General features: G+C 35.5%; 3 protein-coding genes across 3 annotated transcripts in view; 2 read left to right on the forward strand and 1 right to left on the reverse strand.

The window, feature by feature from the left end:
• Nucleotides 1-880: 880 nt before the first annotated feature.
• On the forward strand, nt 881-8,587 carry LOC142345449 (MIT domain-containing protein 1-like). Its single transcript, XM_075397504.1, has 5 exons — nt 881-1,008; nt 5,958-6,259; nt 6,900-7,059; nt 7,221-7,386; nt 7,743-8,587. Exons 1-5 carry the CDS (start codon nt 947-949, stop codon nt 7,869-7,871), a joined length of 819 nt encoding a protein of 272 aa, XP_075253619.1. The 5' UTR covers nt 881-946; the 3' UTR covers nt 7,872-8,587.
• Nucleotides 8,588-17,652: 9,065 nt separating this feature from the next.
• On the forward strand, nt 17,653-25,052 carry LOC142346265 (large ribosomal subunit protein eL21-like). The gene is made up of 2 exons (XM_075398779.1): nt 17,653-17,817; nt 24,735-25,052. The coding sequence occupies exons 1-2, from the start codon at nt 17,653-17,655 to the stop codon at nt 25,050-25,052; spliced, it is 483 nt and encodes a 160-aa protein (XP_075254894.1).
• A 43,672-nt stretch (nt 25,053-68,724) lies between these two features.
• The window catches only part of LOC142345450 (uncharacterized), a 61,149-nt gene continuing 57,784 nt past the window's right edge, over nt 68,725-72,089 (reverse strand). The window contains exon 4 of the mRNA XM_075397505.1: nt 68,725-68,904. Within this exon, the coding sequence (XP_075253620.1) occupies nt 68,882-68,904 (23 nt within the window). The 3' untranslated portion in view covers nt 68,725-68,881. The remainder of the gene's footprint in view (nt 68,905-72,089) is intronic.

Genomic DNA, 72,089 nt, shown 5'->3' on the forward strand with positions numbered 1-72,089 from the left:
TTACTAAGCAAAGTTCAACCGATCCATATTCTCCACGTTATAATGTCAGTTTTTTTTACCCGAGGTTATTATTTTTATATATTTATTGTGCTTGACTCTTAAGTTTAATAAAAATCAACCTTGCACCTGGTCAGTAAAATGGCACTGTTATATTTGCAGAACTTAGCTCGGTATTTGTTTTAATTAAGGTTTTTTAGTTTTAATTAATTTATTAGTTACCTCCGTACAGCCTCTCTTTGTACTGTTAAAATTCCATAATTGGTAAATTCAAGTCATTTACTACCACTACTATAATTTTTACCTTGATTATCAATGTGTGGATGTTAATCAATTGTTGTAGTTATTACCATCCTGGGTTTGATTTCATGCATCGTGTATAGATGAAGTCCTGACTATATCAATATGCGGATAATTTTGAAAGATGACTGAGCTTTTTGAAAAGATAAATTGATAAGGCGTGTGATAACTCGATCGATGGTTACAAGATTCATCGAAAACATTGGACAGTCAATAAACTCGTTTTTTTTAGATATCTGAGGACGTTTGTGACCTGATTTCGGAAATCACCTGGTAAATGTTGTTTTAATAAAAAATTCAAATCAATATAGGTTCGGCATTGTGTTGGTATATTTAAGCGCTTCTTGTTTCCTATAAATATTCAATATTTGTTCTGTCTGCAGTTTCTACAGTTTGATGCATTAAAAAGCAGTATTAGACAATTTAAAATCTATGATGTAGTTAAAGATAAGATTCATAGCGTTGTTCAAGTCCGTTAAGTCTTGGTAGCAATTATAATAGTCATTAATTTATTGAAGTTTGAATTTGTTTCCTGGACTTATCCTGCTTTGTTGACTCGAGAACGAAATTGATACCCGTGAAACTGAAGCCCAATTCCCTCATCTGTTTTAGGTATGATAATCAGCTATTGGGCAATGATGGCTTGGCAATGGGATTTCCACCAGAAGTAGAGCATGGTTCCGAAGGCAGTGCCACATCCCCAGTTATGAGGTAATCCTTGCAATAACGCTGTTAAAATTTTTTTTTTACAGAATTGTCAATCAGAGTATAAAAACAATGAGAACTTGGAATTCGGCAAAAAGCTCTTCTGGTGAAGATATTGGTGAAAAAATGATGGAAAATCATTGAGTATTTGTGATTTTGCTAAAGAATTTTGATAGAGGAGGAAACAACTGAATAGATGTTTTTGCATTTTTCATGAGACTAGGCTCAAGTTTGGCAGCTCGCCATTAGGAAGCATCGGAGAATCTGACGACCGGTATTAAATTTAGTGGATTGATGCTCTTGTTTTAGGTGTACTTGAAAAATCTTGTTCTTTTTGCATCTAATTTCAATTTAATATTTATATTTAATTCTACTGAACGAGGTTTAAATGACTTGTTTACTAACTAAATATTTCAACAGTCCTATGGAGTTTCAAAAATTTTTAGATGGTATCGCGACTGAATTTGTCAGTTCATCCAATCGTTTTCACTTTGAACAGCTTCAATAATGACCGCGATCTCTCAAGAAATTATTGTTCGTTGAATCATACAAAAATGGAGATCGCGCAGTGAAGACATGCCTTTGCATGCTCTCAGAATAATTGAAAACAACTACGACAGTGCTACAGTACAAACGAAGCAAAATTATTGCAAATTAAGATTTCTAATTGATAAATGAATTTATTGGTGATTCTATTCCAAATGGCAAACTCAATTCCAATAGTTACCAAAATGTCCAATAATTACCAAAAAAGATGGAAAACAAATGTTCAATGTGTTGAAAACAAAAAAACCATAAAACTACGAAAGAATAGAATAATTGCTTCGAATCATTTTGTTCTGAGGCAGTGTGTTCAATTCATTGTGGTAGACTATGTTTGAAAGATTACAATTCTTCACATTTAACCCCCCCCCCCCCCCCCCCCCCGCGTATCTGAACGTCATATCATTTCAGCCGGAAAATTAGCAGCCGGTATCGCAAGCATGTTTTCTCAAAATAAATTGTTTGACTTAATCGCATGTTCGGTTTCTTATCAAATCCCACGGGCAGCTCGAGGCATGGCTGATTGCTTATAGTGCCCATGTTAAAAGTATCGAGTATATAAATAATTAAAATCTTTACCGACTTGCTGTCTCTCGGCGTCAATTTTTCCGAGCTCATTTTTGAGCCGGCGTATTTTATCTCACTGGGAACGATGGTACGGGCGAGCTCGTTAACGATATCAACGAACGAATTATTCAGATGTACAGCTATTTCAACTGCATCTACGAACTCACTTCTGAGTACCAGAAGAAGTGTTAAAATAAAACCAGATGATGATGAAATCGAAAATTCGGGGTGAAATGATAGGGGGTGCAACAATAAGTGGCGAAAACCCGGGACAGTGTTTGAAAATGTTTCTAGGTAATCATGCAGGAAAACAAACAAAAACAAGGAAAAACAACATGCATTGTTTTGTAGTTGATCTTTATTTTGCATCTCATTAATGATCAACGTTCAGTTGATGAGAAGCCTAACAGACCGCAGTCAGACACAACAGCTATGAGCTATGCCAAGATGTGGTTGTTGAGAAATTTATCTAAAAAACGATTTTTGTTGTTTCCCAATTTCTGCGCTAAATTTATTAATTGCTCTCAAACGAAGTTTGTGGCAATTATATTAGTCATGTTGGTCTTTTTACGACTCGAAGAGGAGTATTGATATTCTACAGGTTTTTTACGACTCGAAGAGGAGTATTGAGATTCTACAGGTTTTTTTTGCAGAAAGCAAGTTTGTTCATGACTTCTTTTGACTTCTTTCAGTTCAAGCATTTACTTCCGTTTCTGATTGTTGACTTCTGTTTTCGAACATTGGACTTTAACAATAGCTTAGTTTGTAATGTATAGTAATTAGGAACTGCTGGTAATGTTCAAGGTGAAGAGGTCATTTTGAGAAAATTTGATCCCATTTAACTACCTACCCCCCCCCCCAAAAAAAACTACCCCCACGTACACGTACCTAACCCCCCCCCCCCTAACGTAACGTGCCTACCCCCCCTTTCAACGTACCTACCCCCCACCCCCCTCGTACCTACATACCCCCCCCCCGCAACGTACCCCCACCCCACCTACCTACACCCCCTTCCTGCCCCACCTACCAACCCCCCCCCCCCCCCACCCCACCAGCCCACACCCCTGAACTGACAAAATTTTTAACGCTTTTTATGTTATATTGGTCTACTATTTTTTTTTATTTCTAGTGTTTTTTTTCGATATTCTGATTTTGTCCAAGTTAGGGTAGAGATTATTTTGCACGACGATTCGAGTCGTTTCCGGTATTCTACCGGCTATGTTTTTATTTAGCAGAAAGACTTGAATTTTGACTTCTTTCTATTCGAATTTTTACCTCCATGTTCGATTGTTGACTTCTATTTTCGAACATTGGACTTTAACAATAGCTTAGTTTGTAAGGTATAGCAATTGGTAACAGCCTGTAATTCAAGGTGAAGAGGTCAATTTGAGAGAATTTGATCCCATTTAACTACCTACCCCCCCAAAAAAAACTAACCCCCCCACGTACCTAGCCCCCACGTACCTAACCCCCCCCCCCCCCCCCCACCAACCCCAACGTACCTACCCCCCCCCCCCTCCACGTACCTACCTACCCCCCCACCCCACCTACCTACACCCCCCACCACCACCTACCTGCCCCCACCTTTTTCGCTTGACCGGTTTTTCGTCTGACGCTTTTGACTTTTCGTCCTCAAAAAGGGGATAAACAGAGGTAGCGCCCAGCGGGCATTAAGTGCTCTTAGGGCCTTTCAGCTGTTTCAGCTCAAGCTGTTTTGGAGACTTATACTTATGGTGTGAAGGGCGGTTCTTAGAGGTTGAAGGCACCCCCCACTGTTGACCCCCCCCCCCCCCGATTGCCCCCACTGCGCTGTTGCCCCACATCCCAGTGCTGCCCCCCAATCAGCTACGGTGCACCCCCTCCCGTGGCTAGCTACTGACGAACAACCGCTTGCTAAAAACGCAAATATATACTATTTTTGAATTTTTTGGAAATTCAATTTTGACAGTTTTTGTTTTTTTAATCAGCCCTAGGTGTCAAGGAACCTCCTCTAGGGTTTGATAATACGTTACTGCATTGTTTCTAGTGGTAATGGAATGGTTTAAACATTTTAACATCACGAATTTTACCAATCTTTTGACAAAACGTGCAATTTTTTCTAATTTTTTTAACATTTTTTTCCTTATTCAGGTCTTTCCAGATCCAGGGGCCAGAAAATATCCAAGTTACTGACAAATTTTTAATGGTCATGGAATAGGTTTTCAACTTCTTAATGTCACAAATTTCAGCAATTTTTTGATAAATTTTGCTTTCAATTTTTTTAAATGTTTTTGTCGTTTAGATTTTTCAGCCTTAAGAGCCAAGGAACCTCCTCTAGGGTTTGAAAATAGGTTACTGAATAATTTCTAGATTAAATGGAATGTCTTGCAAGATTTCAACATCAAGAATTTTAGCAAATTTTTGATATTTTTTTGCCATTTTTTCCAATCTTTTAACGTTTATAGTCATTATTGAGATTTTTTGAGCCTCAAGGGTCAAAAAAGCCTCCTTTAAGGTTTGATAATAATTTACTGGAATATTTTTGTTGGTCATGGGTTAATTTTCAACTTTTTAATGTCTGGTTTTAGGCATTTTTTTCATAAAATTTGCAATTTTTTAGGTTTTTCGAAATTTTTTGTCATTTGTTAGGTTTCTCTAGCCTCAGGAACTTCCTCTAAGGTTAGATAATATGTTACTGCATAGTTTACAGATGTAATGGAATGTTTTTCAAGATTTTAATATTACGAATTTATGCAATTTTTTTTAAAATATTTGCTATTTTGTTTTTGATTTTCTTCGGGAACCAGGGGCCCTGGGACCTCCTCCAAAGTTTTTTAATAAGCTGCTGCATAGTCTCCAGAGTTAATGCGATGGCGATAAATATTTTTTATGACTCCAGTTTTAGTAATTTTTGGCTAAAAATTGGAAACATTCAAGTTTTGGAAAATTTTCATCATGGTGTATGATCTTTATGAGACAGTGAAACTATTTCAGGCTTGAAAGAGGGATACTGGATAGTCTCATGAGACATTGAAACGTTCTTAAGGTATTATTGTCTTGAATTTTAGCAGGATATTGTTAAAATTTGCAATTTTTTCAATTTTTTTTGTCCTTTTCTGACTATCATTACTGGCCAGTATTGGTCGTTGATTTAACGACCATTACTGGCCAACAAAACTTTTCAAGTCTCGGAGATGGGTTACTTGGTAGAACTTTCCAGACAAAAAATGGTTTTGATTTTTTTATTGCGAAGTTCAAAACTTTTTTTTTAATTTTGCCTTTTTCAGTTTTGTTCTATATCATTTATTTATCAACAAAGTTAGAAAACTAGAAGTTTCAGTGTCTAATCCAATAATGGAAGATATTGCTGTCTCCCTCTCTGTCTTTCAGTTGGGGTTCTTTTCTTTCTCGTTCACGTTTTATCTCTCTCTCTCTCTCTCTTTGTTGATTCCGCACTTATCTGCTGTTATGTGGCGTAATGTCACCATCTCTGATCCTCATTATCAATGAGTTATAGTTGAAATGTTTTTTTATCGTAAATGATCTAACAGGCATTTTTAGGAAACAATTGTTAATTGCTCTCAAAAGCAATTTGTAGCAAATATATTAATCCTGTTTGTCTTTTATGCAATTTTTCACCTGTCCGATTTTTCGTCTGACTCATTTGACTTTCGTATTCAGAAACGGGATAAAGAGGTAGCGCCCTGAGTACACTAAACCGTGGCTAGCTGTTGACAAAGCCAACCGCTCGCCGGTCGTTTGAGAGCAATTCGCCCGACTTTAGTCGGTTATGTTATGGATGTTTTGGCATTTTGCAATTTTAAAGACGTTTGATATTTTTTAAAAACAATTGCTGGTCGTTTTAGTTATTACTCGAGAATTGGCGATAATACGCAAGGATATACGTCAAGAGCTTCTTTGTCTCGACCCAATAGTGCTCTGTCTCTCTATTCAGCTCCTCGACATGAAATCGCTGCATCTCACAACAGTCTAGTAGAATCCGAATTCGATCTAGCCTCGGAGCTGGACTTTTATGAAGCAAAGATGAGAAGTGAGTTTTGTGATTCGGCTGTCACTAAACAGGCTTCTGACAACTTGAGGAGAGATGGTATGGGAGGTTTTGACGTTGAGTTACCTGTGGAAGAATATGTGGAATACAAGGTCAAAGGTTAGTTACTGATAAATACCCTTGAACACACTTAAATATGCGAGGGACAGGATGATTGAATTCAGAGGATTTGCAAGCAGAAAAATGTAAACAGGATTGAGATAGAAAACAGGAGCAGATCAGAAAACAAAGAAAACTTAAAAGATAACGTCGGTCGAGTGTACATAGAAACGAATTCTCCTTTAGGAATGAACTCTTTTCGGTCCATGACGAAGGAACTATTGGTGTTGAATTCAATTTAGAAAGTTTTGCAGTAATTGATGCGATGAGTCTTCAGCCCAGCATCGAAAACTTGTGTATAAATTCAAATTAAGTCATCGAGAAAGTCTGCATTCGTCGAGATCCATTTAGGTGATCGAGATGCAAACCAGATTTTTCAAATGAATTTAGCAAGAGTCACATAACCTGGCTTGAAACATGAACTTGCAGGCTTGAAATCTGGTACTATATAGAAAAATCGAGAATTGTAGAATCTGGCACTGAGAGGTCTGGCGTTTTAAAAATTGTACGTGCGTGTTTAAAGAACTAGATCATATTTATTTAGCTTTTAAGCAGCAATCATGGACAGTTCAATACCCTCTTGTCCGTACTTATCTTCATTTTGTATTGTGACTTTTATTAAGTTGTGTGCTTTGTGTAGAGAATAGCACAAATATGGACTACAATAAACTGTTTGGCGAGTTTCTGTACAGAGAGATGGACTTTGTGTACATCTACGATCCGACGTTTCTCTTTCCATACCACATTAACAACCTTGCCATGTTCGTACATCTCCTTGGGGAGAAGACCAAGATCAGGAGGTCAGTCAATACCATTTATTATTTCCAAAAAAAATTGAATGTTCTCAACGAAAGTTTAGTTTTCAGGTATTATCCAATGGTTCATTTTAGACATCTTAAAAATCTATTCGCATTGCGTGTTGATTGTTTGGTAATAGTTATAATCTTTATAACGTTGTCAGGGTAATGTTGGAGACGAGCCCGCGAACTGCCACGAAATCCCAGGTGTTGATAGAACTTAAGAACCTTCAGAAGAGTCTCAAGTCTCTCGGAGTTCTCTTTGAGTTCTTCTGTGTCAAACTGGATCTGGACAAGAAGGCCTGGATCAGATTCGGGAGGAAGTGGAAGGTACTTAAATCTTTCATTTCAACTGTCGATAAAAATATCCCATGTTGATATGATTAACTGCTCTTGAACGAATGAAGCTATTACTGTAAACTCTATGCTCCCCCTCTAAATTAAATTGCCCCCGTCTGTCCCTCGGAAGCAATTCATCCGTCTGTCGTTTATGTTTTAATATACAAGGCTACTTGATTGACACATTGGTGCAAGACTTGTGTCAATTGTAACAGCTTAGTTATGCGATTTAGTCGTAAAATTGAATGGTATGATTGTAGTGTGGCAAGATACGCACATTAGAGTGCATTAACTGTATATGTAGAGCACACGCATAGTGGGAACTTTCAGTCAATCTGATATTTCAGGTATCATTGGATCGGGGTCTGGACATTTTCAAAGCCCCCGAGAGCGCTTTGGACAAACAGAATATGGAGTTACGGAGAACTCACGCCTTTTCAGTGTTTGCTGTCAAATACGACATGAATATCTATTGATTGGAGACCACTTGTGAAAACAATACAAAAATCCCCCATATTAAGGGTGCTGAAATACTACTGAGTTTTACTACTGAATTCAAACTAATCAAAAGTGCAATACTAGCAAGCTACTTGAACTGCTTAAAAAACTTACACTTGCTTTGAAGAGTTATGTTAAAGTTGTTTTAGATTATTATTTTGGATAAGAGTTGTTCATATCATTTGCTGACTTTGAGTTGTTCGCCTGTTATTTATATCATTAAAAAAAGGTGCGAAAGAGATATGGTGGTCAAAGCTTAAGAGAAAGTTCTTGTGACTTGAATATATTTTGTGATGATGTCGTTTGAATGATATTTTTGGCTCTCTGATACGAGAAGTTGAAATTTTTCTTTTACGTTTGGTTTCTGAATTCTGAAATGCGCAAATTTTATTACAGAAGTTGTGGCGAAATGCGAGAACCAAAAAATATATCGAAGAAATATTTACCCTACTATTAAAGTTACCGGATTTGTGCGTGGGTGTTTGATAAATTGATTTCTACAGAATTGCTGTATCGCTTTAGTTTTAAAGATTTTAGTAAACTTATCGGATTGAAATTCTGTAAACTGTGATTTGTCCTCTGTTAAATTATTCGCTATTTAAAGTTGTTGAGCAATTTGATATAGCCAATTTACTTTGTCTGATGATTTTTTGTTGGAGAAAATAATGCATTTGAATTATAGCTGCTGCTTTAACCCGTTTTGAAAATTACGATCAGACCTAGAACCGTGGAGTAAGTTTGATGCCCTAAAGCTCATACATTTTGCCAAATCTGAATATGCATGGTGGATTTCTATCAAGCGGCAGTTAAGTCTGTGTTAGACTAGATACCTACTATTAATTGCTCTCAAACAAAGTTTGTAGCAATTATATTACTCCTGTTTTTTATGCGATTTTTCGTCTGACCCATTTGACTTTTGGTCCTCAAAAACGGTTAAACACGTAGCGCTCATAGGGCAATAAGTTCTCTTAGAACCCTATGGCAATATTTTGACATCAGAAGTAATAAGAAGCTCGTATGAGCTTCTGGAGGAGCGCCTTTTTAATTGGCCTCGAGTGATATTTGAAGCAATTTTTGCAAACATGTTTGTCTTTTTTTAAAGAAAAATGTGTGACGGCTGAGCTTACTAACTCAATAACCAAATTGAATAGCGCTTTAAGGCCATTTCAGGCATTAAAGCTAGAGTAGCGTTACAAGCGAAATTTAATGCTACATTCTATTGAAGCCATTACGGATTTGTTCACTTTGTTCAACATTTATATTTAGTAACTATTATCAGTACACAATCGTCATTCATGAAGTTAAACTCAAACTCGAACTATGCTGTTACTGCCATTATTTAGCTCAAATGGAGCAAGAGATACCCAACTTGGTAAGCCAGATTCGATGAAATTTGCAATTTTCCTACCAATTCAGAGAGGGCGGGGCACCGTATAAGGTATGGCGAACCCCAAACTCATTGTATTCAGAGAATCTTACGACATAGTGATCTACAACCAATCAGAAATTAAATATTGACATGTACGGCAGTATATATAGAGCTTGAAAAACTACCAAAAATCAGATGAAACTCGCAATTTTGGTTATATTAAACTGACATACATTGCGTATTGAAGCACGCTTTCTTGAGCGGTAAATTACTTGTTATCGTGTTTTGTTTCTGTAGATCATATTAGTGATTGTACAGTTTTAACTTTACTTTGACATGGGAAAAGAGAATTAACTTTGATATTCTCAAAATTTCTTTTTGAGGAACAAAGTTCCTTATTAAGAAAAACTTTGTGCAAAGCATAGAGTCAGTTTCTCTTACTGGCTTTAACGAAGCCTAGGATAGTTTTGATATTGGTGGTTATTGAAGCTATTTGAGAAACAGAAAGTTGTTTATTAAATTGAATCATTTATAATATCTGAGTTGCTTCGAAAGCGTCCCTCTTAACAAGGAGATTCGCTACAAACTTGAGATTTGGTTGACAGTTACTTGAAGTCATCCTTACCAATTTGTTAGAAGCCAAATTTGCAATTTCGAAATTATAGGTTGATTTATTAACAAAAACTCAACAAAAAATTTGATTTTTTCAATTTGAATTATTTTGTTATTCTGAGAGAAACAAGTTTGTTATACAGCAAAGCTGAGCAATTAGTTATCAGGACTAATTGAACAACAAGTAATGAAACAGTAAGCTACAGTACAGCTGGTAATACAGTTCATAAAAGTTAACTGCAAAAACACAATATCCGGACAGATTAGAAACCGCTGAAACGATCTGGGCGGTTTAAAGTTTTTCTTGACTTTGATAGGAGCAGCCGTTACAAAATGTTCACTTGACCGATTTGAGTTTTCGAATGACTTTTGCGCCTTTGATTTTTCTTGTTTTGCGTGATTTAAATCTCTCTCTCTCTCTCTCATTTTAAGAAATTTCAAGCAGCTGCACTCAAGTGGCGGCAGTTCACTGCTAAAAGTCAAATGAAAAATGCCTAAATTGGTGTCATTTCTTCCACTTAAAATTTCATTACTGGTTATAATGGTATATAATTTCAATGACGTCGTTTAAAGCCCCCTAAACGATTTTAGCCCCCCCCCCTCCCGGATTGAAGCAGGCTGCAATAGATTAGAGCTCCACTAGTCGTTCGAGAGCAATTCTTCAGATGTCGTTCTTAAGATGTACTACGTTGCGCTTGCGTCTTTAATTTGAGTCAACATGATCCGCTGACTTGCATATTTTCGTGTCACAATCACCGTAATACTCACCATCGGAGGGATTTTGGGCTGCAATGCACCCTACCGCATGGCTGACCAGTTACTACTGCGAAATCTGAACATTCTTGAGCATTGGGTTGTGCAACTGCTTAATTCTCGTGTTTGAACCAACATCTCAAAATTTGAAAGTGGGAATATGAAATGCAGATGTACACAAAAATAGAGTAAACAGTTATGCTCTCTGATATAGTGCGAGGGATGAAATAAATGCTTTAGTTACTAGTCGCCACTTGTGATATCGAATTATGTTTTTATTTTTGTAACATCTATATCATTTTATTAGCCGCTACTCCGTGAGTTAGAATAGGATAAAAAGTTTGTAAGTCTGACGCTTTTGACTTTGAGTTGGTTTTTTCCCGATTCTTCATCTGCCTTAATTTGGAGCCAGATTAAGGCAATGCTGGTATCTTTGTGGTTAAGTGGAGGTTTTTCATCTTTACAAGCTTTTTGCTTTGAACCCATTCGAAATAACAAGAAGCCTTTGATCTCCTAAGGACATAAGTGTGCTGAACGATTTCATGTTCCAGAAAGAAATGTGTTCCTCTGATTTGCAATTGGTCTGCTGTTGGAGCGGAAGAAACGAAGCTTTGATGTTCGCAAATTTCAATTTGAGTTTTAAAGACCTTGGTTTCTTAGACGGATAAATGAATCAACATCTGGCTAGATTTGAACGTGCTTAGAAACTCCATTTTCCCAATAAAGTTTCTAACGCAAAAGCAGAACATTACTTATTGCACAACTCAGGACAACTTTTTGTCCGCATATATCTTAGATTGTTCACCTTTCTAGATCACTTGGTTTTAATGCAGGTAAGCCTATAGCTTAGACTTTGCAAAATTGATCGAATTGTGTTGTGAAATTATTCACGTACTTTTTAACAGGAGTATTAAAAATCTTTTTCAATTTGTTACAAAAACTTTTTTCTTCTTAGGCATTATTATCTTTTCATCCTGGTCTGGTCGAGGTTACTTTTTGTAGAAAATATAGTACTTTGGGTTGATAATAATGTTTAAAATTTTGCTCTCAAATAGCTTTTTTCTGAATAATATCTGCAATATCTGCATATGTTTTTTATAGCTGCGAAGCTGTAAGCTGAGCGAAGCTATATTGCGGTGCTCTTGGTTTTTTTTGTTTCGTCGTCTGACGCTCTTTTTTCGTTTTACATTTGTTCACACAGCAAAGCTGAAAAAGTCAAATTTTCTGAATGACTTCTTCCTCTCACTAACGGCATTTGCACGCATGACGTCATTTCTCACTCGCTTTAGCAAAAGTTTTAGCTTATTTGCGTGATTAGATTTTGATCATACGTGACTTACCTCACTCAATAAAATGACTTTTGCACTTTAAAACTTAAGTTTGGTTTGAATTTGTTCAAGGTCAAAGGAACTCATATGTGCCGTAAAGGTCCCTAATAAGAGGCTTCTGCGGGATGAATTTTAACAAGCTTTATTAAGTTATCGGTGAATGGTTTTTACCTAGTTTTTTGAGCGGCGTCGATTTTTTTTTCAATTTAGATCTGTGTCTGTTTCTATCTCTATTATATGTCACGCAGGTCTATTCTTTCGCAGCTATTCCGGCAATCTGCCGGCTATGTTTATTAGTTTAAAATTGGTCCTTGTTTTGAGACGCTTTGAAGCGTATCAACTTTTTGATATCTAATATGTAGTAAAACAATGATAACCTTAAATGGATTACGTATCAAATTTTAAAAATGACTCGAAATTAGAAGAAAAGAATATGACTAACTTCGTAGGATTCTCTTCGGTGCCCTATTCGAAGTGTCATCGCGTTTCACCCCATTATTGTAAGAATTGCGGTAGAAGTAAAATTTTTTTGAAATTTCATTGTAATAAGGGAATAAATCACACAAGGTAACTTAATAAGCGCAAAGTAAAAATAGATTGCGTTTAAAGCAACAAATTTATAGCGATTTTCTTACACATTAAAAAAATTTCCTCGGGCTGTGTCATTATTTGTTTTGGGCTTACAAATTAGCCAGGCCCTCACAACACTTTAATTTCTCTGGGTGAATATTTATTTGCCACAATTCACTCAATGTTGTACATTGTTGCGTGTCGCTCAGACCCAATAAGAACAGTCGCAACTTAGGTTAGACTAGTTATGATCAGGTTTTTCTCACAGATAATGAAGCTGTTTGTGTGCCCTACAACTATAATGACAGTGTTGAGCTTGATTGGGTTGATGCCAGTGTGTGGCGAGGTCAGTAGTGAAAGGTCTGGAATGTCTGAACTGACACAAATATTGAGGGAGTTGGCAAGTAACGTGGAAGAAATAAAGGATCTGCTCATAGATGTTAACATCACCACAACCAACATCCGCAATCTCAACTGAGCAGCTAATACATTGAGATAATAAAGCAATTCCTGATGCATCTTTCTGAGCAATCGTACAATGACTGGATTAGGCGTTATTGAAATTTCGGACTTATTTTTGCATGATATTTGCAAAATTTAACTTTTTTGTATCAAGTTTGTTAGTTTTGTATCTAGTAATTATTTATATCTAGACAATGAACTGCCTCATAGGAGAGGGTTAGTGGCTTTCTGAACATTATAATAATTGGTATCAGGGAAAATTCTATATTATTATTTAAATTTTAGATTGACGGCCAACCTTTTTGTTAAGGAAAAATGACTAACGTTGAAAACAATGTAGGCAGGAGCGATCCCGAGCATTTTCAGAATTATATACGGACTGGCAGCCCTACTTCAGTAACTTTGGATGGAACTGAGATGCTAAACATGATAACGCAGAGGCTACAAGGTAGTCTCTCGATAGTGCATGATATAGATATCGCTACCCTTCGGGTTGGTGATTTATATAGACTAGTTTTTCTGCAAGTGAAGCACTTAGTATTTCGTGATGTGATGTACTTGAAAGGTTCACGAGCTTGACTGTGAAATTACTAATGTTGAGAATGTATAATCAGAAGGCTACTTATTTTCAGTACCTATTCTACTGCAAATAGCCTTTATTCAAAAACTGAGTAATTACAAATGGACTGCCGTGAGACCCGATATCAGTAATGAAACGTACCACATACCCCTGATCGCAGGGTGCTGTACAGAAAAGATATACAATTCATCAAAAGAACTTTTACAGAAAACTGAAAGAAGTCATGGTCTGAAATTTTTTTCATATGTTATACAGTATAAATTTTTAAGAGGAGGAATAATGTCAATTTTCATTTTATAGGTTTGATATTTGTTGGTCATCAGAAGCTTCTTTTTACGGTTTTTTCAGTGCATGGAGTTCGTTCAGCGGTAACGCCGCAATCTAGAGCAGTCCTCTGGCATAAGTTTGCAGGTTCGTCAAAATTCGGTATTCTGAATCACAACTGCTCCTTAACAGCATACGCGCTCTGAATTTTGATGAAGCAACGTATTGACTCTGGGGGTACTTGTTCCGCTGTTATTTTTTGCCAAAGTTGTTTTCCCGACGTCTTGGAGAATTTTTAGCTCCGTCGCTGGATCAAAGATGGCCATTTGGCCAAGGATTGAGCATCGATGATGGTTGGATGATGCAGTTCCGGAGTTATTACTTCAGAGGAGGGTTGGTCCGCAAGAGAAGTTGGGTCTTGCTCAACTTCTGCTCTTGAATGGCTGGTTGTTCTCAGTTGGGCGTTTGTGTTTTCCTTGCTGAGGCAAAATAGTAAAGTGTTTTGAATTCCGCATTTCTAATGTTTGGAATTCCTCTGGTTCGCGTTTAGAAAAGCACCATTCAGGTACCAACGATTATCAGATGTTTCAAACGTGGATTTCTTCGGAATTGGTTTTTTCAAAAGCTGTACACTTGCTTGGCCTTTCTGATGCACCCGTTGCTTTCTGAAGCGTTTTATTCCTAATAGGATCATTGGAACAAGAACGAGCCAGATGGGGAGTTTCCTTATGATCCCATGCCCCCTCTGCCAACGTTGCTTTGTTCATATTATCTGGTTAATAGCCGCCTCAGCTTCTCAGCCGGCTATTTTAGCGTTCCTGTTTTTACAGTTCAAAGAAATTGATTACAATTCAAAGAATTTGAATTGTATTGGGGCGCTGTCTTTTTCTGTTCACGCTTTTTTGGTTTTTTCACGTCAATGAGAAGTCAAATTAGAGTGGTGATTTTGGCCACACTGAAATAGTAAAAGGAGCGAAAAACCGAGTAGGTTTGAGGCGTTACTTTTTTCAAAATACTTTTAGAATGGAGTGAGAAATTGGTGTTTGAACAGTTTGGCGGTTTTTGAGATGGATTTTTTCAGGTGCGTCATTTTGACTTCTGTTTTCGGAGTTTCCTCTCATTCAGTGCTTTTAAAACGGTACAAGAGTTTTTCAGTTCTTCAAGTATTTATTTTACTTCTTGATGTCTTATTTCCACAGGAATTCGTGTTCGTGAATTATCGGAATTCGTGAATTATCGCTTCTCTTAGAATTTCTTGCAAGTCTTTTTGCTCTAATATGTTTGAGAGGGAAAATTCAAATCTTAGAAAGAATACGTTTTATTGTTACTTCGAGCATTACCTGGCCAATGGCAACAAAGGCTAATTTCAATAAACTTTGCCTTTTATGGAAACGAGTGACAATTTTTCCACTTTTCAGATTTCATTTACCATTTTCCACTGTGGATTATAATTACGCAGTACATGACGTAGGTTATTTTTATCTTATGAATGAAGCCAATTCTACCATTTCGAGCCTGTAATTAGCCTAAATACCTTATTGTCCAAAATTTATTAGTAATTATTTGAGACCAAATTCACAGACCTAATTCTTCTTATGAACAATTTACGGGTTCGATTCACTAATTGTCCTCTTCATCCACACTTAGTTAGTATCGAGAGGTTTATTTCTGAAATTAAGCACCAATTAGGCTTCCTTTCAGTTATTAGATACTGTATCCGAGGGAAAGGTTGACGTGGAAATGAGTTCTTATAGTGTGGAAACTAGTGACTTATGGCGTGGAAATACGTATACACATATATCCGATTCTGAAGCAAAATTTGAACTATATTCTCTTTGTGCGACTAGTTTCCACACACGAATACAACTATTCACAACACGGGTTGTAAAAATAAGCGACAAAGTCTTGGTGTACGCTTGGGAAATCGGAATCTGGCCACGTATTGCGTTAATAAATTATAAACAAAGAAGAGAACAAAGGTAGGCGAGTGATTTCTTCAAATTAGGGACACAAGTGTCCTATAGTGAAACTCGCCAAAATTACGTGAAATTTACCAAAATTATTATTAGGAACTTGAGTCAGTTTTCCCGACATGAAGATACCCTAGAACTGTTAGCTCAGCAAATAAAGAAAGTGAAAAACACAGCTAAAGTTTGCGAGCTGAAGAAATTGTTGAATGACACAATCAACGTTGATGAATTAAGAAAGCAATGTCTGTTGTTGGTGAAGCGGAATGTCCTGAAATGCGCATTGTCACAGGATTGGTTCCCTTGGCAACAACGTGGTCTCTTCCAAGGTGCCAATATCTCCTCTTTTCTCTCTTATCTCTATTTGAACGAAATTGACAAAAAGTTTCTGGTTTCTCAGTTTAATGGCAAAGGCTTTTTGCGCAATGTTGATGACTACTTATTTGTGACCAGGGATTACGATCAGGTAAAGTTGTTTGCGGATCGCTTTTTGATAGGATTTCAGGAGTTTAACGTAAAAGCCAATCGAATAAAGTTGAAGTTTTCAGTTCCAATGGCAAAACAGACACTTTTTGTTGGTGTGGAGTTTGCATGAATGTCAAAACAGGAGTCGTTAGACCAAATTATGCTGTACTTGATGCAAGAAAACCTTCTGTCATATTGGGAAGATCATGCGCAAGGTTGATTCGAGCCCGTTTGAATGCAGTAGTGAAATGTAATGTACGATGGAGTTATTTCGCAGAGGGGTTTACAACTCAATGCACGTGGGAGAGAAATGTGGAAGGTTTGATACGGAGTCTCTTAGTGAGACTGATGTACATGTTGCAATTCGTACCTTCCAAGCAGAGAGACCACGTGTTCACTTCTGTCTCTGACTTTTTTGTACAAATTGGTCAGAATTTGTGCAGGAGATGCAGAATTAGCAAACAGTCAAACATGGCAGTTGTCAAGTTCACTTGAAACACTCACGTGCACATTTTAAAATGCCGAAAGTCTGCAGTGTCAGAAGTTAAAATGCCAGAAGTTGCAACGTAGCCAGAAGTTGAATTTCGTTGAGTTTCGTCATTTTAAAACGTTTGTGTTATGGTTAGTGATTGTGCAGAAGTCACTTCGAAATTCTGACTTAATAAAAATGCCAGAAGTTCTCAGTGACTTCAAGCACAGTCACTTAACCATAACTGAAAGACTTGTGCGCGAAGCACTATTGAGACACGTGTTTCTCATTGAAAGCATCATTGAATGTGGATCCCTTTGTGGCTGTTGTCTTCGGAATGTTATGAGAAGGCCTCTTGTGTTTACTTACTATTGGAGTTGAGCCAAGTTTTGGGACATCTCTAGGTCATCGTTAAACTTACTTCACACACTTGACATTGCTCTTTGTTTTTTATTTGTACACTGTATAGAAATTAACTTAAAAAGAGAGTAAGAGTTTTTGAGTAGGGATTTGATGCCCTACTCAAAAGTTTAAGCGTTCAATTACAGCTTGCTTGAGCTATATAATACTGTTAATTGATCAAACAATTAAATCACCTGTGTAATTTTGATATCTATCAAACATTTGTTTTATGTCTCACCCAACGAGCTTGAGGCTGAAAGGTTGCAAATCTAGTAACTACTTAAAAAGACCAGACCAAAGTTGACGGGCAGAGAAGTGAGAATGGGAGGGGGAGGGGGGGGGGGGGGGGGGGGGTGTTCAATATTCGATCATTATTTATGATTTATTGTGCAAATCTTAACTGTTGGCCTGGATATAACAGTGACCGTGTTGGCAAGCCATTATTTCGTTTGAGGTTGATTTGGGTATTGATGTTGAAAATGTATGTTTTCAGATCTTTTGACAATTAGTAGTAGAAGATGACGAATGCACATGGGAAGAGAAGGGGCACTCGGTACATGTTCGCCCGGGAGTACAAGAAGAAGGGAGTGATACCCATGAAGACATACATGATATGTTACAAGAAAGGAGATCTAGTTGACATCAAGGGATGTGGTGCACAACAGAAAGGCATGCCATACAAGGTATATATAAACAATCAAAGGAGTCTTTAAAACTCCCATAACAATATTAAATCCAAAATATAACAATAACATGAACACTCAAGCTAAATCAAACTAAAACAAACTAAAAACTGGAAAACTGTCTCAAAGAAAATTTTTAAATGTTATTTGAACATTTTTAATTTCTCTCATAGAGAAGAAATTGTAAACGGGTGCTTTTTTTATTCAAAATTTTCGCTTGACAGTTTTGACCTTTCGAGTGACTTTTAAAATTGGTATATGTTAGCCTCTAATGTGGTTAATTGCTCTTGAACGAAGTTCATAGCAATTATTGTAAACATCTGTCTTTTTTATGCAAAATTTCCGCTTGACAGTTTTGACTTTTCGAGTGACTTTTACGCCCTTGACTTTTTGCGTTTCGCGTGATCTAAAATTCTCTCTCAATCACAATTTCAAGCAGCTGAACTCAATTGGCGCAATTTAACACTAAAAGTCAAATGAAAAGTGCGCCGAAACTGGTGGCAGTTTTCACTTTAAATCTTAATAGTTGTATATCTTAATCTCTAATGTGGTTATTTGAAGCCCACTATTGAACTTCTTAGTCCTATTTAGGCCCACCTCCCCCCGGACTGAAGCAGGTTGCAATTGATTAGAGCTCCCACTAGTCGTTCGAGAGCAATTCTTCCGACCTTTAGTCGGTTATGTTTATTTGAAGCCCACTATTGAACTTCTTAGTTCCATTTAGACTCCTCCTCCCCCTGACTGAAGCAGGCTGCAATTGATTAGAGCTCACACTAGTCGTTCGAGAGCAATTTTTCCGACGTTTCGTCGGTTATGTTTTTAGATAGTACTTCCGAAGTATGTTAATAACAAGTTAATTAATAACAATTTGATTTTCACATTGCCTATAGCGTTTTCCATCAAAAACCATTAGAAATGAGTTGATCAAACCATTAGAAATGAGTTGATTCCAATTTCCAGGATGTGCAGACTAAAATCAGCATAAAGGCAAATCCTATGCAGGGTTTTTACAGAAAAATGGGTCATTATGTTCAGAGAGAATTAAGAATTTTATCATGAATTTTACCATGAAATGTCTAATAAGTGCCATGATCAGAACTCTTGACAGAATAAAAATCATTTTAGAATTACTATGATTCATTACTGAAAAATTATGGGACTCAGATCCGGGCTTGTTGATTATATTTAAACTATCACGTCTACCCAGAGGCCGAATTTCTTCAAAAGGACAAACCCTTAGAAAACACTTTATCCAACAGTATAACTATCTTTGGAAGATTATTTTCAGTTGCATCGGAACAAAGTGTTATGAAGCTGTCTTTTAGTTCTTATCCATTTTGTTTTTAATGTATTTTTGTTGACCTATTTGACTTGTTTGGGTAGTTTGTTTGAGATCTAAGTTGCTAAAATTATTCTTTTTGTAATTGCTTTGTAATAGAAGTTAAAAATTTTGCTTGGACTTCCACAGCATTATTCTCACAAATCCAATCATTCTAATTTAAAACCAGTTTGTCTATTTGGTAACGTTTATTTTTCTTTGTAATGATCATGATCATTTGCTCTCGAACGACGTTTGAGGCAATTATTGTAAACGTGTTGGTCTTTTTTTATGCAAAATTTTTGCTTGACTGATTTGACTTTTTGAGTGACTTTAACGCTCTTGACATCGTTTTGTGTGATCAGAATTACCCGCTCATTCAGAATTTTAAGCAGTTGAACTCAAATGGCAGCAAAGCAATTTCAAAAGTCAAATGAAAAGAGTGCCGAGTTTAATGTATTTTTGTCACCTTAACTTTTAGTATTATAAATCCTCTAATGACGTCATCTGAAGCCCCCCTTAGTGAACTTAGTTACCTACCCCCCCCCCCCCCCGACTGAAGCAGCTTGCGATAGATTCGAGCTCCCGCAGCTTGCGATAGATTCGAGCTCCCGCTAGTCGTTCGAGAAGACTTCTTTCGACGCTAGTCTGTTATTGCTTCAAAAATTGCTGTGAAACTAAGTTTTGAGCAGTTTTAGTTGTATTGTGTAATCTTCCTTTTTATAGTAATTATCAGTCGCAATTGAGCACAATGGTCAACAGCGCTCCTATCGTAACATGTTTTAGGGGTCCATAATCATGCAACCTAGCGTAATAAAGGCGTTTTGAGACGCGCTTTACCATCATCTTAAAGCTCCTATTATGCATTTTTGCGCTGATTAAGCATGCGTTATAGCAAAAAGAAGAAAGTCACAAACGGTGTTCTCCAGAAAATTGCTGAAAAATGAGCAAAGACAAGTGCAATACTCATAGATAGCTTAGGTGGTGAGAACTATGGCTGCTAAACGAGGGGCATGGATTCGAGCCCGAGTTGGTGCGAAACAGAAACCTTTGCTTCTTTTAAACCTTCTTTTCGCGTAAATGATTTTCCTATGGTTTTGCGGGCCTGCTAATGCTTTTTAATTGTTCTCGGACAATTTTTGAAGCAATTATTTCAGTGGTGTGTTTTTTAGGCAGAACTATTGCTTGGCTGTTTCTGACGTTGCAAGTGACTGTTACTTACTTGACTTCTTGGTTTTTATTTGATGTCAGTTGCTCTCTGATTGACAATTTTAAGCAGCTGAACTTATGTGGTTGTAGTTTACTAAAATACAAGCAAAATCGCGCATATGATTTCGCATTTCTGTTAAATTTAACAGTGGACTACAACAAGAAAACTCGTTAATATGCGTTTGCACTTGATGATCCGACCCGCGCTCTACATTTGTGACATAACTGTCAACCATATAAAGAGATAACCAAAATTAGATCTTTTTGTTTTAAAAAATCATTACAGAAACTACTAATTGAGTTACATAATGCCATGCCTCATTACAGCGATCACGAGATCTCACACCATTAATAAGACTACGGATGAAAAAACAAACAATAGAATAAGCAAAGAGGAAAAAAAAACATTTTTACGGCAAAAATTCAACATTTTAAAAGTATCTAGTAACAACGTCAAAATGCAATCCGTAAAAACCTCAACTACACAATTTTTTTAAAACTTTTCGTTGCTACAATACAAATGGGACTTTATATTAATGAGACTAGGTAACAAGTTACTAAAAAATAATCACGAAGTCAATAGAATCTTTCTTCGTTTAGACCAAGCCAAAGAAACGCACTAAAGATGAAGAAATATTGATAAAATCACAAACAATTAGCAAAACACAAATTATTGAAGCCATTAAAATCTTTTGCTGTTCTGAATCTTTTCATTGTTGTTTTTCATTTCAAATGTTAATTAAACTATATCCGTTAAAACTTTACTGAAAAATTAGTGTGTTAACTTTGTCTTCATTTGAAAATCATTGGGATCTGTTATTACGGGAATGTGCTCAAAGAAAAGAAAAAGGAACACAAATATTGGCCACTAATTAAACTTTTATGAAAACGCATATTTTTCAACAAGCAAAACATCAGTTACGACAAAATATCAATTGCCACTTTGGTATTCGAATTACAGGGAAGTGGATGGGGCGTCTCAATGATGAGAATTAGACACAAGTTAACAAATATAACAACATAAATTAAAATTTTAAGAAAACGTTTAAAAACATATATTATTAACTTTAAGTCTATTTGCTATAAAGTGCAAGGAGTAACTTTACTCGCTCAACATTCAGTTAGAGGCTTATGAGACCTCTCAGCTCTTTACGAGTTCATAAAGAATGAAAAGCAGGTAGAAACATCAAATTGAAGAAAAAAATGAGAGAGAAAAGTGTCGAAGCCATTGAAAAATGAAATGATCATTATTTTTTTCATTTTCAAAGAATTGTTTAACAATAATGTAACCCCTTTTTGTAACAATAAGATTTCAAAAAACAAACAAATTTGAACAAGTATATTAAAACCACGAATTTTTTGAGAAAACACGTAGTATCAAAGCGATTAAAGTCAATAGCCTGCGACGGAAATCAATGAATAATATGTTGTAATAAGTTATGCATCGAGGAGAAGGCAGTGCGTTATGTTATTCTGAAGTCACCAATTAGTCAGCACAATAAGTCGTGTGACTGAAAACGACAACAAATAAAGGCAAAAACAAAAATTTAGTAGAAAAGTGCGAGAAGACAGTGTCGAAGCCATTAAAACCATACGTTTTTCTCGGCAAACTTTATCTATGATCCGATGAAAGTCTTTTCTATGCCAATGGGAACTGGCAATAATAGGATAATGTGTTAAAATTTCAACAGGATCTAAAATTATGAAAAAAAATAATCAAAAGTTAAGAGAAAAGTTAAAAGTCGCGGCATCCAAGTCATAAACACAACAGTTTGAAGATAAAACCGCTATTCAGATTAAATTTGATTGCAGTAGAAAAGAAGGGGTCCTGTCAGTGGTGAGATAGACTTACAGTTCACAGAAACGAATTTAAGTTCGGTTAATGTTCAAAAGAAATTTTTTTAAAAATTATTAAAGTCTTAACAGCCATTAGCTGTCCACTCAAATTACTAAATAATTTCGATTACTGATCTTTAGGAAGCCTGTTGCAGTCAATGAGTCTTGAGTCTTTGTCATATAACTAAAGAATTTTTTAAATCTCGAAAACAAAATCAAATTTTCAAGAAAATTTACGAAAACTCGAGTCGATAATAAGCAGAAGGAATAATAGAATAATAAGATAATAGAAAAAATGAGCGATTCCTTTAAAAATAAATTATTTGTTCATTGGGCATCATTTGACTTTAAGTGAGGTTTGTCATGAATAGAACCTGGACTAGTCTCTAAGTGACTTGAAAAAAATATGAACTGGCTTTTAAAATATCAGCTCTCAAATAGAAAAGGAATTTTTTGATAGCAAACTTCCCTATGAGACAAAACTACCCTTTTTACGGCTTTTCGCCTGTTAGAAACACCAGATTGTTTCAATTGTAACATAAAATGTAAATTTGAATTGATATTTTTGTAGAAAAAATCTTAATTTGAACAAAAAAGTGAACAAAATCATGCCAAAGATCACGTGTTCACATAAACTTTAAACTTCGATAACTCCTCGAAAAAAAACGAAATTCAAAAATTCTTTTAATTCCGAACTCTACGCTGGACGAACTTTTTAATGATACGACTCACATTTCTCTACGATGAATATATCGATCGGCCAAAATTGTCTGAACAAAAAAACCCATTTGAGTATATAGTTCCTCCCCCAGCAAGTGGGGTTGGAACAATAAGCTTTAACACCATCATTTCAAGCCGAGTATCGAAATTATTGACCTCTCTCAGGCAACACCTACTCTGCTGATGCGTGCTTCAAAGTGCTGAGTATATCGATCGGCCAAAATTGTCTGAACAAAAAAACCCATTTGAGTATATAGTTCCTCCCCCAGCAAGTGGGGTTGGAACAATAAGCTTTAACACCATCATTTCAAGCCGAGTATCGAAATTATTGACCTCTCTCAGGCAACACCTACTCTGCTGATGCGTGCTTCAAAGTGCTGAGTCCCGTCTGTCGATGGATAGTAACTCGTACTCGTGTGACGTAAAGGATGATAGAGAATAAAGGAGGATAGTATGTTAGGTGAAAAGTGAATAAGGCGAAAGGAATTTTGGGAGACGACAGGCGAGATATGTCTACAAAAAGAGCGTCAAGTTTAGAAAAAAATCATAAGTTAGTTTAATTTTTTTTTGCGAAAAACCTGTGTCGAAGCCAGTAAATTCAAAACGAAATCTTTAAACATTAAATTTTGTTCACCTGCACCTGTCCTTGACGAGAACAGTGTCATATGTGATCTGCAATAAACGAGACTACGTAACAAATAGACAAAAAAGAAGAAAAAATTGAAAAAAAGGTTTGTTTTTTTTAAAATAGTTGTTTTCAAAGTCATGAAGGCCATCAGCTATCTACTCAAATCAGAATATAGGCTCATTTATTCCTGCACAAAAAGCCAGTGAGATCAGTCAAAATCCGGGGAATTTCATACGAGTAAAAAAGACAAAGTAGAAATTACAGTTAAAGACAAATGTAAAAAATCCTATTAAGTTCTTCGAGAAGGGTGTCGAAGCCGTTAAAACCATAATCCTTGCCTATAAAGACTTTTAAATGTTCAATGGTGCCCTATTTTGAACGCCAATAATGTAATATGTGAACTCTCATTAATGTGATTGTGATAAAGCGAGAAAAAAAACCAATGCCTAAAAATAAAAAAAATTGTGAAGTCTAGTAGTATCAAAGCCAGAAAATCATTACTTAACGCGCAAAAAAGATTAAATTTCAAATCAATAGAAAGAAAAGGAAGAAGAAGAATTGTTTTCTTTGCTAACACTAAGCTGGTCAAATTAAGAGAAAAATAGTGGCAAGGTTCAATAAGCCATTATTTATTTAAAAATCAAACAATTTTAAAAATCAAAACGACCAAAATCTTTCGACCAAAGAAACTAGATACATTAATTTTGAACTGCTTATGAAGCCTATTGGACATATCAACACTGAACTTTGATTTTAATTGTTCTTTCTTTATTTAGCATAAAAAAGATCGAACTTTTTTTTAGAGAAAAGACTGACTGATTACAATCCGAATTATTTTTGGATTGTAACAGCCAAAGATTGGACCAAAAACCAGCCTTGCTATTGATGTTTGTCCATTAAAAACACTTTTTTGTTTCGAATGTTATAGATCTAAATAATTTGTTAGTTAAAAGATCAAAAAGAAATGCTGCATTTTTTATAATCATAGAGTAAAGTTACCAAAAAACTGCGCTGGACGGGCTTTTTAATGATACCATTCACAACTCTCTACGATGAGAGTTTATCGATCGGTCAAAATTTTCTGAACAAAAAAAACCAAGTTGAGTATATAGTTCCTCCCCCTCAAGAGGGGCGGGAACAAAAATGAGAGGTAAAAGGCATGGGAGATAAAAGCATGTAAGAGAAAGAGCTGTGTATGTTGTGTAGGCGTACCACGGGCGAACTGGACGGGTGTTTAACGTGACGAGATGTGGTCTGGGTGTGATTGTGAACAAGAGGGTGAAGGGGAGAATCATTGCCAAGAGGATCAATGTGCGAGTGGAGCACGTGAAACCATCCAAGTCCCGTGAAGACTTCCTGAACAGAGTGAAAGATAACGAGATAAAAAGGAAAGAGGCTAAGGCAGCTGGCACACGTGTCTGTCTCAAGCGACAACCTAAGCCACCAAAGAGTGCATTCGAAGTTCCCTACAAGAAAGAAGAACTCATCACTCTTGAACCGATTCCTTACGAATTCGTTTTCTAAGAAGATTGTCGTTTGAATTATCGTTTCTCTTAGCATTTCTTGCAAGTCTTTTTGCTCTAATGTGTTCGAGAGGGAAAATTCACATCTTAGAAAGACTACGTTTTATTGTTATTTCGAGCATTACCTGGCCAATGGCATGAAAGGCTAATTTCAATAAACTTTGCCTTTTTTGGAAACGAGTTACAAATTTTTTCCCCACTTTTCAAATTTCATTTTCCATTTTCCACTGGATTATTTTTACGCAGTACGTGACGTAAGTTTCTTTTATCTTATGAATGAGGCCCAATTCCACCATTTCGAGCCTGTAATTAGCCTAAAAACCTATTGTCCAAAATTTATTAGTAATTATTTGAGACCAAATTCAAAGACTTAATTCTTGTGAACAATACGGGTTAACAATATTGTCTTGTGAACAATACAATAGAGTCACTGTCTTCTTCATCCACACTTAGTTAGTATCGAGAGGTTTATTTCAAATTATTCAACAATTAGGCTTCCTTTCGGCGATAAAATATTCTATCCGTGGGAATGGGTGACGTGAAAATGAGTTTTTATAGTGTGCAAACTAGTGACTTATGGCGTGGAATTACGGGTACACATATATCCAATTCTGAAGCAAAATTTGAACTATATTCTCTTTGTGCGACTAGTTTCCACACACGAATACAACTATTCACAACACGGGTTGTAAAAAATAAGTGACAAAGTCTTGGTGTACGCTTGGGAATTCGGAATCTGGCCACGTTTTGCGTAAACAAATAGGAAACAAAAAAAGAGAACAAAGGTAGGCTAGTGATCTCTTCAAAATAGGGACACAAGTTTCCTATAGTGACTACATGTGTTTCAACTGTGAAATTTTACGACAAATTTTTTTATGCTCGTAAAAAATTTTATTCAACGGCCGCGAAGCGATAGCGGCTATAATTGGGGACATCGTGGGTTTTTACAATTAAATAAATTTATTGGGGTGCTGTCTTTTAAAAGATCTGTTCACACATTATCGTGATTTTTGAAGTCAAATTGGAGTAGTAAGTTTGGTCACGCCGAAGCAGAAAGTGGATCGAAAAAGCGAGTTGTTTTGCGACGTGACATTTTTTCTCTAATTTTATAGTTGAGTGAGAGAACGGTGTATGAACAAAAATTTGCTTTCCTGCTAATGGTTTTTTATTCACATGCGACATTTTCGCTTTGATATTTACTGTTCTTCCGATTTTTTGCTGGGATGTTATTCTCAATGGTTTTCCCAATCAGGGAACATTCGATGTCCAGTAGTACATTCGATGTCTAGTTTTTTGTTTAGTTAATGAAAAGTTTTTGAATTATAGATCAGGACTTGTCCTGCTATGTTTTTTTTTCGTCATCTCCAGCGACCATTGAAATTTTCAGTATCAGTGATTTGTACTTCTTTGCAGTTACAATTTGTCGGTTACCTCATTTGTTCTGCTTTTATGTCAACTGCGCGACTTAACTCACTCAAAAAATGACTTCTGTGCTCACTTAATCAACTTAAAATATTTTGATTATTTCATGGTTAAAGATAAATTTGTGCATCTAAGTAGTGTCAAACGTATATGCCCTAATTTTTGAATATTAGAGTCTTCTTAATTTTTCAAATTTTTATATAGAAAAAGCTCTTTTAGGGCTGATTCTTTAGAGCGTATGTGTCTCATGAAAGGACAGTCCGAATCTAACCCAAGAAGTTTAGTGGTCTATTTAAGGACTGGTGGTCAATATGTCTATCATATTTCTTTAGTTGTTTCAATTCCATGGAAGGCCACAAGCGTCTATTTCGGCTTTTTTCTGACAATATGCCGGCTATGTTCATTTACTCCATTTTCAGGTGCCAAAATTGTGCAGAAAACGGTCTCTCTCTCTCCCCCTCTCTCTCTCTCTCTCCTTTCGCTCTTCCAAGATAAGAACACTTTGCACCGGAGCCCTGAAAATAAGTCGGATGGACAATTAAGGGTACCATGTGTTTAATTTTAATTGCCCTATGTAACTTTGGGATCTTTTCCGTTTGTCCCCCCCCCTGTACGTTATGCACCCTCAGTTACAGAGCACGTGCCATTACACAGTAAATCATTATGTAAAAATATGGCAAGTGCATCGGGGGTGCAGATCATATTACCATAAGTAATATGCACCCACTAACCGGGCGGGCACAGACGGAAAAGATCCTGACTGTGTAGCAATTATATTAGTCCTGTGAGTATGATAAAGCAATTTTCGTGCTACCGACTTTTCTTCTGATCGTTATTTTTTCATCTGATAATTTGACAAAGACGAAGACGGACGAAAACAACGAGGACGAAGACAAATGACAGAGGACATTAAGTTCTCGTTTAAGGCTCACTGGTCTCTTCGACCCTCCCTCTTAACTCGGTCACCAGTTTTCGGCTAACTAGTATTCCTCGCCTTCTGAATTAAAGTTTTAAAATTCAGCAGAGTTTTAAAAGCTTATTGCATAAGGTACAACAATGCCGAGTGCGCACTTAAAACGATAGTTTTGTTTGTTAGCACAGAAATATGCAACTGAAAAATTTGCAAAAAGTTGTTCAATTTGTGTACAGCGTTAACCTCAATTTCCTAAAAATAGAGAAATCAAGTTTGAAATCGACGGAGAAACCGGTTGGAATAACTCTGGGAGGGCGACAAGTTCATAATGATATTTTGTTGAGGGTACAACAGCTTTGTGAAATTTGCCAGTGTTCAGATATCAACAGCTGCGAGAAAAGCCTGTGGACTTCGTTGTATAATAACAAAGCACAGGTACGGCACAAAACATTCATAGGATATTTTTAGCCAGAACTATAACATACCTGGAAAACTCGGTCGTAGGAAAAGCCAAGAAAAAATTCAAGCTTATTCGTGCGACCCTGCTTACTACCCAATTGCATTGAAAGATCTTATGAATCACTTTGGGGACCCTTGTCTGGTTGTGAACGCTTTCCTCAATCAACATAAAGCCTGGCGTCCCAACAATGATTACAAGAAACACAATTTTATATCTTCTCTACCGGTTAGTGCAAGCTTTTGATTATTTAGGCTTCAAATCTGACTTGCAAAGCTCAACATTGATGAAAAAGACAAAAGAAAAGATTCCTCATAATATTCTGATAAATTGGACGTAGTATGCAATCTCATCATTTCGTAACCAAACAACACTTACCGGATTCCAAAAATGGCTCGAAGTACAGGCCCAAATGTACAGCAAAATCAACATAGATAATGTTCATAAGCCGTTTAATAGTTTGAGCACTTTCGGACAAAGCAATAATAACATTAGCAGAGCTAACAACAACACTGATAATAGGAACAGTAATGCTATGAATCAATTTTCTAATAATTCACCAAACAGTTGGAAGTAAAACTAATTGCACTCAAGTCTCCCTCCTAACCAGCATGGTTGACCGCCCTTTACGCCGCTTAAAGATGCTGATCAGTCGAACAAGTCTTGTAAGAATTGCAAAGAAAGTCACATACTTGTTACATGCCTTGAATATTAGAAATGTTCGCCGGACCAAAAGTATGAAATTGTGAGCAGGAACAATCTTTGCTCGAACTGTTTGAGCAACAAATGTTTCAGACAGTCCTGTCCGTCCACAAAACGATGCCAAACAAGTAAAGAAGTTCCCCACGCAATTTTGCATGATACTTCGAGACAAATTCAGCGGCCCACCGCTGCTTTCTGAACAAGCAATCCCAACCAGCCGAACTAAAATCTAACCAGCCACCAAACACAGCCATTCTTCCAACAACAAAATCAAAAGCAAAGTATTGAAACCGTCAACAGCAAAAAGTGCCAGCAAACATGACATTGTCAGTTGTTTTCTGGTAAAAACAAGCACAACAAAATAATCAACGTGTCCGTTTGAACTCCTCGAATCCGACTCAAAATTTCAGTATCAACCGAAACACAATTCTTTCTGAAACATATGAACAACTATAAATACTACCAATTTCGTTTGTAAACGGAAGTAAAATGTTTGATACCTAAGCCTTGATTGATACTCGCAGCCAGTTCCTTTTCCTGCTAGATAAAGTTACTAGCTGAGCTACCCTGCGAAGCACAACATCCACAACTCTGCAGTACCTAAATACTGAACATGAAATGCCACTATCAAAACTAAGTGAAACAGTGACAGTAACGCCTTTCGACAAAATCAACCATTGGTTCAGCATTGCAATAACCTATAGCACGCCATGGCTAGATATATCACCCGCAAACGTTCTTGAACACAATCAGTTATGCGACACCCTCAAGGCTCTTAATCACATTTTTCCCTGTCATAGCCATTGGTGCAATAGGCGCCCTCTTTTAAGTCAAAAGGTTTGCCTTACCATACCAAGTCAATGTAATCCCAGGAAGCAAAAAACGTCCATCTGTTGTCAAAACTGAGTTTGGTTGGACTCTCGTAGGAGAATACGAGCTTTCTCATAAAACAATGAATGCAAACAAGCCCTAGCGACAAACATTCGTTTACCATGTCTGCCCGAAAGACATTGAAGAAGAACCACTGGACGAAATATTTCACAGATTCTGGAGAATAGAAGCTAATGGTAATTTACCAGAACAAAATGAAGACAGCTCACTAGGCAAATTAGCGGCGCAAACAATGGAAAACTCAATCTGTCACAACGGTGAAAGATAGCAAATTAGCCTTCCTTGAAAACCTGTAAAGAAACTCTAGAACGTCTAATTCTCAGCAGTCAGTCAACTAAAATGTCTACAAAAACGACTACAAAAAGATCCCAAACTAAATCAGAAGTACAAACAGACACTCCCAACAGATTTGGATAAAAATTTGTTCAAGACAGTCGAAATACGAGCACCACCTCCCGAATCAAAATAGTACTTACCTCATCATTCAGTCACTAATTCAAGCAAACCCGGAAAAGTGTGAAGAGTTGCCAACGCAGCATCAAAGTTTCGTGGTGAATGCTTTCAATAACCAACACAAAGCCTGGTGTCCCAACAATGATTACAAGAAACAGAACTTTGTATCTTTTGCTCAATTTCTCAAATGGTTTGTGCAAGCTTTTGATTATTTAGGCTTCAAATTTGACTTGCAAAGCTCAACCTTGATGAAAAATACAAAAGAATAATTTCTTCATACTATTCTGATAAAATGGACGGAGTATACAGTCTCATCATTTGGTAATCAAACAACACTTACCGAATTCCAAAAATGGCTTGAAGTACAGGCCCAAGTGTACAACAAAATCAACGGAGATAATGTTCGTAAGCCGTTTAATAGTTGGAGCACTTTCGGACAAAGCAATAAAAACATTAGCAGAGCTAACAACAACACTGATAATAGGAACAGTAATGCTATGAATCAATTTTCTAATAAATCACCAAACAGTTGGAAGTAAAACTAATTGCACTCAAGTCTCCCTACTAACCAGCATGGTTGACCGCCCTTTCCGCCGCGTAAAGATGCTAATCAGTCAAACAAGTCTTGTAAGAATTGCAAAGGAAGTCACATACTTGTTGCATACCTGGAATATTAGAGAAATATTTGCTCGACCAAAAGTATGAAATTGTGAGCAAGAACAATCTTTGCTCGAACTGTTTGAGCAACAAATGTTTCAGACAGTCCTGTCCGTCCACAAAACGATGCCAAACAAGTAAAGAAGTTCCCCACGCAATTTTGCATGATACTTCGAGACAAGTTCAGCGGCACACCGCTGCTTTCTGAAAAAGAAATCCCAACCAGCCGACCCGAAATCTAATCAGCCACCAAACACAGCCATCCTTTCAACAAAATCAAAACCAAAGTATTAAAACCGTCAACAGGAAAGAGCCAACAAACATGACATGGTGGGTCGTTTTCTGGTAAACATCAAGCATAACAAAATAATCAACGTGTCCGTTTAAACTCTTAGAATCCGACTCAAAATTCTAGTATCAACCGAAACACAATTCCTTCTCCTGAAAGGTATGAACAAATACAAATACTACCAGTTTCGTATGTAAGCGGAAGTAAAGTGTTTGATACCTACGCCTTGATTGATACTCGAAGTCAGTTCACTTTCCTGCTGGATAAAGTTACTAGCTTTTTTGAGCTACCCTGCGAAGCACAACATCCACAACTCTGCAGTACCTAAATACTGAACATGAAATGCCACTATCAAAACTAAGTGAAACAGTGACAGTAACGCCTTTCGACAAAATCAACCATTGGTTCAGCATTGCAATAACCTATAGCACGCCATGGCTAGATATATCACCCGCAAACGTTTTTGAACTCAATCAGTTATGCGACACCCTCAAGGCTCTTAGTCATATTTTTCCCTGACATAGCCATTGGTGCAATAGGCGCCCTCTTTTAAGTCAAAAGGTTTGCCTTACCATACCAAGTCAATGTAATCCAAGGAAGCAAAAAACGTCCATCTGTTGTCAAAACTGAGCTTGGTTGGACTCTCGTAGGAGAATACGAGCTTTCTCATAAAACAATGAATGCAAACAAGCCCTAGCGACAAACATTCGTTTACCATGTCTGCCCGAAAGACATTGAAGAGGAACCACTGGACGAAATGTTTCACAGATTCTGGAAAATAGAAGCTAAAGGTAATTTACCAGAGCAAAATGAAGACAGCTCACTAGGCAAACTATTGGTGCAAACAATGGAAAACTCAATCTGTCACAACGGTGGAAGATAGCAAATTGGCTTTCCTTGAAAACCTGTAAAGAAACTCTAGAACATCTAATTCGCAGCAGTCAGTCAACTAAAATGTCTACAAAAGCGACTACAAAAAGATCCCAAACTGAATCAAAAGTACAAACGGACACTCCCAACAGATTTGGATAAAGTTTTGGTCAAGCGAGTCGAATTACGAGCACCACCTCCCGAATCAACTTAGTACTTACCTCATCATCCAGTCAATAACTCAAGCAAACCCGGAAAAGTGAGAAGAGTTGCCAACGCAGCATCAACGTTTCGTGGTGAATGCTTTCTTTAACCAATACAAAGCCTGGTGTCCCAACAATAATTACAAGAAACAGAATTTTGTATCTTTTGCCCAATTTCTGAAATGGTTTGTGCAAGCTTTTGATTATTTAGGCTTCAAATCTGACTTGCAATGCTCAACATTGACTAAAAAGGCAAAATAATAATTCCATAAAATATTCTGATAAAATGGACAAGAATGGAGTATACAATCTGTCCATTTTATGGACAGAGGATACCAAACTGGAAGAGTATAAAATGGAGGATAAAATGGACAAATGGAGGATAAAATTGACAGAGGATAATAAAATCGACAAAATAGAGGAAATGGACAAAATGGACAAAACAAAGGATGATAATATGGACAAAACGGAGGATAAATTGGACAGAGCAGACCAAATTGAACTCAAATCTTCTAACTGGTCCTAATTTGCTTAATACATTAGTTGGAGATTTGTTTGAGATTCAGAGAAAAGCTGGTTGCTGTCCTTTCAGACATCGAAGGTATGCAAAATGCCATCAGAGAAGAAAACCAGTACGCTAGAAAAATCCTTTTCACAGACAAAAGACTGCCTGCAAAGTGGCGGCTTCAGGTTGACATTGTTTGTTGCAAACACACCAGAGTTTTTCACTGAAGCAAAAGAGATCATGAGAGCTCTCAGTCAATAATGGAGCGTAATAACTGACGATTGTTTCATGTTTCCCCGACATCAATTTCCTTAAGATGCAGCAGCGTACACACGGTGGAAATTATTCAGTTTGGTATCCTCAATCTTTGATCCTCTCGGCTTGTTGTCTCTACTGACAATTAGGAAAAAAATGTTGTTTCTGCTGATTTGGAAACTTGTGAAATAATGAGATGAATTGATACCGCTGGAACTATACAATGCCCTCCAGAAATTTCTAAACAGCTAATTTGCCATGCCAGAAACTCGAATACCAAGTACTGTTTATAACGTTAGCCAAAACCCAGCCAGTCAACTTCACATTTTTGTGGATGCCTCAATGGCTGCTATGGCAGTCGTTGCTTATCTCCGTACCACTTATAGCCAAAACAGTCATCAACTAGTCTCTTTTCTCGTGAGAAAGTGCAAATTCGCTCCCTTAAAAACCAATAAGCGTGCTAAAAATGGAACTAGAAGCCGCCATTATAGGAGTGCTCCTTCTACAAATGATCCAAAAAGAAATGACACTGACATTCAGCCAATTTTTTGCTGGTCTGAGAGTCAATTAGTTTTGGACTCGATAGCCTCAAAATAAGAAGCAAAACATTTTTTTGCTTCTTTTTGTTTCAAAAAAATTGCAAGAAATTCAAAAATTTTCTTCATCCAAAGCAATGGCCTCAAATATCAACTTATCTCAATCCCGCCAATTACGGAACTTGCGGTCTTGAGACAAATGAAATTCAGCAGAAATGGTTAGAACTACCACAAATCTTTTGCGAAAACGAGTTGGCGTGGAATGAGATAAACAAACAACAAGTAACATGCGCTGCAGTTTCGAGAAGTCCGAAGATGCTTTTTGGGCAGTCCTGTTGGCAATTCGAGCAAATTCTTCAGAGGGAACAAACTCCTTGTGACAATTGCAACAGTGTTCAACATAATTTATCGGGAAAAGAAAATACTAACGAACAATCAACAGTGAACAACTGAAGTCATTGAATATCTGAAATTATCTCAGGGTTATTTTTATCGTTTGACCGTTAGTTGCATACAACGTGCAAAACACGATGCCTGAATGTTGTCGGATGAAAGCGGATTACACAAATCTTGTGGTCGATTGCAGTATGCACCAATACAACTAGATTTGGAAAAGCGTCCAATCATTTTGCGCGCAAAGAAACAAATTGTTAGTTTGTACTTGGAACATGCCCATCAAATATGTATTCACCAGCCAACAGAACAGACAAAAGCCTTAATTCAGCATCGTTAGCATATGATTGGCCTTCGCAAGCATTCGAAAGCATTTGCAAGCATACGAGTTCATAGTTTTTTATGTCGACGCTTTGACACAAAGAACATTCAAGCAATTTTGGCGCCGTTACCCACTTTTCGCTTTCAAACAGCAGAAACAGAGTTCCATTTTGCTAATTCTGGTCTGGATTTTTTTGGAACCTTCTACATCGCAAAAACCAAAGTCGTTGCAGAAAAACACTATGATCTGATGTTTACATGCATGGTGACGCGTGCAGTTCACTTAGAAACGTGTCCAGACCAGAACAGATACAATTCTCAATGCCTTCAGAAGATTTTGCAGCCGCCGATGCCAGCCTTTACTTCTTTACAGCAATATAGGAAAAACCTTTGCTGGCGCTTCTGAAGAACTGAAGAGAACTATTAACGTTTTGGACAAGGTCAGAATCTGCAAAGTTATAGCGGTAGCCAATACAACGTGAAATCTCAATCCTCCATACGGCCTTCATTTTGGCGGTGTCTGGTAGCGTTTGATCCACAGAACCAAAAAAATTCTCCTCATTCTAGGATTGAGACGACTGTACGTGACACTATCTTCGCAACCATTGTGTAAATAGATTCAATTCTCACTTCCAGACCGCTGACTACCGGTGCTGAGCAACCTGACAACGAGGAACCCTTAACTCCAAACCACTTTTTTATCCAGAATCCCTTCAATAGCTTGCCACCATAACATTTTGGAAACCAGCAACCTGCAAGCTTGAAGACATGGAAGAACACGAAGGAGCTGATGAACCATATATGGCGAGGCCTGGCGAAAGAGTGTTTGCCAACCTTTAGCAGACAGACAGTCAAAATAGCCAAACAGCAACGTTCAACCGCTCAAAGTGGACGACATTGTTTGGGTGTTGAAAGAACAAACAACAAGAGGCATTTGGCCAATGGGAAGAGACATGGAGACAACACCTGGACGAGGAGAAAATTGAATCATAAAGGTGAAAACGGCTCACAGCACGAACGTTTGCCCCGTTTCCCGTCTCGCGCACGTTTTTTTTTGCCGAGTTTTTTATATTGTTTAGCTCCGGTTTTAGGCAACATGAATTACCCTTTTCCCCACAATTTGACGCAATGTTGATATTGACAAAATTTCAGCCTAAAGTTTGATAGTCAAGTTTACAGAAGGTGACAAAAGACTTTTTTCGAAGACTTTTTTCAATGACAGTCAACTAATGCCGCTCAAAGACCTTTATGCTGGCCTTGTGCCCTTGCAACTTGTTGCCATTGTTATTGAAAACTTCAAGAATATGATGATTCAAATAAACTGCCCAAATTGCAACAACAACTTTGACTCTTTTGTCCATTAACTTGAAATTTTGACGTGCTCTTTTAACATGATTAGCCAAGAGATATGTTTTAAAAACAGTTGATGAAGACGAAATAAGGCTACATTGTGGACGTATTCGTGGTCTAGTTGATTAAGGGATGAGCTTAACGGTTTAGTGGTTGCTGGAAAGAATCGAGTCAGTTTGTTCATGGCAATTTTAACTGATTAATTAAAAACATCAAGTTCTTGCAAGTTGTCCTTTCTTCTTCGAGTGCGGGTGAAATTCTGTTTAAATCTCCGGGACAATAAACTCTTTGCTGTGTAAAAATAGCCCGCTTTTTTGTTTCTGTTTTAGAGCATTTTGACTGGCGGAAATTTTAGACGAACTGAGTAAAATTTTGCGTTTTTTCGGTTTGTTGGTCCTCGGGATCAATTTTTGATAATCACATTCCTAATCTAATCTCGCGCATCGGAAGATCAAAAAATCACGTGGCTAAATCTAATTTTCACAAAGATTTCCAACCCAGACATGAAAAGGGTAGAGGCATACCTATTAACCTCCAAGATAAAGTCAATACTGAACTTAAGAAGTTTTTAGATGGAAAACACATAATAAAACTCTCTAGTTGTCTTGATAAGTATTGATTTCATCCATTGTAGTCACCGTAAAAAAGACGAAAAATCAAACTTGAAAGAACCTAAGAAACATGGAAAAACTTAAGCATTACGTTCTAAAATGTCTCAAACGTTTGGATGACAAAAATCTTAGGATAAATCTGTAAATTGTCATTTTTCTAAATTAGAAACTGATTGGCTTGGATACCATATCTCACTATTGGGTATTTCCCCTGTCGAGAGCAAGACCTCAGCTATTTTGGCTCTTGAAGCACCAAAGACATTAATGAAACTCTGTTCTTTTCTAGGTTCAGTACACTATATCAGTAAGTTTATTCCAAATCTAACTCAAACTAACCATACACTCCGCCCCAAAAGGCCATCTAAATTTATCTGGACTGATGTAAATGAAAGTTGCTTTATTAAAGTAAAGAACCGCATTGCAAACGCTTCTGAAAAAAGTCAGTACAACCCGCAGCTCGAAACCGGTAAAAAATGTGACGCCTCTCTCTCTCCGGTCTTGAAGCAGCAATTGAACAATTAATAGTTGATGGCTGGAAACCAATCGCGTTTACATCTAAAATTTAACTTTGTGTCAAGAACGATATAGTGTCAAAGAACTCGAACTTCTCGGGTTAGTTTGGTCTATTGAATATTCTAAAGATTATCTGTATGGCAAACATTTTACAGTAATTACAGATCACAGAGCTCTTCTTTCCATATTGAAGGAAAGTCGTTCTAGTAAATCGTATAACAGTCACTTAACTCGCTGGATCGATAGGCTACTCCCTTTTTCTAATCGATACTGAGCTTTTGCCAGGGGCAAAAGTGGGATTGGTGGATTATATTTCTCGACAACCAAATCAAAAAGCTACAAAAGTGTCTGCATATGATGAGGAATTCATTCTGGCCAATATAGGATTCAATTCTGCATCAATCATTTCATTTAATTTAAAATCTAATGAACCCGTATCTCATTTACACAATTAATTACAAGCGCATGATCCCGCACCTCCAATCTCACCTAAAATTGACTCAACATCTAAAGCGATTAATTTAATTCGCAAACTTGCTACCCGTGTACTTAAGCATGATTATTATTTGTCACCGCGCGGCGAAATCAATTTACAAATACAAGCTGTATCCTAAACAGTTTAAAATATGCATACCACGCGTCGCAAATACCAATTAACACTTCACTCGCTAAGAGAAATGCATTTAAATGTAAACAATCCTTCCGAAATCGAAATGAAAAGTATCTCGCGAGGCGCAAAACTCATTTCAATCAGCCTAATTTCCCGCCAATTAGGAGACATTCCGGAAATATCTACCAAAGTCACTACTCAAAAATCGCAACAGTGCCTTTTGCCTCAAATCACTCTCAAATTCAGAGATATTAATCATATCAAATCAAACACAACATGACTTCTAAAAAGCGAATTACAAGAGTCCGTTACACCGGCTCCTCACGCACCTCGAACCCACCCCCTACGCCTCTAAATTCATCTTGCGCTTCAAATCAACCCTTAAATTCCCCAAGTGCTACTCGCACCGCGAATCCTACCCCTATCACAACCCCACCGTCACTATTTCTGTCATCAAATGTCATCACTCCCCTAACACTCAGCCCCCAAATCCCTACATTTGACAAAATCGTCAATAAGATCTTTAGTAAATCGTTGATTGCATCTCTTACTAGCAAGCACGCTGTTTTAAAAGAGGTTCGAGATTGTATCCTCACAAATAACAAAAGTAGAATAATAGCACGTAATCCATATATCCACTCATATTGGAGACCTCCACGTTCGTTCCGGCTGCGTGTGTATCGACGAGAAAGTTGCCATACCTAACGTCCTTCGCGAAGCCCTGATCGATGATATACAAGCGAGCCACCCAAGTACTTGGGGGATGATTTGCATGGCCACATACATGAATCGGGAATTAATTGTCAAAGCGACGGAGTGCAAACCCTGCACTGCAATCGGTAAGAATATGAAATCTGTAATTCCTGCTAAACAATTTCGACCTCATGCACCGTGCGTTGAACGGATTCAGGAAATCCAAATTGATTTTGGAGGAACAATTTTTGACGAAAAGGGCAATAAAATTTATTTCTTGGCCGCAATAGATCGGTTCTCTAAATATCCCACTGCTTTTATATATGAAAAAGCCAATGGACCAAAAGTCTTGAAGTTTTTGGACATGTACATTGAGAATCACGGAATTCCTCTTTCACTCGATTGGATCAAGCAAAACCTTTGGTTGAAAATCAAGTAAAGACCTTCTGTACTAAGAACAATATTCAAGTTATTGAAGCCCGTGTTAATGATCATCGTGCTAGTGGTTTGGTAGAAAGAATAATTTAAGAGATTGAGAATAGACTGGCATGTATCAAAGAAGAAAAATTGTCTGGTAACGCTTTTCATGTAAATCATGCATTAAAGATTATCATTCATCAATTTCGAATCTGTGAAGAGAAATCAACAAAGATCTCACCGTTCGAAGCACACTTTGGCCGAATACCTAAAACCTCGCTGAGCGTAATCTCCACTAAGTCCAAACTATCTAATCTTTCGTATGAGAATATTGTAAATCACTATTTAGATGAAGACACAGTCACACCCGAGGCCATTCTTCCGGATGATAAATAGCTCAATGGATATAGGAGCGACGTTCAAGTGAAGCCTGGAATGACTCGGGCAGCGCGGGAGGCCAATGATAGAGAAAAGGCGAACACGGACGGCGAGTATGAATTCATTTGCTCAGGGGCTTGCAGGCCAATCCCGATCACAGAAAGAGCTCTACAGCTCAAACTGGCCCGCAAGATTCACGGCAAAAGAAGATCGAAAAAGAATCTGGAGGGCTTGTACGAGGTCTTGGCTCCATGTTCCAAAGTTTTGAAAGTGAGTCCGACAACTTCAACTATAAAAGAGCCTGGGAAAGCCATAGTCACTGTACGGAAGTGACATAGCAAAACTCGGGACTTTTCAGGAGCGACAAACCCCCTTAGAGGTGTATGCAGATCAACGTGGTCCAAGGACCTGCGAGAAGCTTGTGGAAGAACAAATACAAAGCCATATCAAGCGATTCACTTGTACACTCAAGGGTGACAAAAATATGAAGCACCGCGGGCGAAAACCCGTTTTTGCATACCGAAGATACCCGAGTTGCCCGCAATCCGAAATCAACGAACTGACGACCAAGCCGCTTCGACAAGTGAATCAATACTTTCACCACAATCAGCATCGTCATCGTCCCTACTAAAAGTTTACCCAGCTGCATCTAAATCTCAGGGCAAGCGTACATCAGGCCAGAGCCGCCGTAGCCCTCATACGACGGTTTTGATAATTCATCTTTGGACTCGACCATCGCAGCTCCACCAAAACGCCCGTGTTGAGCGGGAGACGTTGAAAACTTCCAGCCCCCACCTGCATTGGTTGTAGAGACAGTGCAAAATGTTGCCATACAACAAACAGAGGAGACCAACATTTCTCCTGTTATCGGAGAAGTATCGCCACCCGACCCTCGCATGCGCCCATTGATCGACCAGTAGACCCCCACTGTGGAGGACGATGTAAATTCGATGACAGTATTTGAAGCTGAAAATCTAGAGATGAATGAGTGATTACTTTCAAAGCATAAAACTGCATAAAGCTATTGAACTCATAATTTTATAATACTTTATTATTAGATATGATAACCAGTCAGTACATATATTGTAATTATTTATTTAACCGGGGACCAAATTCTAATTTGTAAATATTGTTACTAATTTTATCCACAAACAAAAATTGTACAATATACTGTTTTTCTTTGGTCACAACACGGGGTGTGTGATACCTGTGTACAATTAAAAATTCATTTATTTTTTTGATGCAGTAAAATTATGACGTATTTATTAGTTCTGTTTATTTGCCCTTCATTTCCGTTTCATCTTTGTTCATACTTTGTGTCTCGAGTTATCTTTATCTCCTCAATCCTCGGTTTCCCGTTTTGTGATCAGACATGTCTGATCACACTTTCATGCTTGCTTACAAGTACTTGAGTTAGTCTTTCACTTTTGCAATTCAATATCAGTTGCTCTTCTCTCTTTGCAAACTCGCTTCGCAACTAAGCGTAAAATAATTAAGCTTGGATTTCGCTCCGCGAATCACAACTCTAAAAGTGTTAAGCTAACACGTATCGCAAGTGACTATCGAATTCTAATAGTATACGACATGTCGCTTGGTTTGTTGTTCCGACCCACTTTAGCGGGAGAGGAACTATATACTCAAACGGTTTTTTGTTCGGACAATTTTTGCCGATCAATATATTCATCGCAGAGCGTTGTGATTGGTATCATTAAAAAGCCCGTCCAGCGTAGAATAAAAACTTAAAATTAAATTTTGGTATTCGTTTTTTAAAGAGAGTCATTTTAGTTTAATGTTTTGTGGATAGAAGACGGAAATCCGCTATTTTATTCACGTTTTTGACAAAGTTTTGCGTAAATTTTGCCACAATTCGGTAAACTTGTTTATAACAATGCTACTGATTTCACTAAGAATATAATTTAAAAGTTTTTTGGAATTTCGTTTTTTCCACTCAGTTATCGAGTCTTAAACTTTTGGTAATATTTCACTGATATTCGTCGTTTCTGTTCACATTTTTTATTTTTATGCAATTGTTTGTCAATTTTGCTAAAGACATGCTAAAACTGGTAACGATAGTAATGTTGGTTTTACATCTAAAAACAAGAGTGCTCTTCAACTGTTTGGTTCAATTTTTTTGGCTAAAACTTTTGCTAAATTTTTCAAAATTCAGCCTTTTTGCATCAAAATTGGCTCCAGTTAGGCTTTTGTAGTCGTCTTTGTTTAATTTTTCCGCTTTAGGACACCGAAAAACTGCTGAAACAGTTTCCAGTGATTCAAAACAGGCTAGTTTTAATTGTGTTGCCTTTTAAAGCGTACTTGAAATAAACCTTTGCCGGTTATTCATTAATTTAACTCTTCAATTAAGCAAATTGCACCACTGGTGCTTGATATTTTCTTTGTCGTATAATCCATATATATTTTGTTTGGAACAATATAGTGTGATGAGGAATTCATTCTGGCCAATATAGGACTCAATTCTGCATCAGTCATTTCATTTAATTTAAAATCTAATGAACCCGTATCTCATTTACACAATTAATTACAAGCGCATGATCCCGCACCTCCAATCTCACCTAAAATTGACTCAACATCTAAAGCGATTAATTTAATTCGCAAACTTGCTACCCGTGTACTTAAGCAAGATTATTATTTGTCACCGCGCGGCGAAATCAATTTACAAATACAAGCTGTATCCTAAACAGTTTAAAATATGCATACCACGCGTCGCAAATACCAATTAACACTTCACTCGCTAAGAGAAATGCATTTAAATGTAAACAATCCTTCCAAAATCGAAATGAAAAGTATCTCGCGAGGCGCAAAACTCATTTCAATCAGCCTAATTTCCCGCCAATTAGGAGACATTCCGGAAATATCTCCCAAAGTCACTACTCAAAAATCGCAACAGTGCCTTTTGCCTCAAATCACTCTAAAGTTCAGAGATATTAATCATATCAAATCAAACACAACATGACTTCTAAAAAGCGAATTACAAGAGTCCGTTACACCGGCTCCTCACGCGCCTCGAACCCACCCCCTACGCCTCTAAATTCATCTTGCGCTTCAAATCAACCCTTAAATTCCCCAAGTGCTTATAATGGTTTTGATAATTCATCTTTGGACTCGACCATCGCAGCTCCACCAAAACGCCCGTGTTGAGCGGGAGACGTTGAAAACTTCCAGCCCCCACCTGCATTGGTTGTAGAGACAGTGCAAAGTGTTGCCATACAACAAACAGAGGAGACCAACATTTCTCCTGTTATCGGAGAAGTATCGCCACCCGACCCTCGCATGCGCCCATTGATCGACCAGTAGACCCCCACTGTGGAGGACGATGTAAATTCGATGACAGTATTTGAAGCTGAAAATCTAGAGATGAGTGAGTGATTACTTTCAAAGCATAAAACTGCATGAAGCTATTGAACTCATAATTTTATAATACTTTATTATTAGATATGATAACCAGTCAGTACATATATTGTAATTATTTATTTAACCGGGGACCAAATTCTAATTTGTAAATATTGTTACTAATTTTATCCATAAACAAAAATTGTACAATATACTGTTTTTCTTTGGTCACAACAAGGGGTGTGTGATACCTGTGTACAATTAAAAATTCATTTATTTTTTTGATGCAGTAAAATTATGACGTATTTATTAGTTCTGTTTATTTGCCCTTCATTTCCGTTTCATCTTTGTTCATACTTTGTGTCTCGAGTTATCTTTATCTCCTCATTCCTCGGTTTCCCGTTTTGTGATCAGACATGTCTGATCAAACTTTCATGCTTGCTTACAAGTACTTGAGTTAGTCTTTCACTTTTGCTATTCAATATCAGTTGCTCTTCTCTCTTTGCAAACTCGCTTCGCAACTAAGCGTAAAATAATTAAGCTTGGATTTCGCTCCGCGAATCACAACTCTAAAAGTGTTAAGCTAACACGTATCGCAAGTGACTATCGAATTCTAATAGTATACGACATGTCGCTTGGTTTGTTGTTCCGACCCACTTTAGTGGGGGAGGAACTATATACTCAAAAGGTTTTTTGTTCGGACAATTTTTGCCGATCAATATATTCATCGCAGAGCGTTGTGATTTGTATCAATAAAAAGCCCGTCCAGCGTAGAATAAAAACTTAAAATTAAATTTTGGTATTCGTTTTTTAAAGAGAGTCATTTTAGTTTAATGTTTTGTGGATAGAAGACGGAAATCCGCTATTTTATTCACGTTTTTGACAAATTTTTACGTCAATTTTGCCACAATTCGGTAAACTTGTTTATAACAATGCTACTGATTTCACTAAGAATATAATTTAAAAGTTTTTTGGAATTTCGTTTTTTCCACTCAGTTATCGAGTCTTAAACTTTTGGTAATATTTGACTGATATTCGTCGTTTCTGTGCACATTTTTTATTTTTATGCAATTGTTTGTCAATTTTGCTAAAGACATGCTAAAACTGGTAACGATAGTAATGTTGGTTTTACATCTAAAAACAAGAGTGCTCTTCAACTGTTTGGTTCAATTTTTTTGGCTAAAACTTTTGCTAAATTTTTCAAAATTCAGCCTTTTTTTGCATCAAAATTGGCTCCAGTTAGGCTTTTGTAGTCGTCTTTGTTTAATTTTTCGGCTTTAGGACACCGAACAACTGCTGAAACAGTTTCCAGTGATTCAAAACAGGCTAGTTTTAATTGTGTTGCCTTTTAAAGCGTACTTGAAATAAACCTTTGCCGGTTATTCATTAATTTAACTCTTCAATTAAGCAAATTGCACCACTGGTGTTTGATATTTTCTTTGTCGTATAATCGATATATATTATGTTTGGAACAATATAGTGTTCCCAATAGACGAACGGCAATCGCTCGTGGGTCTTACAGTTGTTTTCGTCCGATCGTTGCATCTAAAGTAAAATCTAAAGAAAATTTTATTGTAATCAGTCGATGGTTTTTAAATTCTTTTTTTGCATTTCCCGCCTTTTTACGTTATATACAGAAAAAACAATTTTGATAAAACGTACGAATGACAGGTCCATTATGTTTTCCTAGGGAATTTCAAAAATCATATTTCGTTTTTTAGTCGAAATCTTATGCTCGTTTTGACTCCAAAAATCCATATTTTTTAAGTGAACAATAGGGTATTGAGCTTTGCGACCTTCTTCTCTTTTTTGGTGAACTTCTAGCTTGAGGTCAACAAATACAAGTCAACTGGGGTTTTTAATTAAAAAAAATATATATAAAAATTACTGGGGTTTTTACGTTTTAATTAATTGTTTTTCTGCTATGATACTACGAGTTTTCGTACAAAGCTTACAATTTTTGGATGTTTCCCCATCATTCAAGTTCTTTTAAGGCTCTTGTCACATTTTTAACAGTTTGCATACCAAATTCTGGGCATTTGAAAAGAAGGTGCAATTGAACAAATTGGTTTTTCAGTGAATACATTATAGTTTTAACTGCTTCGACTCCGTCTTCTAGAAGATTTTAATGGTTTTCTGTTGTTTTTTGTCGTTCTTTTTGTTGTCGTTTGACAAAGTCTGGATAATTACAGGTCTTAGCGTCTTCTTTTGGATGATAAAAGTAACCTGTTTTTTGATATCAGTTGATTGCTAATTTTTTTTATGACTCTGAAATCAAATATTTCAAATAATAAAAACGTATAGAGATAATTTTTTTAATTTCACATTTCGCCTTTTTTGTCTACTCTCAATTTGTTGACTTCTTGTTGTCTACTCTCAATGAATACAAGCTGAATATCCAACTATGGGTGATGGAAAAAGGCTCAATTGAATATATGGCCTTTTCGGTGCCTTGCATATTGTTTTACCGGCCTCGATACCGGTTTTTTGCAAAAGAATAAATTGTCTCTTGAATTGTCTTTGTTTGTCGATGTTTCGAATGAGAAATACTGCATAAACACATGTCTAAGTGGCTGGGCAGGGAAGCACTATTAGCTGATTTCATTTGATAGCTTTAAGTTTTTGCGACTTTGGAATCACAAGTTTTAGAATTTATATAAAGATGTATTTTTCAAATTTGAATTTTGCTGTTTTTTCTCTACATGATGCCTAGTCGCCCTTTTTTCAACTTTCAGATCGAAATATTGGTGCTGACGGAAAGCGCAATTGAACATATCTAAGGTTTTTAGTGCAATGGTTATTGTTTTTACGCCTTCATTTCCACAATTTTGGCAAAATAATTATTTGGTTTTTGATTTTTTCTTCTTATAGTTCGCTTTGTAGACTTATGACACGTTCTAATTAATGCCAGAACTCAAGGTCATATTTGAGAAATAAAAATGTTGCTCAGTGATTTCAGTTGCTATCTAATTTTTCGATGCCTTTGAAATAAATTGTTTTGGAAAAAAGATAGGTTTTTTTAAACTTCTTTCTTTTTGTTTTTTTAAGCTTGTTACCCCGTCTCAGTATTCAGCGGTCAAACTTTTGGTTTTCAAAAAAATGCAGTTGACTTTATCTTTTTTAAAATGATTTATGATATGGGCTTAGTAGCTTCAACGCCGTTTTAACGGAGTTTTGCTTTTCATCTGAATTTGTCGTTTTTATTTGTAGGACGTAGGACTTATTCTGGAAACTGACAGGTCTCAATGTCTTTAAACTAAGTTAAGAAAGAAAGTAAACTTTTTTAAAGACTTCAATTGATATCTAATGGGTTTGATTGAATTAATTTTTGTTTTCTAGATGACATAAACTTTTTTTTAACTTCATCATTTTTGTTCTTCTTTGTCTGCTTGTTACCGAGTCTCATCAAAGACTGGTTCCATGTTTTGCTAACGAAACGCAAGCTAAATTGTTTAGTTTAGGTTTTATTTTGAAACCATTTTACTATTTTGACTTTGTTAATAATTGTTTTATTTCAAAAAAAAATACATTTGAGTTTTGGATTTAAATGCTTGGTGTTGTTATTTGATTTTTGGTTTGTCTTGTCTCGTAGTCTTGATAATGACAAGTATCATCGGGCCACTAATGCTGTTTTTGAAGTTTATAAGTGATATGAGTTATAGGCAATTTTTGTCATACATCAATTATTTTTTATCAATGTGTGAATTTTTGATTGTTTTCTATCTCTTCCTTCTTTGGTCGACAAATAAGCCAAACTTGTGAATATGCAAACGCATATTACTGAGCCTCCTTGTTTAAGTAGTTTTTCTCCTGTGGGCCAAAGGCCGTAATTAGTTTCTACCGTTTTGCATTTTTTGCCACATTAAAGATACAATCGAAATAAGATAATTGTCACCTTCGCCAAAGGACGTGTTGTATCAAAGCAGATAGCCCACGCTCAGCTTAATTGTGTCCCGCAAATATATTCGAATTTACTCAGAATGAATAAAGCTTTTACCCGAAAGTCGGTCTGCTGAAATAGGTTTTATTCCCTTAGTTACATCTCAATGCAGAGATAAGTTTTCGCATTCAATGGCTGTTGTTTTTTAGATCGACAGCCTGTTCAATTGTTGAAGTGTTCATTTTTGTAAATGCTTACTGATTGAAGTCGGTCCGTTGAACATTTTTTGGTTTCTCTAACGGATCCCGGAAAGATGAGGTTGATATCTCTACTTTTGACATAGTTTTTAATTTTAAGAATTTGTTTTTCACTATTTCCGGGATAATTTTTTAGTGTTCAAACTAACTGAGGATTTTTCTCTTAGAATAATGTGATCGTTTTTTTGTGATCATCAGTGAAATTGCTTTTTCCGGGTAAACCCCCTGTAAAGATGGCAACATTTTACTGGAACTCGCGAAATAGTGAACCTGCTTGTGAGCTGCTAGAATCACGTTTTACTTATTTTAGTGGATGACCGTGGCCCTGCTCTCAAAAAAGGTGAATTTGATTTGTTGGCTGGTTTCAATAATTGTAAGTTTACTTGAATGTTAGTTCGAATGTAAGTTTTCTTGACCACTGGCATATTTGAAGTCTATTTTAGAAAAATTTGCTTTTTAAGGGTAATTATCATGTGCTGACATAAATAATTTTTTCCAAATTTCCGTGGGCTGTTGAAATTTGTTTTCCGTCTCCTTCTTGTTTTGAACAGCTTACGCTACCCGCCGTTTTTTATTGGACAGGGTAGAATTGTTTTGTAAAAACGGCTCTGACGTCAAATTTTGTTATACAATTTTTACCAAAGAACAAAAAACAAACCCCTCTGGGTTCAACAAAAAATCTTTCGGTGGTAGCAAAAGGAAGTTTGCTAGAGATGATGATATCGAATCTGATAGCCCCACAGCTAGCTGTAACAGGTCGCCAAATGCGCAAAAAATGATTAAGTTTTGAAGTAAACTTGGCAGGAAAGACTCGTAACGGACTTAATCATTTCTGTCATTTCAACGATATATTGCTCTAACTTATAAAAAAATTGTTTTCAGTTGTACAATACTGTGCAGCCTTGAAACAGTTTCATGAGTTTTTAAGCCGATTTGGTAATTAACCGCCACCATTTTCAAGAATCTTGAGAGCAATAACAAACTTGATTTGATTCCTCCCTCTTATGTTGAGTTGAGTTGTTGTTTCTTAAGTTATATTGGATAATCGGGCTAGCGATATCCGCAGCTCTGATTGCCACATCTTTTTTATTATTACATCGACCTTTAACTTCGACAATACTCTTCATAATTTTTCAAAAACCCAGGATAATTGCTTCACAGATTCTTGTTTCCCTCCATGCGACATCCGCAGGACAGTGACAGTTTTCTGCGTTGCACTAAATAAACAAAAAGTATTTTTTCCCAAAAAGCATGTGGTATTCGCAGCGTTTTGGAGCAAGTGGAATCCAATATGCATTTTTATTTGTTTCTTTTAATTCTCCACAGTTTTTCACTTTTTTTGTAGTTTCAACCGTCAATTAGCTACTCCAGTTAGTTGTTAAAACGGCTCTTTTGATCCGAATTTCTGCAAAGTTTTCAGACAGTTGCATGGTAAAGGTATAAAACTCCACTGATTTTTTCCGAACCTCAAATTAGATCTCAATACTGTTTTTCAAACAAAAACTGTTATCTTCAAAACCCATTTTTATCAACATCATGAGCAAAATTTTTATTCTTTTGCAAAATATTAGATCCATTAGAAAAAATTTTGACGAATTTAATTTATTAATAGTTGGTTTTGCCATTAAACCATCAGCAATTTGTCTTACGGAAATATGGCTAGCTGACGATGGAGATACTGACTGCTACCAGTTGCCCGGTTATCAAAAAATGATAACATGCAACAGAAAAACAAAAGGAGGGGTTGTGTCGATTTTTGTTAAAAACAATATAAGATGGTACCTTAATTCCAAATTTAGCAACAGACACTGTCAAGCGTTGACGTTTCGTTTTATGTTGAATGATATTAACGTATCAGTCACAACTATTTACGTAAAAACGAATACCTCAATAAACAATTTTTCTGAGAACATACAAGTCTATTTAGACAATATCCAACTCAGACCCAAAGAGCGCCGTTTTCTCTGTGGAGATCTCAATATTGATCATAGCAAACCCAATAACAAAGAAAAAGCTCCAAAAATGGACTTGAGGCGTTTGACTTGTTCTTTTGCAAGCAATTGGACTACACCAGAAAAACTTCAAAGTGTTTGAGTTGCATCGATGTCGACTTTTGCAGTCATGTGGTTGGAAATTCAATTCTGAAAACAACTATCAGTGACCATTATAAAAATTTATATGACTTGAAAATGAACAATAACCTTGACAGAGAAGTTGAATCAGTCTTTCAAATCAAACTACGGAACCATCTCGATGACCCGCTTACTGCATCAAAATTGGATTTCAATTTAAATCACGTGCTGAACAAATTTATTGAAAAACAAAACCAAAATAAAATGAATTTAATTTTATAAAGTTTCATTCAATAGTTGTCGAAGTAATTAATGACTTCATTCCCACAGAAATTGTCCATCACAAAAACGTGATAAATGAGTTGGCAATGAAGTTGAAAATTTGGCTGCACTTAGTAATTCTCTCTATCGTTATCTCTAAAGTTCCTGTGAGAAAAATCTGAAATCAAAAAAGCTAATTGAAAAAAAAACGCCTCTTCTATGAAAAGAAACTTGATTTTGACGTTAAATTGAATACAAAAAATTTCTTCCAAGCTTTATTGCTTCTGTGAGAGCCCAACTTGCCTCATGTTGCGCTCATGAAAATTTAAATTTAAAGACCAACAGATCCAAATTCTCAGTGGTACTAAGTTATATTAACGAAACAACAATGGGGAGAATAATAAATTCTATGCCCAATAAAAATTCAATAGATGAGTATAGATTAAGCAATGCACTTTTAAAAAAAACATCCTTTTCTCTAACTACTGTCCTAACTACACTTTTTAATGACTCTATCGAGAAGCGCTTTTTTCCGGAGTGTCTAAAACATGCCACGGTTGTTGCAGTTCATAAAGGTGGTGATACAGAAAATCCCCGTAATTTCAGACCTATTTCGCTTCTGCCATTGAACAGCAAAGTACTCGAGAAAATTTTATCTGATCAAATTTGCAGCTTTTTGGAAAAAAACAGTATCCTCTCACACAAACAACGGCTTTCGAAAGAAAATATCAACTGTACATGCCTTGCTTAATCTGACTTCGGAAATTCAGAAATCTTGGGACATGGAGACAGCAGTTAAAAAGGCGGTGTTCTTAGACCTAAAAAAAGCTTTCGATACGGTGGATCAAAACCAACTTCTTGAAGTCCTTTATAGCCTAGTTTCAGAGGGCCAATACAATTTTTTAACATCATACCGATTATCAAGAAGTCAGAGAGTTAGAATAAAAGGGAAGGTCTCTAAACCAAAACCTATTCACTTCGGAGTACCACAAGGCTCAGTCCTGAGTCCCTTGCTTTTTATACTTTACGTCAATGAAATAACTAGAGCTTCAAGTCCACTAGTTCTAATACTTTTTGCTGACGATACTGTACTTATTTAAAACCATTCTACTGACAAAATTGAATGCCAGTATGGTGTAAATGACATTGTTGTGTAGTAGTTGAACAACAGAAAATTGTCCATCAATTGCAACAAAACTTTTGAATTTCTTTTCAGCAAGATCAAAAACCTTGGTTGCTCTTTTTTTCCCAAAACCTTGATAAACAACAAAACTATTGAACGAAAAGGAGAAGTCAAATATCTTGGGATAGTTCTTGACAGAGAGTTAAAATTCACTGAACACGTTCAATAAAATGAATAGTTTCATAAGCTCTTTTTACCGACTGCTGAAGATACTGTCTCGTAAACAATTACTCTTTTATTACAAAAGTTATGTGCAGCCAATTCGTCAGTATGCTGTTTTAATATACGGCGCTGCTTGTAAAACTGCATTGGATCCACTTGAATTAAAATTGAAGCATTTGCTGAGAATTGTGTTTGGATTAAAAAGGTATGATTCAGTTAGTAGTTTAAGAGAAAAATTCCATATTCTAACAGTGAAGGAGCTTCATTTGAAGGAATTATTGAAACTATTAGTAAAGACGTTGAGACGTGAAAGTCATTTAGAAGAAATAATATAATAGTCACGTCTGCTGAAGATCAACTTTTATCTGAAATGAGAAATAAGGCTAAATCAATCAAACCTTCTAACAACAAAACTGGAAATAACGTTAAATCAATAAATGTCCGGGTCAGGAAATTTTTAAAAGCAATAATACAGCTTGAGCCTAATTATGCACAATACATAATAGAGATAGAAAAATCCAGAATAAAATGTTTTCTTTTTTTCCAGCGTTAGAAATTACATACAAGGTAATGCTGACTTGCTCTCGCTTTTCTATTAAGTTACTCATAGTTTGTTGTCATACTGTCTTGTTTTTCGCTGGTTGTTAAAAATTTTTTTCAATGCTTCCTTGCAACTACAATTATTTCTTAAGTGCTTGTAACAGGTCACTGTTAATTGCTGATGAAAACTGATTCAAGGCATGAATCGACTAGGCTATAAGCCTTCTGGTGTCCTCTCAAATTTAAGTGATGTGTTTGTATTAATAACAATAAGATGTCGCTAGATTTGAAAACCGAATTTATTATATGGAAGACCCTGTATCAATCTAAGCAGAAATTGAACAATTTTTTTCTAGCCCAAATAGCTAATTTAGCTGTTTTGCCAGGGGTTTAAATGATCACGGCTTTTGAGCAGGATACACATGACCTCATAGTCCACATTCAGCAGCTCCTCAGGTTTTGATTGTTCCTCTCCAGGTGAACCGTCCCTTGCACCACCTGGCTGGATGCAGTTTGAAATTCCCTGGGAGTTCGATATGCAAGCCTGGCGATTTGTCCACCTATTTGATTGTTAAGCAGGCTGAGAAAAACGGCTTTATGGTTAAGTTTTTACTAAAAATTGAACTCAATCTAGAAACTCATTCGAACATTTTTTGCTTGCTGAGCTGAAAAAAAAAACGTTTTCACACGTACATTTCTCCGTTTCTCGTTCTCTATGACATTATGTACGAATAACAATATCGGAGCAAAAGCTCTCTGTACTCGAATTTTGTTAATCTTTATTATTTAAATAAGCTTTGCACGTGTGTAGTTCTTACTAAGTGATGCTTTGTTTTCCTGCTTTGTGTTTGAGCTTTGCATACTGAAAATAAGGTCACCAATAGATCAAAATACAAAATAGTCATCAATTGATCACTATACTGATTCGCTTCCTTACTTTGTCATTTGAATATTTGTGTTTTAATAACAAAGACCTACAAATTTTGTAATCTAGTCTTATAAAGGCGTTCATCCACTTCTCTTCTTCCATTCACTCAAGTGGGAATGAAAAAAAACGCGTATTGATTTTCATCCTCGAATTGTTCAAATAATCGCTTTGACGCAGTTCTCAGTTCCATTGAATTGCGAAATAATTGAATGAAACCAATAACAACCTCAGCCTTTCCGATGCTATTAATTATGCAAAACTTATTTTTAGCTGTACATCTGAAAAAGCAACCACATTGAATAAATCATAGCAGCTGACAAATGGGGTATTCAAGTTACTAACTTTTCGCTCAGCAATGAAAAAATTTTATAACATTGCCGCCATCACATCAGTTTTCTTGAGGTTTGTTAAAGTAAGGGATTTAAGCATCTATTTTCAGAGTCAAGTATGTCACTTATTGTGAAAGATTCAATGATTCAATTGAGCTGCAAAATAGCGCTGAATAGTTAGATCTGCCATGAGATTTGAAGCGCGATCAGTAAGATGCAAGAAATTTTGATACAAACAATGATACAAAGAATCACGGCATAATAGTTTTGAGAGTATGGCATAATAGCTCGAGGACTCGACATTGCCCGGAAACAAACACTACCAAACAAAAACAAAACGGGGCAAAACATTACAATTTGTTTGTCTCAAAGAAGTTGGATAAAAAAGTTCTCACTACTAATTGAAAAAAGAGGATTAAAAAGAAAGAAGAAGTGGTAAAACTTTGAAACTGGATCAACATTTCTGCTCTCTGAAAACTGGACAATAGGTTTTAAAAATTAATTGTCCAGAGGATGATATAAGAAAAAAACATCATTTGACGTTGACTCCATTGCAATAGCGATAAAACTGTAAAAGAGAGAAAATTGAAAACTTTTAGACAGAATCAGGCTGAAACAATTTGAGCTTCGTACTGAAGTGCACGATAAAATATGCCCATAATTTTCAGGCAGCCCCCGAATTCTTCTCAACTGCTTTTAGCTCAAATTGCGCACTTCAAGAAGTATAACATTATACATCCCCTGCATACAGCCGAAAGAAGCGAGACCCTTGAAAGTTATATCATTATGACAAAAATAACTGGCAGATTGCCAAAAAAGTAGATGCAAAAAGTCCATTCTCAAAAAAAAGATGAAAAAGATTGCGATAAGTAAAAAAAATACATCAATTCAGATTTGTGGAATTGATTTTGACTATTATACTGAAAATTCAGTATAAAAGTCAAATTTGGCCGATCGAGAGAGTTGAGTCTGGTATCATTAGAAAGCCCGTCCAGCGTAAAGTATGGAATTAAAAAGACTAATTTGATTTTCTGTTTTGACAGGGACCTATGGAGATTTAAATTTTGTGAATAGTTGTCGGAATTCCGTTGTTTTTGTTCACATTTTCCTTTTTTTAACCAAATTTTCGCTAATTTTGCTAAAAATTGTTAAATCTGTTAACGACAATGTTATTGGTTTAGCTTTTAAGGATAGAGGAGGCTGGTCAAATTGCTTTATCTAAACAATGTAGCTAAAATACTCGAATTTCAGTTTTTTGTAATCAAAAATTGTTCCAAATACCTAATTTTATACCAATTTGTTAAATATGCCGGAAAAAGAGTCGTAACCTCAGCTCTCGTATTATTTGGAACCACTTAAAAACTATTTCTATCTTCGTTGCCTATAGGAGTCGTCTGGAATTTTCCAAAGTATAAATAAAAAAAGGTCTATAAAAAAGCATCATTTATTTTTGGTTTTTTGATTTATTTCATCTGAAAATTGATCTTTTTTTAGCAAACATATGAACAAAATAATTGCTTTTGTCGGACGTGCTGCACAACGGAGGCTAGGATAGGACGAATCTTACAATCAAAAATTTTTTCGGATTATTTAGGGGCGCGGTCTTTCAAATTATTATTTTTATTTTTGTTATCTTTATGTTGATTACCGACGAGAATTATTTTAAATCAAGGCCCTATTAATGACAGATCCTTTTTTAAACAAAATGAGGCCAAATGATTATTTATTATGTCGTCCGAGAAAAGCTCATTTTTATTATGTCATGTGTTTTCGTAAATTTTAGATCATCTCTTTTGTTTTGCCTTCATTTATCATTATTTTTGCGGTCTCATTCCTTCGTTTTATTAGTAAAAGATTCAAATGGTTTCTGTAAGTTCTATAGGACCTGTACATTGCTTTCAGTTGGTATCTAATGCCTTTTAGGAGATTGAATGTATTAGTTTTATAAAAAATGTCAGTGAAGTTTTTATGTTCGCCATTTTTTTTCTTATTTCTGTCCAAATTTAGCTTAGTCTCATTATATACTGGGAAAAAAATATTTCAAACGATGTAAAAATACTGTATCTATTGTTTTATTTATAACTAATGGTTTCATGTCTTTCTTACCACAAAATACCATAAGAGTTTTGTGATTTTTGCATATTTTCCAATTTTTGAGGTTGTAATTTGTTTCCTTTCCAAATTATCACACCAAGGTTAATTGGCGTTGAAGGAAAGCCCTACAAAGGAACAGAACAAATTTTTTTTTTACAGATTTCGGCGAATCGTTTACAGTTTTAACGCCTGTGAAACCGTTATCTCGCAATTTTTTTTGGAATTTTTTTATTTTTGCTTTTAATTGTCGTTCTTTTGATGTCGTTGGTATGTTCTTTACAACCAAATGTCTTAGTTCCTTCTAAGAAAATTTAAATGAAGCTTTGTAATGATTTCAGTTTAAGGCTTTTATATTTAGTGACTTTCAATTATTTTCTTCTTTAAAAAAATTGTACTTTGAATTTCTGTACCGAATTTCTGTTCACAATGTCGTCAACAAAAAGTTAGTGTCATTACTGACAGATCTCATATTCTCTCTTTTTGTCGGTACATCAACGTTCTGTTGGTAAAATCATACTTCTGTCTGTTGAATATGTTTTTACATGACGTCTTCTGAGCTTAGAAATGTAATTACATATGAAATTATTGGGTTTTTGATACTGGTCAAATTTTGTAGTTCTTTTTTTTTGTCGTTTTCATAGATAACGTTTCTAAAGAGGACATTTAAAATTAAAAAGCGCAAGTGGAACAGTTAAATCATATCTGTCAATTCGAAGTTTTCAATGGCTTTCAACGTCTTATATTTTTAGATATGCGGCACTGTATCTTCGACAAATTGTTTGTGAATTTTTGAGCTCTGTCCGTATTCCGTATTTGATGTTTTTGTCTTATGAGGCGGTCTCACTATTGACACGAAAAACTAGCTTCCTGAGCAGTTGCAAGTTAATTTGTTTTTGTTTCAAATTGAAAGCTTGCATTTGTTGGATTGAAATTTTTTTTTTAAAACATTTGAAAATATTGCGTAAGGAGGTCAGTAGATTTTTGAGCTTTGCCATTTTTTATCTTTTTTCTGCCAGTTTTTTAGCTTAGTTGTGTAACGGCAGTTCGCCTAAACTTTCTAGTGAACCAAGATACCATCTTTATAATGTTTTTGTTTTTTTTTAACGCTTGCGACACCAACTTCTTTTTAAGTTTAATTATTTTTTTTTGTTTTTGCAGCTCTTTTTGTTATAGTCAGACATTTTATGGATCATGACAAATCTCAATTGCTTCCACAAGGTATAAATTAACTTTGATAGTGAGTTGATTTGATGTATATTGGTTTTAACCAAATTGAAATTGGTTGTTTTCAAAAATGAAAACGTAAATTTGAACTTTGCGCTTTCTGCTCTTCTTTGTCGACTTGTTGCCGAGTATCAATGTTGACAGGTCTCATATTTTATCCAATGAAGTACAGATTCATTTGCTTAGCTCAGGTTTCATCTGCTTTCTTTTTTTGTTTTTAAGTGTTTTTTAAACCATAGACATCGAGTTTTGATCGTAATTAGCGTTTGCTATTGTTTGATTTTTAATTTATCTGATCCAGTACTCTGTTAAACAATAAGTCTGATCGGCCCTCTAATCCAGCATTATTTTTTTCATTTCTTTTTTGTTGAACGATATGTGAATTTTCGTAATGTTTTTTTTATCTCTTCCTCAATTTGTAGACAATGAAATCAAAACGTGGATCAAAATGCACATTACCGAGCCTCCTTGTCTTCATTTAGATTAAGATATCCTCAACTGACCTCAATACTTGTAATTAAATTTAATAAAAGGAACAGTTTTGAGAGATAGGAGAAATGTCAACCTCAAAGTTGAAAATTTGTGGCAATAAGTATGGAAATGAATTTAGTCAGAAAATTGAATGAATGAATTAACAAAAATTGATTTGAATTTCGCTTGACATCATTAGGCAATACAAAATCTTCCAGATATTCCAAAAATGTGACACAATGATGCCAATTTTGTTCAATTAGCTTACCTGATTTAAAAATTGAAAAAAATAAACATGGAGAACAAATTTCTGAACGTTAGCCGGAAATTGAACCGTTAAAAATGTGTTTGTTAAACAACACAAAAACGAAGGAAGAAAAAATAGATTAAACGCAAATGCCCAATCTTGCGACTATGAAGCATTGTTATAATGCAAAAAGTTCTAAGGAAGCTTTAATCTCTGATGAGTCATTAAGCACGACAGCCTTTTTTTAAATTAGGTGCACTTTTTTTACTTTCAGTTTTCTCAGAATTGAATTGATTGAAGTAGGAAATTTAGAGATTTTAGAATATTTTTGTTAAGATAAGTTACTTATTAGTTCAATTGAGATTTAAGTTTCGTCCTTTCCTACTTTTTCAACTGGTCTGAACCCAAGGATCATGCTGACGTAGGAGTTTTTCATTTTTTAAACTAGCGATGAACAGCATAATAAGCAGAGTATATTAAATCTATTGTAGTATGAGACTACATGAGGACTAAAAAAAATAAAGAGCCAAAATTCAAAATCTCACAATATTTATGTTAATCAATGATGTCAACATTATTCAAATGGTTGCTTTTAAAATAGAATTAAAGAAAAAAGAGGCTGGCATAACAAAAGACTGATTAATACGACGAGTGGAAAATAACGACCAAAAATATTGTAACCCCAAAATTTACTATTTTTTGTTTATTTGTTGTCCGAGTAAAAATAGTCATTGCTTTGATATCAAATCTTATTGCAAAGTAGAAAATAGGTCACTAGACAGCATAAAATTGATTTAATTACAAAACTAGTTGAGCTGCTAAAAAGAAACAGGAAAATGCGAGCAAAAACAAAAATTGAACTGATAGTTTTTAAATGATGTCAAGGTAAGTAACAAAGCATTAAAAATTTTAATCCGATCACAGTTTGCATCGGAAAAAAGGTGAATGGCTTTTCATTAACGCACAGTAACTACTCCAGTAAAATTGAAGTCAAGTACACGAATTCCTTCTTATTTCTTACTAAGGATGCCAAACTTGTTATCTGATTACTAAAAACTTAACGCAAATAAAACTAATGGCTATTAAAGAGTATATTCTGCTTGTCAATGATGTGATTAACGCACAAACTGACAATAGAACCTGAAATGCCGACTCAACTCAAAAATGCTCACTATTTTTCTGCAAAATGGTCTGAAATCAAATTTTTGACTGCATGAAAAATTGCTAGTTATTCGAAAACCTTGTATTTTTCATTAGCATGTTTGATGTAACAGCTTTCAAAAAAAACCAAAATTTAGTAACAAAATCAAAGATTTTGATCATTCTTTTAAAATAAATTCTGTCGAAGTCATTATGAAGAAAATTTGCCAACTAATATCTCCAATTATTTGGCATTGTTATCAATACAACACATATAACTGTTTCATCATTCTTTCAAAATGTGAGGCAAATAGGCAGCTATTAAACCTACTCAAATTTTACCCATTTTAGTGCCTAGACGTGATTTAAATCATCCATTCGAATTTGAATTAATTTGAGTTTAAAAATCATCAAGACGTGTCAGCACATCTCGAAAAAAGGTAGACCACCAATCTATATCAAACTTATTTTGCAATAAATCTACAATGAGACGAATAATAGATGTCACATTATCTTGACAACTAAAAAAAAACTATGAACTATTATCAAAGGTCTGAATCTACAAGTATAGCTCATTCAGGAAAACCTTGAAACAAAACTAAACTCTTCCAACTTGCTCTTAAGCAATTGGCTAGCGGTTGGCTTCGTCAATAGCTAGACTGCTTGTCTTTTTGGCTGGGATTGTTCAATTGATCTGCTGGTCAGACACATTAGTTTTATGCGTTTTATTCAATTCTTTATATTGCATTTCAGGAAATGTCCTGCTTTGTTTTTTCACTTCACCTTTTGATCACGTTTATGATTTTACATAAGTCACGATTTTTACGTTTGACATGTGACTTACGTCACTCAATGGATTTTAATTTCAATCAAGAATTGAATAACCCAATGTAGTGAATACGGTTAATGTCAAAAGAACAATTTTAAAAGAAACGGAATATACCGATGAAGCCCAGTCACTAAGTCAGAGTGCATTAGGTTATCAAAGTTCACTGGATAGTTTCTTAGAGTTTGGCACCCCCTACCACTTCAAACCCCCCTTCACGCCCTCACCCATCATTTTCCTCAATCCCCACTTTAACTCTGCTCGCTCAACTCTCACCCAAACGAAATCACCCCACGCCCCTCCAATTAAGCTCAAGAGCGTCTTCCTAAACATTAGCTAGAAAAAGGAAAAACTAAAATGAGATACCAACATCTTCAGAGTCTTTCTTGTCTCTGTAAACTAACCAGCTAACCAAATTTAAGCCTTAAAAAACTTTACTGGCCTATATAGATCAATAAACTAGGAAGATGACAATAATTTTGGGAACACTAGACAGAAATTACCAATGTTTTAAAAAAGGTGATATTAAAAAGTTGGAAATCGTTCTTTTGCAAAATCGTTCTTTTGCCCCCCCCCCCCCCCTAGCAACTATGCGGTAACCTATCATCAAAAAGGAGGCTACCTGTCTTCTGGGCCTTGCGAAACTCAGGAAAAACTGAACCTTTTTTTAATGAAATGTTGAATTTCGTTGCCATCAGGAAAAATGCGGTAACTTAGAGGAAAACCTAGAGGAGGATCCCATGCCCTTGAGTTTGGAAAAAGTGAAAATGATAAATATTATCAAAAACCTTAAAAAGATTGCCACAATGTCTATACATTTACGTGTTTTTATTTGCAGTACCAAAACATACAGCTCACAAAAAGATCATAAAAGGTAATTATGTCTTGCAAAAGACCTTTATCAACTTTGTCATACATCAATTTGTGATTGATCAAACAAAAACCCTGAAAATGAAGAAAAAAAACTGTGAAAAATGCACAATTGTGGGCTCAAAAAAATAAGAACAATCTTTTTGCCTTCAATTAAGGCTTTTCGAACAATTGCAGCACTCTCGTTACTTGAGGGATTTTTAAAACTAGCTAATTTTCAAATTCATCTAAAAATGTGTGGAAAAAATTTAAAAAAAGACCACACCATTACAACCCAAATCCTTTGGATTATAATAAAAGAAGAGCGCCTAAATAATAGCCGCTGAGAGATTGACGATGGCGGCTATTAATAATAATTTTAATAAATATTGATTTAAACTACGCTGAAATTTTTTAAGGAATACGTTGCAAATGCTGAAGGTGCTTAAGTTGTATGAAAAAAAATTGAAGTAAAATAAAAGATATAAAAATGCTGAACTTTACAAAATTAAGCAACCGAGTTGTGGAAAGTATAGAAATGATGTAAACACTTCGCTGAAAAGAGAAGGTACTGGGAGATGAAATGCTGAATATACATTTCTTGTAGGAAATTGTAGAAAATGTTTAGGACAAGAGAACTGCTCAACCAATTGATGTTCTCCGGCTCCATCTATTTATCTTTTTTGAGGACAAATTGTCAGAAGTGTCGAACGAAGAATAGTCGAAGCAAAAAATTGCATAAGAAAGGACAACATGACTATTTTAAATGGTACAATGCTCAGCTCAAAATATAACTGACTAACGTCGGAAAATCTGATCTCGTACGTCCAGTGAGAGAGCTTTTATCAAGTACAGCCTGTTTCAGTGGGCGGAGGAGGTATAAACCAATTACTACTAAAAAATTACCAGAGGGTTTCAAATAACCTCATTAGAGGTTAATATTATAGCACTTTTACGATCTAAATTGAAAAAATGGCACCAGTTTTGGCGCACTTATGATTTGCCTTTTAATGATAAGTTGCCGCCAATTGAGTTCACCTGATGGAAATTGTGAGTGACAGAGAACTCTGGGAACGAGAGAGAGAGAGAGAGCTGGGTGGGGGTAGGGGCTCCGTTGGGGTAGCTGGAGGGGATTTAGGTGGGGGAGGGGGCAAGTTGGCCAGGTTCTGTAGTTTAGATAAGTAAGAGTAAATTGTATAGGATCAAAAATCACAAAGATGACACCTTCACATTGGATATTACCAGCAGCTCCTAATAACTGCATATCAAAACTAAGGTACTGCTAAAGTACAATGTTCGGAAATAGAAGCCAACAATCGAAAATAGAGTTTAATATTCGAAAGGAAAGAAGTGGAAACAAAAGTCATGAACAAACGTGCTCTAGCTAAAAAACCTGTAGAATACCAAAACTCCTCTCCGAATCACAAAAAGACACACACGTCTAAAATAATTGCTCCTCTTCGAGAACAATTAAATACATTAACATAACCGGCAAATTGCCGGAATAGCTGATTATGAAAGAGATTTCCGTGCTGTATAATATAGAAACAGATACAGATAAAAGTTGAAAAAGCCTTTAGTGCCGCTGAAAAAAGTATATGTAGAAAACATTCAGAGCAATTTAATAGAGCTGGTAAAAATTCAGTATGCGGCAGCTTTTTATTAGGGACTTCTATTACACACATTAGTCCCTTTAACCTAAATCTAATTTAAAATAAACTTAAGATTTAAAGTGCAAAGGTCATTCTATTGAGTAAAGTAAGTCAAGAATGATCAAAGTCTAATCACGAAAATGACCTAACAGTTTTTACTAGGAGAGAGAGTGAGAAATAACGTCTCGCACGCAAATTGCTGTTAGTAAGAGGAAGAAGTCACTCACAAAACTTGAAGTTTTAGCGTTGCTGCGTGGACAAATATAAAGTGAGAAAAAAGTGTCAGAAGATGAAGCAAAAAACATAGCAGGACAAGTCCTGAAAAACAATCCAAAGAATTGACTAAGAAACTGAGAACTAATGTACCTTACCATCAGATCAATTGAACAATCACAGCCAAAGAGACTATCTCAGAATTCTGCTAAAACTGGTGATGGTAATATCTTTAAAACCTTTTCATTGACTCCATAGACTATCCAATATCCCAATTTCAAGCGTTCAATGGTTTTGCTGGCTCATAAAGATCGATAAAATTGGAACATGATAACAATTTTCAGAAAAATTGAAAAAAAACTAAATTTCATCAGAAGTTGCGAACAATCGTGACATTAAAATATTGATAACTATTCCATTACCTGTAGCAACTATGCGGTAATTTATTATCAAACCCTTGAGGAGGTTCCTGGCCAAATATTGAAAAGTTGAAAATTGTTTCATTGCCACTAAAAACCACGCAGAAACATACCAGCAAACCCTGCAGGAGGTTCCCTGATAACTGGGGAAAGAAATAATAAACTTTCAGATTTTTATTGGATGTTTTTTTTTTAAAAATTGCTAAGATTCGTAATAACAAAATCTTGTAAAAACATTTTATTACCATTAGAAACTATACAATAACCTAGAGGAAATTCCTTGGCCTTTGAGGCTGGAGAAACCTACAAAAATGAAAATTTAATAATGCAAAAATTAATTCGTTTTTCGTGTTTATGATTGCAGTAGCAAAAGATATAGCTCATAAAATGGTCATAAACAGTAATTATATTTTACGAAACAGTTTTTCAACTTTAACAAACGTCAAATCAGGACTAGTTGAACAAAAAACTGAAAAACAGACGAACTAAACGTGAAAAATTGCACCCGCTTTTAGCTTAAAAACTCTTAAAAATGAACTTTCAAAAATAAATTTAGGCCTTCCTATCAGCTGCAGCACTCTAAGCACTCATAAGTTTACGTTTACAAAAGCTACCTGTGGGCTTTTGATGGAACTTAAAGCCTAGTGGGTTTTACCTGTTTATCTTGTTTTTAAAGAGCAAAATCTTGAAAATTGTGTGAAAACATAATACGAAAAAAGAGAGCGCCAATACAATCCAATTGTCGGATTTCAAAAAAGAGGAGCACCGCAATCTACATCTGCTCAGCATACAGCTTCAAAGCTATAAGCAAATACCTAAAAGTTAAATTTAATGCTATAAAAATTGTTTGAAAGAAATTGAAAGTATCAATTGGCAGCAGCATCTAACTGAAATTTTACAGGCTTCGGCTAAAATTTGTGTTCTATGGTTTGCTAAAAAATTGCTAGCTAAAAGTTTTATAACTGAAAAGTTCCAAACATTGCTGGCAGATTGCCAGAAAATAGCCGCAATAGCTTCGTAGATCTGCAGTCTCAAAACAAACAGTAAAAAAAAAACAGACCAAAAAAATTCGTCTTTTCATTGAAGACTGACATGTTATATTTGGATTAAAAATCTGAATAAGTTTTTGCTGCCTCTCTTAGCTGCTCTCAAATAACCTTCATTTAGAAGAAGACACACACCCATTTGACCTTATTTCTTTGAACTAAAGTAAATAAAAGTCATTTTCAAAGTGAGGAAGTCATTTTTGAGAGTGAGGTAAATCAAGTGTGACCAAAAATTTAATCACGCAAATGATCAAAAAAACTCGCTCCACTAAGAGCGAAAAATGACGTCACGCTCGTACTTCAATTGAAATTGCATGAACGATTGAAGAAAAAGCAGATTTGAAGTGGTTGTGACGTCATATGGTCGTAACAAAAATCGCGAAATAAAAAAAACCAAGAGAAGGCCAATAATAGCTCCAGCTATTGCTGTGCGGCTATTAAAAACAATGGTGAAAAAAATGATCGGGTTGAAAAAATTAATTATAATTTTATTTGGAAGTTCATAAATCAGGTAAACTTTTTACAAATAGTACTTTGTAAATTATTATCTCAATGACAAAATCTATAGTATAAATTTTCAAATAAATTTTTAATTTTGAAAATCCAGAGCGCAAGATCATCAATAGATAATGACAGAAGCTAGTAAAAAGTGCCATTCGGGGCATAGCAGATACCTTCTGGGATCTCTAAACGCTATAAACGATATAACACAAATGAAGCACATATTAAGAGAATTTTATAACGAATAAAAATATGTTCGACTTAACGCTGTTTCCAATATTTGGTCTCAAATAACCTTCAGTTAGAGTGGCGCACCCACCAGTTGACTTTATCTTGTTGAATTAAAGTCATTTCCAACGTGAGGAAAGTCCTTTTTGATAGTGAACTGAACCACATGTAACAAAAACAATTAATGTCACGTGAATGAGAAAACATAGCAGGACAAGTCATGAAAAACAATTGAAAAAAAAAATCCATTCACTAAAAAGAATATGACATAATGTCATATGAAAAGATTATTAATGAATTGGGAAACTCTGAATAGATTATGAATGAATTGGGAATGGATTAGAAAAAATGCGATCAAAACAAACAAAAAAATGAAAATAAAAAAACTTCGGGAAAATGTATTTTTGTTTACACCCCTCACTCTATTTAAAAATTTGAGTAGCACAACTACACGTCTTTTGCTCCTCATTTTTCTATTTTGATATCAAAAATAACAAAATCTGTGAACAAAATTTTTTAAAAAAGAGCGCTTCAATACAATTCAAGTTCTTTGAAAAGCAAAAAATTGACCAGTTAAGTGTGAAAAATAACCCTACATACGCAATTTAATCCAAATTGCTTCAATGATTGAACAAAAAGCAGATTTGAAGTGGTCATGACGTCATATTGTTGCAATAAAATCTTGACGACGAAATAAAAAACATAGCAGGACAAGTCCTGATATTCATTTTAAAGACCAATTGCCGCATGTAATCAAAAAACTACAATCTAGTTTTCTCCGTTTTCTCAATTCAACCTAAATTACTTTGCAAAACTACTTGATTGTCTGCTCCCGTACCTGCTTCGGTGTGACCAAAGTCACTCTTCAAACTATGAAAAAGTGTAAACATGCCTTAAAAAGAGCTGGAGTATTTCCGAAAATAACGCAAGGTATAATTGACCATCATAATTGACATAATGATTTGTTTACAAATTGCTTCTGCAGCACAACTGGCAAAAACAATGCAATAAATTACTTTTTGTTTAATAAACAACTAACAACTGACAGAAAAAAACAGTTCAGACAGGAAAATCGAGCAAACAGATAAGAAATAAAGAACAATGTTAAAAACAGCATTTACTACAAAATTCTTAACAAAGTTATCCTTATTTTGTTTGAAGGCTTGTTTCCGCATCACAGTTTTGAACAAAAATAATTTTGTTTCAGCTCAAGCATTTACTAACCCAACTCCTTGCAGAAAAAAATTAATCAACCAAAATTGCAAGGAACGAAACACCAGAAAAAAGGAAATTTACATTTTGTGCTTCATTAAAAATTGACCTTTCTATCCTTCAACGGTACTTTTTAGGAGCAAAATCCATAGAATAGCTAGAAAATAAACGTTTAACATAACCGACTAACATCGGGCGAATTGCTCTCAAACGATCGGCGAGCGGTTGGCTTCGCCAACAGCTAGCCATGGTTTAGTGACCTCGGGGCACTACCTCTTTATCTCGTTTCTGAAGACGAAAGTCAAAAGGGTCAGACGAAAAATTGGCCAAGCAAAAAATTGCATGCAAGACAAACAGGATTATTATAATTGCCTCAAATTGCTTTTGAGAGCAATTAACAGTGGTTTCCTAAAAAGTGCCTGTTAGATCATTTATTATTAAAAATATTTCAACTATAACTCATTGATAATGAGGACCAGAGATGATGACATTACGCTACACAACAGCAGCTGAAGTGCGGCATCAACAAAGAGAGAGAGAGAGAGAGAGAGAGAGAGATAAAATGTGAACGAGAAAGAAAAGGAAAGGAACCCTAACCGAAAGAGAGAGAAAGAGACAGGAATATCTTCCATGATTGGATTCGACACTGCAACTTCTTGTTTTTTAACCTTGTTAATAAATAAATGATATAGAAAATAACTGAAAAAAAGCAAAACTAAAAAAACATTTCATACTCGCAATAAAAAAAGTTCAAAACTAATTTTTGTCTCGAAAGTTCTGTCAAGTAACCCATCTGCGAGACTTGAAAAAATTTGTTGGCCAGTAATGGTTGTTAACTCAGAAAACGACAAAAAATATTGAAAAATTTGCAAATTTTAACAAAATCTTGAGAAATTCAAAACATTAATATCTTATGAACCAATTCATTGTCTCAGGAGACTATCAGGTATCCTTGTTTTAAGCCCGAAATAGTTTCACAGGCTCATAAAGGTCCATACACTTGGAACATAAAATTACACTTGAAATACAAAAACTTGAAATGTTTAAAGTTTATCCAAACGTTACTAAAACTGGAGTCACAAAAATGTTGATCACCATCCCATAAACTCTAGAAAAGCTGCAGCAGCTTATTATCAAACCTTGGAGGAGGTCCCAGGGCCTCTGTTGCCGGAAAAAATTCAAAAACATAATAAAATTGGAAATATTTTAAAAATTTGTTTAAAAAACATTCCATTACATCTATAAGATATGCAGTAAAATATTAATAAAACTTAGAGGAAGTTTCGCAGCCCTTGAGGCTAGAGAAATCTAAAAAATGACAATATTCAAAAAACTTTAAAAAAATTAAAAGTTTTACAAAAAAAATTCCTAATACTTGTAATATTAAAACGTTGAAAATCAATACAAGACAAAAAAAAATTTATTAACTTATTATCAATCCCTAACTGAGGTTTTCTGACCCATGAGGCTCAAAAAATCTGAATAGTGACTAAAAACGTCAAAGAATTGGAAAAAATGGCAAAAATTATCAAAAATATGCTAAAATTTGTGATGTAAAAATCTTGCAAGACATTCCATTTAATCTTGAAATTATTCAGTAACCTACTTTCAAACCCTATAGGAGGTTCCTTTGCTCCTTGGCTCTTGAGGCTGAAAAATTCTAAAAAACTACAAAAAGTTTTTCAAAAAACTTGAAAAAACGCAAGCTTTATCAAAAAACTGCAAAAATTTTAAGTGACATTAAAAAGTTTAAAAAACTATTCCATGGCCCTTAAAAATTTATCAGTAATTGATTGTCGGACCCCTTAGGGTGTTTCTTGGCGCCTTGGTCTGGAAAGACCCGAATAAAGAAAAAAATGTCTAAAAATTTTGAAAAAAATGCTTGTTTTGTCAAAAATTTGCTAAATTTCGTGATGTTAAAATGTTGAAACCATTCCATTACAACTAGAGAAAATGCAGTACCCTATTATCAAACCCTAGAGGAGGTTCTTTGACGCCTAGGGCTGATAAAAGTAAAAAAAAGTCAAAAATTTTCAAAAGCTTGAAAAAAATTGCAAAATAGTAAAAATTTGCGTTTTTAGCAGGCGTTTGTTCGTCAGTGGCTAGCCACGGGAGGGGGGCTACCGGGGATTGATTGGGGGGGCATCACTGGGGTGGAGAGGCATTAGCCCGGTGGGGAGAGTGGGGACAATAGGGAGGGGTCAACAGTTGGGGTGTCTTCAACCTGAAAGGCTCTGAGAGCACTTGTTGCCCGCTGGGCTCTACCTGTTTATTCCGTTTTTGAGGACGAAAAGTCAAAAGCGTCAGGCGAAAAATGGGTCAAGCGATAAACTGCATAAAAAAAGACCGAGAGCACTAAAACAATTGCCACAAACTTCGTTTGAGAGCAATTAAACAGAATAAAAATTTTAGCGAGAAGCATAAAATGAGAAGAAATATATGTGTTAATAAATAAATGATGATAAATAAATGATATAGAAAATAACTGAAAAAAACAAAACTAAAGAAAAAATTTTCAACATCGCAATAAAAAGTTCAAAACCAATTTTTGTCTCGAAAGTTCTGTCAAGTAACCAATCTGCGAGACTTGAAAAAATTTGTTGGCCAGTAATGGTCGTTAACTCAGAAAAGGACAAAAAATATTGAAAAATTGCAAGTTTTAACAAAGTCTTGAGAAATTCAAAACATTAATATCTTATGAACCAATTCATTGTCTCAAGAGACTCAAGTATCCTTGTTTTAAGCCCGAAATAGTTTCACAGGATCATAAAGGTCCATACACTTGGAACATAAAATTACACTTGAAATACAAAAATTTGAAATGTTTAAATTTTAACCAAATGTTACTCAAACTGGAGTCATAAAAATGTTGATCACCATCCCATAAACTCTAGAAACTCTGCAGCAGCTTATTATCAAACCTTGGAGCAGGTCCCAGGGCCTCTGTTGCCGGAAAAAATTCAAAAACATGATAAAATTGGAAATATTTTAAAAATTTGTTTTAAGAACATTCCATTACATCTATAAGATATAGAGTAAAATATTAATAAACCGTAGAGAAAGTTCCGCAGCCCTTGAGGCTAGAGAAATCTAAAAAATGACAATATTCAAAAAACTTTAAAAAAATTAAAAGTTTTACAAAAAAAAATTCCTAATACTTGTAATATTAAAAAGTTGAAAATTAATACAAGACAAAAAAAAATTCATTAACTTGTTATCAATCCCTAACTGAGGTTTTCTGACCCTTAAGGCTCAAAAAATCTGAATGATGACTATAAACGTCAAAGAATTGGAAAAAATGGCAAAAATTATCAAAAATATGCTAAAATTTGTGATGTAAAAATCTTGCAAGACATTCCATTTAATCCTGAAATCATTCAGTAACCTACTTTCAAACCCTATAGGAGGTTCCTTTGCTCCTTGGCTCTTGAGGCTGAAAAATTCTAAAAAACTACAAAAAGTTTTTCAAAAAACTTGAAAAAACGCAAGCTTTATCAAAAAACTGCAAAAATTTTAAGTGACATTAAAAAGTTTAAAAAACTATTCCATGGCCCTTAAAAATTTATCAGTAATTGATTGTCGGACCCCTTAGGGTGTTTCTTGGCGCCTTGGTCTGGAAAGACCCGAATAAAGAAAAAAATGTCTAAAAATTTTGAAAAAAATGCTTGTTTTGTCAAAAATTTGCTAAATTTCGTGATGTTAAAATGTTGAAACCATTCCATTACAACTAGAGAAAATGCAGTACCCTATTATCAAACCCTAGAGGAGGTTCTTTGACGCCTAGGGCCGATAAAAGTAAAAAAAGTCAAAAATTTTCAAAAGCTTGAAAAAAATTGCAAAATAGTAAAAATTTGCGTTTTTAGCAGGCGTTTGTTCGTCAGTGGCTAGCCACGGGAGGGGGGCTACCGGGGATTGATTGGGGGGGCATCACTGGGGTGGAGAGGCATTAGCCCGGTGGGGAGGGTGGGGACAATAGGGAGGGGTCAACAGTTGGGGTGTCTTCAACCTGAAAGGCTCTGAGAGCACTTATTGCCCGCTGGGCGCTGCCTGTTTATTCCGTTTTTGAGGACGAAAAGTCAAAAGCGTCAGGCGAAAAATCGGTCAAGCAAAAAATTGCATAAAAAAATACCGACAGGACTAAAATAATTGCCACAATCTTCGTTTGAGAGCAATTAAACAGAAAAAAATTTTAGCGAGAAGCATAAAATGAGAAGAAGTATATCAAAAAAAGCAAATGAGACGTGCCCAAAATATACTTACCAATACTCAATTGTTTGTAGCGAAGGAACTCAAAACTAACATGAAATGAAATGCAGCCTAAACAATTCGCACAAATAGTGCCAAATAAACTTTGAAGAACATTGCAAAATTGCAAAGAAAATTTTCAACATGGCCGATTGTTGAAAATAGCTCAACATTGAACCTAAAAGTTTATTTATTTGCTACAAAGGGTCCAAAAAATATTTCAAACGCATCTTTGCTATAAAACACCTTAAACTATACAATTGGAGTTTGAACCGAAAAACTGCTTTGAAAATGCGACCCGCTCGTGATAAAAATTCGCTTCTTCAGCAAAATTTTTTCGCGCATATTTTTCTCGCTTTCTCTCTCTCTCTCTCTCTCTCTCTCTCTCTCTCTCTCTCTCTCTCTCTCCTCTCTCTCAAAAACACGCCATGAACAAAAAACTATCTTTCTCTCTCCCTCTTTTCTCTGCTCTTCAGTAATTTGACCCCAACACCTAGTTTTGGCGCATTTCGCTTCTTATTTTAAATGCACTCCAACACCTGTAAAAAGGACGCTCTACCGATAACGCTCTTCGAGTCGTAAAAAGAGAGCCCTCGCATACGATTCAAAGTCTTTGATTTGTAAAAAACCAAGAGAAGGTCATTAATAGCGAGCGATCGCAGCATTTAAAAAGTCATTAAATGAAACGCAACTCCTACAAAAGCGCCGAAAAGGCTAAATCAACTTACTATCGATACTATACTGTCAAACATGGTAATAGTTGTCAGAAAGTTTAAAATCTCGCTTACTCAACAAAAATTTGTTCACAGGGGCACTTTTGCGATTTAATCCTTTTTCGTCAAAATTCCACAGAAAACAGGAAACGGGAGTGAAGAACCACTATCTTTCGATTCTTGCACACCACGAGAAGATCAATTATAGCCTCACATATCGATTAGCGACTACTGAATGCAAATATGGATAGTTTTTGAAGGCATAATATCCGGTATTTAAAGTTTTTGTGAGCCCACACCGTCGTATAGTCGTTGCCATCATCATCAATATCATCAACATCATCATCATCATCACCCTGCTGCTCCTCCTTTTCCTTAAAAACACGCTGATAATCATATCCCAAATCCACTAGATAATAACTCTTGTAAGATTATACAATTTGGTACAAGACTCTTGCAAGGTTCTTACAAGATCTTACAAGATAGGCGTGTAAGCTCGACTAGGGAAAGCACTAGAAAAACTTACTGAGAGAAAGTTAAAGTAACCAGAAGTACGGAATTTGATATTAACAGAACATCTACCGCGCACGCCATCCAATTATTATTTTCTGATCGTGCTACATGAATTTTTTGTACAATTGTAGATTCAAGCTGCTGAATTTGTACAAAGCTGCTGCAGAAAAGTGCATATATCAACATTTTGGAACTGAAGACGAATATTAATTATTTTTAAGTGCAATCTGGAAGATGCTCTTATTTGGTTTGATTTTATGGTTTTTACAGAAAATATTTGATAACTTCGTGAAAGAAAGCAGTGATCTCTGCAAACATTGGTAATAGACGATTTTTTTTTAACGAAAATAATTATATTCAAAATAATTGACTCGACTCACGCAACGGAGCTAATGATGACTAGTTTACGTACAATATTATCTTTATGTTATATAATCTTTAAATGTTTTGAGTTTTGATCTTCTTTTATCCGATCGGAAAATTCTTGAAGCGCTCAAATTTTCGACACAGATATCCATATTTTGATTGTCCTTGGCGTGCGGTTCAATTGATTTACTTTCGGATTTTCAATATCTTTTGCGTCTTCCCCTGTCATAGCAGCGACATCGATGCAAAATCCTTAGTCACACTATTTTGTCTGCAAATTTTTTTAGAAAACAAAAACCTTTTTAGAAATGCGCTGTTAATGCGCTTTTTGCGGCTACTAATCGTAGACCTCAAATGATCTCCAAGCAAGAAAAAACACAGTTATTTGTAGAAAAGGTTGTTTGAACCGGTGTTAAACAAGTTATTCTCATCACTGAGTGCTTGCAAGCCTTAGAGAATTAATCATCTTCATGGTATTGACAAAGATTAACCAGCAACCTAATTGTTCAGACCCCCACCTTAGTGGGGAGGGAGGAACTATATACTCAACTGGGTTTTTTTTTGTTCAGTCAATTGTGAGTGGTATCATTAAAAAGCCCGTCCAGCGTAGAATACGGAATTAAAAAGATTGATTCAATTTTCGTTTTTTACAGGGAGTTATCGAGGTTTAAAGTTTTGTGAACATTCGACTGTTTTTGTTCACATTTTCATTAATTTTTGCTAAAATCTGGCACAATTTTGCTAATAAAATTCAAAATAAGTTAAAATTTTAAACGGCAGAGTGTTGTTGTTACCATTAGATAAAGAAGAGCGTTGCTGAATTGTTTGATTGAAGTTTTTTTTTTGGCTAAAATTTTTGATAGAATTTTCAAAATTCAATCTTTTTTTAATTCAAAATTGGCTCAAAATATGCTTTTTTGGTCCACTTTGCTAATGTTTGCCAGACTTAGTGACCTAGAAACCTTAACACAGACTGCCTAATCTCAAAATGAGAGCTAGTTGCAATTAGGCGCCTTATGAAAGTCTTCTGGAAATAAAACTGTGCCGTTTTTTGCAGATTAAACTCAATAATTATACAAAATGCTTCGTCTTTTCTTTAATATTTGAAGAATTCAACTCAACAAATGGTCTAATTCGCAAACACTTGGAACACTTGTTCGGCTAGCTGGGCGCGCGAAAAAATCAGGGAGAGGTTCGATAATATCATGGATTCTTAGAATCAGACACTTTGTGGTTTTTATTTTGATGCTGCCTTTTTTCAAAAAACTTTGCTTTTGTTTTTTTAATGTTTTTTAATGTTTTAATAACTGATAATATTTTTTATTCACGGCTCTGTTAATGAAAGCTCCATATTACGTAAATTTGAGGCCTAATATAGATACAGTTTGTTTTCAGAAAACCGAAGGGTTTTTATGGCTTTAAGAGTTTTAGTAAAATTTAACTGAATTATTGTCTTTTGCCTTCAATTGTTGTTCTTTTGGCAGTCTGATTTTTAAGTTTAACCACAAAAAGATTTAAATGCCTTCCTCAAAAAGTGCAAGTGAACCTTTTCTATGCATTCGGTTGTTACCTAATGTGTCTTATGTTATTGAAGGTATTTGTTTTGATGAAACTTCTGTGATTTTTTGAACTTGTCAATTTTTTCTATTTTTTAGTCAACATTTTGCTTATTCTCAGGAAGTACAGGTCAAAATTTCCTCGTTATAGAATTTAAACTAATTTTGTGGCCAATTGTTTTAATACAAGGTTTTCTTGCTTTTGGTACTACATGTTTTCATAGGAAACTTTCTGATTTTTGTGCATAATTGCCCTTTTTTTTGTTTCATTTGTAAATTGTCGCATTATTTAACAATCTAACTGAAAAAAGCTTAACAACAATTGAAACTGAACTTATTTTTTTTCTTAACATATGGTTTGAAGGGCTGCGACACCGTTTTCTTGCAGAAATTGTAGAGTTTTTTATTTTTGCCTTTTTTTGTTGTTAATTTGTGTTGTCATATGGCATATATTGTGTAATTTAAGGTCTCAGTGAACTTATCACTTTTTGTTGTGGTTTGCGTTTTTTTTTCGTATTTTACTATGTTGTATCATTTTAGCAAATTAGCCTCAATATTTAGAGCTCTTTTATTGTTTTGTTGAATCAAACAATAATTTTTCTGTTGTTTAAATGTTTTAAATGATGTCTTCAGGTCTTAGACAATTTGTTTCAGAAAAATTTTGTGATGTTTGGATACTTTTCAGTTTTTGCGGTTCTTTTTGATGTCAATTTGTGATAGTCGTTTTACAAAAAGAAGTTATGATGATCAAAGGAGACGCAAATGAAGATGTTATATTTTCGCGGTGAGTATCTTATAAATTTAATGGCTTCAAAACTGTGGTTTCGTAAAGTTGTTTGTGAAAGTTATTAGTTCAGCTTGTACTTAATGTTATTTTGTAGTCGTGTGACTTAGTCTCATTAATAACAGTCGCAATTGGTTTTCCGAGTAGTTTCAAAACAAAGTGTCTACTCTGTTAGTCGAAAGCTTTTGTTGGCTATGAATTTTGAAATTATTTGTATTTAAAAAAAAGAAATCTGCCAATTTTATTTCTGTTAAATTGTAGCTAAGCATCTCTATATACATTTCACATCATTTCTCTATTGAAATACAATTTGCTCTTTATAACTGTTTTATTTTATTCA

This window comes from Convolutriloba macropyga, chromosome 9, assembly GCF_964194025.1.
Source record: "Convolutriloba macropyga chromosome 9, txConMacr16.3, whole genome shotgun sequence".
In the NCBI taxonomy this organism is placed as follows: Eukaryota; Metazoa; Xenacoelomorpha; order Acoela; family Convolutidae; genus Convolutriloba; species Convolutriloba macropyga.

What these genes read in the sequence shown, in the direction of transcription:
- LOC142346265 (XM_075398779.1), top strand. Translation starts at nt 17,653, where the DNA reads ATGACGAATGCACATGGGAAGAGAAGGGGCACTCGGTACATGTTCGCC. An exon ending in AGAAAGGCATGCCATACAAG is followed by an intron (nt 17,818 to 24,734) that starts GTATATATAAAC and finishes TATGTTGTGTAG; the next exon opens with GCGTACCACGGGCGAACTGG.
- LOC142345449 (XM_075397504.1), top strand. Translation starts at nt 947, where the DNA reads ATGGGATTTCCACCAGAAGTAGAGCATGGTTCCGAAGGCAGTGCCACA. An exon ending in GCCACATCCCCAGTTATGAG is followed by an intron (nt 1,009 to 5,957) that starts GTAATCCTTGCA and finishes TGGTCGTTTTAG; the next exon opens with TTATTACTCGAGAATTGGCG. An exon ending in GATTCGGGAGGAAGTGGAAG is followed by an intron (nt 7,387 to 7,742) that starts GTACTTAAATCT and finishes CTGATATTTCAG; the next exon opens with GTATCATTGGATCGGGGTCT.